The 72089-nt window shown below is 38.7% G+C and overlaps 3 protein-coding genes across 5 annotated transcripts in view; all 3 read right to left on the minus strand.

The window, feature by feature from the left end:
* Nucleotides 1–24808: 24808 nt before the first annotated feature.
* LOC124878711 (major histocompatibility complex class I-related gene protein-like) lies at nt 24809–44605 on the minus strand. The gene is made up of 6 exons (XM_047382803.1): nt 44476–44605; nt 42459–42635; nt 37900–38166; nt 27303–27581; nt 26689–26991; nt 24809–24924 (listed from the first exon to the last, which is right to left on the minus strand). Exons 1-6 carry the CDS (start codon nt 44603–44605, stop codon nt 24809–24811), a joined length of 1272 nt encoding a protein of 423 aa, XP_047238759.1.
* A 6678-nt stretch (nt 44606–51283) lies between these two features.
* LOC124878946 (major histocompatibility complex class I-related gene protein-like) lies at nt 51284–58473 on the minus strand. The gene is made up of 6 exons (XM_047383148.1): nt 58354–58473; nt 56225–56491; nt 55201–55476; nt 54501–54830; nt 53368–53481; nt 51284–52808 (listed from the first exon to the last, which is right to left on the minus strand). The coding sequence occupies exons 1-6, from the start codon at nt 58400–58402 to the stop codon at nt 52708–52710; spliced, it is 1137 nt and encodes a 378-aa protein (XP_047239104.1). The 5' UTR covers nt 58403–58473; the 3' UTR covers nt 51284–52707.
* An 8486-nt stretch (nt 58474–66959) lies between these two features.
* Nucleotides 66960–72089, minus strand: part of LOC124878948 (major histocompatibility complex class I-related gene protein-like) — a 5408-nt gene continuing 278 nt past the window's right edge. Inside the window, exons 2-5 of one of the 3 annotated variants that reach the window (XM_047383153.1) lie at nt 71045–71347; nt 70761–70868; nt 69681–69737; nt 66960–67125 (exon numbers count right to left, since the gene is read on the minus strand). In XM_047383153.1, the coding sequence (XP_047239109.1) occupies nt 69730–69737; nt 70761–70868; nt 71045–71347 (419 nt within the window). In that variant the 3' untranslated portion in view covers nt 66960–67125; nt 69681–69729. Of the gene's footprint in view, nt 69738–70760; nt 70869–71044; nt 71348–72089 lie in introns of all 3 variants that reach the window. The other 2 variants (XM_047383154.1, XM_047383152.1) reach the window with 2 other exon arrangements.

The raw sequence follows: 72089 nt of genomic DNA on the forward strand, positions 1-72089 counted from the left end.
ACGTCAACACAGAACTCGATGTAATCAGAGGTTCAGTCAGCAAATCCACTGATATCATATCCATGAGATTCACAGGAAACATCCCAGTTTGTGAGCTCTACGCAGTCCTGTAGACATTCCTCTGTTTCAGCAGAACACAAACTGTTTAAAAGTTGTCAGTGTGCTGGAAAGGGACACATGGTAACAATCTCCAGAGAGGAAATGACATGAGCGAATATTTTGTCAGCAGTGCCAGACTCCCTCCTTTCCTCTTACATTACATTATAGAAATAGTGTTTGACTTATTCCTGTTTCTCTTAAAATCTACAATCATCTCCTTTGTTTTAGTCACGTTCAAAATGAGATGATTGTTTCCACACCATGCCACAAAGCGGTCCACCACCATCCTGTACTCAGCTTCTTGTCCATCTCTGATCCACCCCACGACTACAGAATCATCTGACTATTTCTATAGATGACAGGAGTCTGTCTTGTACTGGAAGTCTGAGGTGTACAGAGTGAAAAGGAATGGTGAGAGTACAGTCCCCTGTGGTGCTCCTGTGCTGCTGACTACCTGGTTAGACACACAACCCTTCAGTCTCACAAACCGTGGTCTGTTTGTCAGGTAGTCTTTAATCCAGGAGATTGTTGAGGCCTCCACCTGAGTCTTCTGGAGTTTCTGACAAAGCAAATCAGGTTGGATTGTATTAAATGCACTGGAGAAATCAAAGAACATGATCCTCACAGTGCTGCTGGCTTTGTCCAGATGACAGTGGGTTTGTTGAAGCAGGTGTATGATGGCATCTTCAACTCCAACTCCACAGCGATAAGCAAACTGAAGGGGGTCCTGATGGTTTACTGTTTGCTTACTCAGGTGGGCCAACAGGAGTCTCTCTAGGACTTTCATGATGTGAGATGTCAGGGCAACAGGTCTATAGTCAGCGAGGACTGATGGGTGAGTTTTCTTTGGTACCGGAACAAGACAGGAGGTCTTCCACAACACCGGAACCTTCTTCTGGGCCAGGCTAAGGTTGAAGAGGTGCTGCAGAATCCCACAGAGCTGCTCTGCACAGGCCTTCAGGACTCTAGGGCTGACATGATCTGGACCTGCAGCCTTATTCCAATTCAGTCTCTCCAGTTGCATCTTCACTTGACTTCTTGAGACACACAGGTGGAAGGGGAAGCAAATGAAGCATCAGCATCTTCTGATATGGTTGAAGGCAAACATGTAGAAGCAGAAGGGTCTAGGGCTGAGGTGGAAGATAAAAAATGTGAGGTGTTACTGGACAGCTGTGGGTCCTGTGGGTCAAAGGACGGTGGAATTTCTGTTTGGCTGTGAGCAGGAGAGGAGGATGCGAAGCCTGTTTCTGAACTGAACCTATTGAAGAATGTGTTCAGTTCATTGGCTCTGTCCAGACCTTCATCAGTCCGATCATTTCTCTGCCTGAAGCCCGTGATCTTCTTCATCCCTGTCCACACATCTCTGATATTGTTTTGCTGGAGCTTGCTCTCCAGCTTCTTCTTGTACACCTCCTTGCTGTCTCTTATCTTGACTTTAAGTTGCTTCTGTATACTCCTCAATAATTCTCTGTCTCCCTCTCTGAAGGCTCTTTTTTCCTTGTTAAGCAGGTCCTTCAGGTCACTGGTGATCCAAGGTTTGTTATTGGGGAAGCATCTCACGGTTCTGGTGGGGATGATGTTATCCACACAGAAGTTTATATAGTCGGTTACACACTCAGTCATGGCATTGATGTCCTCTCCATGTGGCTGGCACATGTCCCAGTCCGTAGCCTCAAAGCAACCTTGCAGAGCTTCTTCAGCTTCCTGTGACCATTTTCTCACAGTCCTCTTTATTACAGGTTGCCTCTCAACAAGGGGCTTATATTTCGAGCAGAGAAAAACAAGATTGTGATCTGATTTGCCTAGAGGAGGTCTTGCTGTAGAGATGTATGAGTCCTTGACATTTGCATAAAACAAATCCAATGTTTTGTTTTCTCTGGTAGAGCAGCTAACAAACTGTTGAAATGTTGGAAGTGTAGCAGAGAGTGAAGCATGGTTAAAATCACCAGAAATTGCCACAAAAGCATTGGGGTTTTGTGTCTGTAGCTTAGCAACAACTGAGCTGATGGCATCACATGCAGTGTCAGCAACAGCGGAAGGTGGAACGTAAACTGTTGCCAAAATAACACTGGTGAACTCTCTGGGTAAATAATATGGACGAAAACCTACTGCCAACAGTTCAATATCTAGACTGCAGAGATGACACTTCACAGTAACATGTCCTGGATTACACCATCTGTTGTTCACAAGTACTGCCAGTCCACCTCTTTTACATTTGCCGCTCCTCTTTAAAGCTCTGTCTGCTTGTATGGTTAAAAAGCCCGGCAGAGAGACGCTGGAGTCTGGGATATCATCCTGCAGCCATGTCTCAGTAAAACACATAATATTGCATGCCCGGTACTCTGGCTGGGTCCTTTGCAGGGCTTGGAGTTCATCCAACTTGTTTCCCAACGATCTCACATTGCCCATCATAATTGACGGAAGAGATGGTTTGAACTTCCTCCTTCTCTCTCTTCTCTTAGCTCCTGCTCTGCATCAACGGCGTCTCCTTTTCAACTCATCAGGGATTTGGGGTTGTAGTTGAAGTATTATTTGAGCTTTTGAGATGATAATCAGCTGCTCCCGGTTCTAAGAAACAACCCTGTTGCCATGGCAATGCATCATAACAAATGTCCAAAAATAGAAAGTATTAAGAAAAATCCTCCAAGCTGTACAGCATCCGACACCAGAGTGGACAGTCGTCCAAAAAAAAAAATAAACTGTATCCACCACAAGAGGAATAGTTCCCAAAAAAGAATAAATCAGAATCAAAGTAACAGAGCTACTCCAACCTGCTGCCACCTTGAACGGCGCAATTCTAGAATATTGTTAAATATTGATAAAGTGGAAGACAACGATTGAGGAAACCCTTTGCTTAAATTTTAGTTAAAATGCCGCAAGGATTATGATTGATTAATTCATATTTATCAAAAATTATAATTAAAAATCATAATTCAGTAAGATAATTTCTTAACCAAAAATCATTACTTATGAATAGAAATCAGAGATGTCCTCTGGTGATGTGATTATGGGCTCAAAGCTCTTAATAATTAGATAATTCTTAACTAAAACCATTAAAAGACACTGTTTATTCAACCACTTAACCAACGGTGTGGGAACTTTGACCTTATTTTGACAAATAAATCACTCTTGCACAGAATAAACACAAACACTTCTCTTAAATATATATGTGAAGATTTATTGAAGCCATATAGCCCTGATATGCCATCATTCTGGTTCTAAAACCTTCACCTGACTAACAAGCACTATTCTACACAAAGGGGATAAAAATGACTATCTAACAATAATTACAAAATAAAATTAATGTACATTGAGTGTTTATAGAGATCAAACCAGCAGTTTTATGGAAAAGATGTGCAATTTGGGTTAACTTGGAAAGAGAAGTCTTCCTCGTGTTCTGATTTCTTGATTGCGGTAATCAGCTGGTAAACGGTGGGGCCGCACCCTTAGCCGCTAACAGCTGATTGCCTGGAATCTCAAATGATGAGTCATAAAACTGAGTCAGCAATGCAGTGGAAAAACTCCAGTAATAAAACTGGAACAAAGGAGTGGTCAGGCCATGAGGCCCAGACCTCAGTTGCTTTGAATGAAAACTTTAAAGTCCAACTTCTAACTCCCGGCTGATATGGGCTCAGATGGACAAACATGCACCTTGCACAGCAAATCAAACACAGCTCAGCATAAAACACTTCAATCAGTATTGCATGTGCCAAATTGATACCTTGGATTAACTACTGCCCAGACCTCTAGATGCACCTATCCCTATAAAAAAAGAATAAAGTTCCTCCACCGGTTGAGGATGGGTCAGGTCTGAAGAAAAATGAGGCGGGGGGATCATGCCGCACGATCAACTCACAAAATAATAATAAAACAGTAAACTTCTCATCCGTCCAAAACGGGGAAAAGAGGTAACTCATCCTCTTGGAAATAAAACCTGCCGGGTATCGGTGGGGTCTTTGATCAGTATATGAATCTTCTGACCTTCTTGTATCAGACACATTTCCAGCTTTCAGGCTCTTCCGGGAATGTGGAGGAAATGTTCGCGTGTGAGTGTTTGTCTCTCCAGATATGCATTTCCGATGCGTGTATTTTCCACGGGTTTTATAATTCAGAGTGACGTTGTAGAAGAGTGCGGACTTACTACTGAGCTAAAGCAGTTAACACAAAAACTCAAGAGTTCTCTCTCAAATAGTTGCTAATCAAATGTGTGAGCATTTACACAGCAATGACCTGTTTGAAGAGTTTCAGTCAGGTTTCAGAGCTCATCATAGCATTGAAACAGCTCTGCTGAAAGTCACTAATGATATTCTTATGGCCTCAGATGACGGACTTGTGTCTGTACTTGTCCTGTTAGATCTCAGTGCTGCATTTGATACAGTCGATCATAATATTCTCTTAGAAAGGCTGGAATATGCTGTAGGGATCAGGGGAACAGCGCTAGGCTGGTTTAAATCTTATTTGTCTGACAGATTCCAGTTTGTTCATGTAAATGATAAATCATCTTTAAACTCCAGGGTTAATTGTGGAGTACCACAGGGTTCAGTACTTGGGCCAATTCTCTTTACTATATATACGCTTCCAAAAGGTAAAATTATCAGGCAGCATAGGATAAATTTTCACTGTTACGCTGATGATACTCAGCTTTACTTATCCATAAATCCTGATGAACCCAACCAGTTAGACAAACTACAAGCATGTCTTGAAGATATAAAAACTTGGATGACTTTAAATTTTTTGCGTCTAAATTCAGACAAGACAGAAGTTGTCGTCTTTCTATCGGAGTCTTTAAAAAAGAAACTGCTTAGTCAATCACTTAACCTGGATGGCATTAAATTGACCTCCGGTAATAAAGTAAAAAACCTTGGTGTTATTTTTGACCAGGACATATAATTTAAATCCCATATTAAACAGGTTTCTAGCATTTCCTTCTTTCACTTTCAGAACATTGCCAAAATTAGAAATATCCTATCCAGGAGCGATGCTGAAAAACTAGTCCATGCATTTGTTACTTCAATGCTGGACTATTGTAATTCTTTACTATCAGTATGTCCACAAAATGCAGTTAAAAGTCTTCAGCTGATTCAAAATGTTGCCGCAAGAGTTCTGATGAAAATTAAAAAGATAGATCATATTTCTTCTATTTTAGCTTCCCTTCATTGGCTCCCTGTTAAACCCAGAATAGAATTTAAAATTCTCCTCCTCATATATAAAGCCCTTAATGATTTAGCTCCATCATACATCAGAGATCTGATTGTTCCATATGTTCCTAACAGAGCACTTCGTTCTTAGACTGCAGGTTTACTGGTGGTTCCTAGAGTCTCTAGAAGTAGAATGGGAGGCAGATCCTTTAGTTATCAGGCTCCTCTCCTTTGGAACCAGCTCCCGGTTTTCATCTATGAGGATGACACCCTGTCTACTTTTAAAGCTAGGCTTAAAACTTTCCTTTTTGATAAAGCTTATAGTTAGAGTGGCTTAGGTTATCCTGAGCTATCTCCCTTATTTTTTTTACCTCCGCCTCCCTCCCTCCCTGTTGGATGGAGTAAGGGGGAGTCAGGTTAAGCCTAAACCAGCTTAGTTACTATCTCTATAGTTATGCTGCTATAGGCTTAGGCTGCTGGAGGACATAATGACCACTTTCACCCTCTTCGCTACATTCTCACACTACTCTCCAATTTTGCATTATTTGCTGTTGTTTCAGTTTTTAACTTCTTGTTCTCTCTTTTTTCTCGTCCTAGAAGCTACACCTGGCCTGACTTTGTGTCTACCTGTGACACCTTTCTGGAGAGGGGCATTGTCCAAGGTTCTGCTGGCAACAACTTAATACTCACCTTCTACCGATGATCCACATGGCCCTGTCTTTCAGGGTTTAACCCTTTCTCTCTCCTACACATAGTAATTGATTGAGCTTTTACTATAACTAACTCTATGTGCTTTCTTTCAGACTCTAACCTTGAAAACTGCCTCAGAGTTTATGTGTTCTTTCTTTCTAGATGAAACGACTAAAGGAGCTACATCCATTAACATTTACTTTTCCTTCCCATAGAACGTACTCCTGGATCAGTGCTTCTTTGTTCTCTTTGTGTCTCTGCTCTGTTCTCTCAAACCCCCAGTTGGTCGTGGCAGATGTCCGCTCACACTGAGCCTGGTTCTGCTGGAGGTTTCTTCCTGTTAAAAGGGAGTTTTTCCTCTCCACTGTCGCTACATGCATGCTCAGTATGAGGGATTGCTGCAAAGTCAACGCCAGTGACTGTCCACTGTCTATACATGCTCATCCAGGAGGAGGGAACACTGCAAGTCACTGACTGGATGCAATCTGCTGGGTTTCCTTAGACAGAAAAACTTTTTATCCAATTTGAATAAATCACTGAATCTGACTGCACTTTTCAATGGTTAGGATTAAATGGAATATATGTACCTGACTTTTGTGAAGTGCCTTGAGACAACATGTGTTATGAATTGGCGCTATATAAATAAACTGAATTGAATTGAAATTAGTCACCTAATATAATATACATAGAGTAAATTAAGTATATGGGAAATAATGAAGGAGTGACTACTCCTGTTTTAGTTTCTGGATTTTGGGGTTCAACTAGTTAACTAAGATCCTATTTGTAGTTCCTATGCGCACATTATTTTAACTATGTTAGACTATGATAAACTAAACTTATTCACTAATGAGACCAAATTCAACTACTCTGCAGCTCCCCAAAAGAGCCTTCTTTGGCCACACAACTAGTTCACAACCTCCAAGGACAATCGTCCCTGTCTGTCTGACCCACAATCCATGTGCCGTCGGAGGGTACCCCTAGGTCAGCTCAGGTCCTTCCAGTCGACAAACCCAACCATCCTAAAAGGCGGGAGAAAATGTCTGGAGTCCTCAGAGAAATCTCCTTCTTGGCCAATCTAAACGAGACATCTCCGTTTTGAATCTAATACGTGTCATTACCATCTATTTTAAGGACCATTAATGCGATTCAGGTCCTGGTTTATCATTCCTATTACCAAAACCTTTATAACAGAAAACATTGGTCATGTCAAACCTCTGGAGCTTAGTATCACAACTAGCATGTATAAATGGATTAACATGATTCAGAACATTCCTACAGATGATCACATCAAAAGATTAAAACCAACTACGTAGACAAAATTAAAATTATGAAATAGAAATATGACAACACATACATTAAGTACAGTCCTTTATCTGTACTCCGAGTAATTCCACATCTCTTAGGTCAGTCCTTTGCAACTGGTATCGCATTAGTTCTGATTCAAGGTCCCCAAGCACTCTCCATATGTATCTGAGTCTGCGCGTAAAGGAAAGAGGGGTCCCAGAACTGCCAGTGTCTCTTGGATGGCAGCTTCCCGATGTTTCCCTGGACAAACAGAAAACACTATCCAGTATATTCCCAAACCATGTTCTTTAAGTCCCTTTTTCTCTCACATTAACATCATCTTCCACCTATCCCCTCACAAATACTAAACACTTTTCAAAACAATTCTAACATGTTTATATAGGGTTAAAAGGATTGTCTTAGCTTCAGGGTGAACCCAGGCCAAAATACCAAACAACCCAGTTCTATCCTTCATGAAGACACTTTGCCTGAGCAAAAGAACCTCAAAAAGAAATGCAAAATGCTTACCTACCAAATATAACATAACCAGGAGCAAACGTTTAAACAAAAATGGCAGTTCAACCCCTACTCAAAACATGAAAACACATAATATTGACCTTCACAAATAGTATGCTTCATGTTTTAACAGAAACTGAATGTATGACTTAGATACAAATCAATGACATCACCTTTTTGTTCTGTCTGAACTTCCTCAATGTCAATCTTATCAGGGTCTCGTTTGACAGTCCCACTGGATTGTCGGGTATCATGACTCCAAGTACCCAAGCACATATGGATAATTTAAAACAAAATACATCAGCAGACAAAGTAAACTCCCAAAACAAAACATAATGATATCTCCTATTCTGTAGAACAAATTACTCCAAACATTTGCGTAACACAGTATAAAGTCTTGTTGTAAATATGAATCTGAGAATATTATTTAATATTAATATTTTAATATTAATATTTTACCAAATAATATTCCGGTCTGTTAAGGATTGTCCTGTGAATACCAGCCCCATTAAGGCGATGGTATTAGGACAGAATAGAAAGATGTTGGGACCACACAGCCATGGGTGTTCAACACTAAAACTCCGGTACATACTTTATTTTGAAAGGTTCCAGGAAAGTATGTACCGGAGTTTTAGTGTTGAACACCCATGGCTGTGTGGTCCCAACATCCCCCCTTTTAGTTCCGAAGAATGGGACGAAATCCAGTCTTTGGGGCTAACAATCCGTCCTCAGCCATGTGAAAAGAGTCACTGGGTTCCTGTAGCAAGGCAGAGTTCAACAGTCCATTTTGGTTCAGAGGTTAGTGTTTGGACAGGAGTGAGGCAGGCTTGGGCAGAGACTAATACTAATAAAATGTTTTAAAGAAAAAACAAAAACAAAAATAAAAGTCACGTAATAATTTTCACACCATAATAATACTGCTTTTAAACCTTACTTTCTGAAGTTCAAACCATAAGAAAGAAAAAGATTAAAACAGAATATAGGGTGTTGGAAATTATTTACCATCTTCATACCTTGTCTGATAGATTTACAGGGTTGATTCTGGCCTGCAACGGCTTGCCAGGTCTTTTAGGAACGCCGTTACCTCAGTTATAACACGCCTGCAGATCATCTCAAACTCCTCCTCTGTGATGACATCTTTGGAGTGGCTCCACTGTTTACCACCAACCTTACAGTTCGATGTTGCACTGTGAAAAGGTGTTTGTCTTTTAACTGGTGGCTTGTCTTTTGGCTGATGCCAGTTACCACCCCCCTGGTTCTGTTGCATCACTTGGGGACTTACTTTGCGCCTCCTCTTAGGCCTGTTCCCAGTTTGAATGTTTAACACTCTAACTTTGCCTTTTCCTGCTCTGTCTGAACTGACACGTGTTTCCCACACAAGCTGAGCATATCTACGAGTCTCCTGCATAGAGAGATTCTCTGTTATGCACTGCATAGTCACATCATACTGCACGCTAACGTGGAGATTGTGAAGAAACGACTTAAACGTGTGGTCTTCTTCAAGACCTGGAGCATAACATCTCTGAAAATAAGCTGTCTTCAAACGGTGGAAATATTCTCTGGGAGGTTCGAACTGTTTTTGCAAAACTGTCAAAGCATTAATAGTGGCAGCGGCTTCATCTCTGTAAACATAGTACTCTTCTCTAAGAGCCTGGCAGAGAGCTGGATAGCTGTCACTAATTTCTGGAGGAAGAGTTTTTATGAACGCATGAACACTCTTAGCTGTTGTTTTCCAAATAAGCCTCAGCTTCTCACGATCAGAAGGAAAACGCAAGTCAAGAAGACAATGTTCAACCTCACACAGGTAAGCATCAATATTTGACTCCTGGCTACCTGGATCAAAAACTTCTATGTCCTTAGCAAGGGATTCAAGCTGTTTGAAACGGACACCATGCTCCCAAGGTGGACCACGTCCATCTGAGAAGTCATGCTGGTTAAGTTCATGAAATGGTGGAAGATCATGACAAAACCTCTGGGGAAGGAAACAAGTTTTCTCATGATTTAAATGAGAGCTTTGTAATGAATGGACTCGTGCAAGTGGTGCTGGGTCAGGTTGGATTGAGTCACCCGAGAACCATGTGCTTCTCTCCTGGTCCCTAGGGGTCGACACAGAGTCAGAAAGGAGAGGGGTGCCGATCAGGCTGGAAGAGTGCTCCTCCCACTGAATCGGGCCACTTGTGCACGCTGAGTCCGGCACTTGGTCATCTTGGTGGTTGTTCACTGCACTGGGGTTTGGCAGGAAACCACTGGGGACCATCTGACTTCCAACATTTCGGTTAAGGTCTGTGGAAGTAAGTTGGACACTTTGGCTGAATTTAGGAGGGGGAGACTCTGACCTAGGTGCAGGATGCCTGCTGTCTGAGTCTAACCCCTGCTGTGGCTGCTGTGAGTGAAAATGCAAATTGGGTACCTGAGAGGTGGGGGTCTGTCCCCCCTTTAGGGATGAAGCTTTCTTGAGCTCATCTGCCTTCAGGTCCACTAACTTTGCTTCAGCTTTCTTGGTCCTCTCCTCAGCTTTTGAGAGCTGAAGCTTTGCAGCATTCTCTCTTTGAAGGGCCATCTGATGGTCAGCCTGTAACTGAGAATATCTTTTAGCTTCCAGTTGTGATTTCTGCTGATACAACAAGGTAAGCTGACAAAGAACATCTGAAATCAGAGCATCTCCAGTCGGATACTTAATGAAGTTTACCAACTCCTGAATCCTCTGATCACATGTGGCAAGGTCAAACTGATTTAAAACATCCCGCTCATCTGGAGACAAACAGATGAGATCAGCAACCACCACATTCTGCATCTCCACGTCTGCTGAATTCATAATGGAGTTTAATTCCATTATTCTGGCAGACACTACAAAACAACAACAAAGTTATGAGAATGTTGCTAAAAGCAACAACATCTAACAAATGTATGTCCAGCTATATATGTATATCTGACTATACATATATTGGAAACATTTGATTGTAAAATGGGTGCACCGGTTGATCATTCAACCTGTGACTTATGATAACACTATGCTCCAAGTGTTATAATGCTACTCCTTTCTCTAAGGATATTTGTGATTTTAGAGTTAATTTTTCACCTTTCTTTGGGAGAACTAGTGATTAGACACTACTCTTAACCTTTAAGGAAATTTTGTTTAAAATGCAAAGGGAAAAGAAAATTGCTACACCTCCTAAGTGTAATAATTGCAATTTGACTTTTGATTCACCCCCCTTTATGGCAGGGTGATTAGTTTAAATTTGGGATTTAATCTGGCAAAAATCCTGTTCTTTCAAACCATAAAACAAACTATAAAGCTCCTGAATGGATACATGCATCAAAATTAGGTCAGATATTGAAATTAACTGCAAAGTAAATTCAGTTTCCAATTGTGGTCTTACACAAACACAGCCTCTGGATCCAGATGTGCAGCAACTGTCTGGACAGTGAGGTTAACTGAAGTTAAACCAAGTCTCAAGTTATTGCTTTCACAGAAAAAACCAGACTGAGTCAGAACATCTAAAATTTTGCTTATGTAGCAGAGTTGATTGTTACTAGCACGGAGACATTGGAGTTATTAATTTTGACGAAAGTCTAAATTTGTGAACTCCTGGAGTGTCACGAGTTATAATGTTTTCTTAAATATAATCAGTGACATCTGATGTTAGAACTCTGATGTTTTGAGTCCTATTGTGACCAGTGATAGCTGGTTTTAAGCTAATCACTTGGTACATCAATAATGTGCAGTTGTGGTTTTATTCATTCACATTTATGTACAGTGCAAGCTGTTCATGATAATGCCCACCCAGGGACGCCACTATGTTGTAAATATGAATCTGAGAATATTATTTAATATTAATATTTTAATATTAATATTTTACCAAATAATATTCCGGTCTGTTAAGGATTGTCCTGTGAATACCAGCCCCATTAAGGCGATGGTATTAGGACAGAATAGAAAGGTGTGAGACGAGCTCAGGCGTTATTGAACAGCATAAACTCTGCACACATATGGAATGAATTCACACAATTTCTTAAAATACAAGAATTTATTAACAAAAATAAGTCAACTCAAAGTCCAACATATTTAAATCAACAAACTCTTTACTATGCTAAAACAATCCAACTAAACTACCAAGCAGAATTAAAGAATAATGACAACTAATGGACTATGTACAATATAAACAAGTTGATTAAAGATGATTAGAAATCATGACCAAAAAGAGTGATGCAACATTACCATGCAATGTTTATGTTTGAGAACCACGGATTATCTTGAAGAATCTGGAAGTGAAGTTAAGTTAGTTTTGGAACTAACTTAGAAAATAATCAGCAACCTTTAGACAACCCTTCACAATGCAAGATCAGATTAAATATTATTTTAATAAAATAATGTTTTAAATAATGATCTGCTGAATAAAACCCACCTCCTGGATGACTAATTCTCAACGGTGTCTAATTAGCTGCCTTCATTTATTAAAATAATATTTGAAGAAATATTATTGAGTATTTTGGAAAAGAGCCAAATCTTTCTGGAGAAATGGGGCTTAATGGTGTTTACTTAGTTATCAACTTTAGTAAATGATGTTCGGGGACTATTATTCACTAGCTTGAAAACTAACAACCTTTCTGTTGACTAGCCTTAATGCTAGCACACGTGTATTTACCGGCTGGCCGTTGGGCTAACAAAGAAGCTAGCTAAAGTGTTAAGCTAGAGATAGCTTAGCGCCAGAATCAACACATACCTTTAAAATACCAGGGTTAAAATGCATAAGCGCTGACGGCGCGTTATGAGCAATGTTCTGGTTAAAACCACCCTTTAAATAAAGTTTATCTTAGCTTTAACACATACAAAGAACCCGAACCGGCCTCGGTGCTACAGGTAGCATGCTAGCACCAAGATAGCCGAGTCCCACAAAACAAACTTCATAACATGAAAACGTTTAGATCATTTCATCCTAAACCAATCTGTTAATCTGCCCAAACCCCAACCTCTGAAGCTGTTGAGGGAATGTCGTCCCAAGGCGAAGTTTGAAGAAGATATCCGTCGTGAACAAAGAGTTAGCTTCCCGCTAACTTCCTCAGTTTCTCCCGATCAGAAGGTGACCAGCTGTTCGTTACCGTAAACACGGTTGCGGCCGTCGTCTTTCCTCCAGACTCGGCTTGTCGAAACAGCTTCTCTCGGAACACCGTTTGCTTCTGTGGGGCCTCGAAGAGAAAATGTAAGCAACTCTTACACCTTAATTTCTCCGTTCATGAATGAAAATACTGGATACACAGACAGTATTTCATTCTACTTAACTTTTGCAAATGATCGGTCCTTGGGTCCAGTTGAATTTATGTCCTTTTGCCAGCAAAAGACATTCAGCGCGCTGTGTTCCCTCCTGACCCGATGGTCATCGGTTTGGAAGAGGAAGACTTGTGGAAAGGTGGGGCTTTTATTTGGGTATTGGCGCCACAGGAAGTCCGCAGTTACCCCATTTCCTGGCTGTGCTGGAAGAAGGTTAATGCACTTTAATTTTGAAAGGTTCCAGGAAAGTATGTACCGGAGTTTTAGTGTTGAACACCCATGGCTGTGTGGTCCCAACAGTCTTAATATTCTTTGTAAATGACATGAATATATACATGTGCCTGTAGGTGCATGGATGTTTAGTGTTGGATGTATACAATGTGTAGATAAAAAAAGGAAGACAAGACCACGAGTCCCTCAGGTCCAGGCAGCTACATATATTAGACCTTCTGATGTTTACCTTCATCAGTCATCCATCGGTACACAGTTCCCAAGATCCACTTTCTTAAAATAGGCACCACACAACACACAAGCAGAAAAATTATAACTAATACAATTAGCAAAGTTAACACTGTTTTCATTGCTAAGGGTCCCCATTCACCAGATATTTCCTCCAGACTCTTCCATGACCAGCTGTTCCTGCTCGCATTCTCCTTCATTTCTTCCTTTAGTTTGCAGAGTCTAACCATTATGGCATTGAAAGTACCTCTTTGGGCTGTGTTCATGGGGATATATGAGCAAAATTGATTGCCAAACATGTGACTTACTCCCCCCTTGTCAGCTAAAATCTAATCTAAAGCTTGCCTGTTTTGCAGTGCCATTCAACATGTTTCATGTGGTTGGTCACCTAAAGCCATAAACCCTTCAACCGTAGAATTAATCATTCTTGTTGATTATGGTAAACATAGTTTCTCCTCCCAACATTTTTGTTAATTGTGACCCAAGGTAAAATAGTTTCAAATCCTGCCCTGACTTCATGTTGCGCTTTAAATTCGTCAAGAATTTCTCTTGGTTGGCCTATAAGGTTCAAATATACACCTTCATTTAGTCCCCAATCACCTAAGCTTCTATGAACCCTTATTTTATTGTCATCTATTCCCATCATACTTTTTACTCCTTCATACACCAAAGGTATAGGCAGTTTCTGTTGGACCACTAGTTTGCTGAATATTGGACCATTTGCACGTTGCTGGACGCCACTATGCCTTTCCAACGTCATCGGCCATTTTGTACCACAGGATAGTCTGTTCCTACAAATCCCAGCAGGCACCGCGGCTGATAGGATGGGGACGTCCCAAGTCTGACGTCACAGGAGGCTATTTAGGAAGGTGGCCCTTTAAGGAGGTGCCTTCAGCTTGGGACCTAGACACGGTTACCGGCATCTGAAGCAGCATTCTGGAGAAGAGGTCCCACATGGATTTCATTCATTCTCCTTGTTGGCCAACGAGAAAACTAAGCAAATTAAGCTTACAGGAATAAGAAGGCTTGTAAGCTTTCACTTTGCCGATCAAAGACGGGAGTTTAACACGTAACCAAAAAACCACGGAGTTTCAAGGAGACAGATTGCCACCCTTGTTTTTCCAGTCGACTGCTGACGGTCAGATCATATTTTCCCCTTTCGCCAAGGAGGCAAGAGGATGGAGATTGACTGCTCTTCTTGGAGTTTAACTGCAGAAGCGCAGTAACTCCCCACCCCTCTCTTTCATTCGCTGCCCCAGAAGGAAAACTTCAACAAGTAAAATCCATTTGTTTTATTTTATTTTTATTTCTTTATTAGGAATAGCATGGGCAGGGTAGAGTAGGATCTAGTGCGATTTAGAATAGCCACCTGTAGTCTTAGGTGTTCTAAACTGTAATGTGCATGCAACCTTGTATTGAAACTTTGATTTGCTGTGGACATCTGAAAGCCGCTGTGCTACCCAGCTGTGTGTGTTTTGCTGTGTTGTTGTAACGCCTGAGAGCAAGCTCAGGTGTGCTGTGAAACTGGACAGCTATAATAACCTTATGGTGAAAATCAACCATTTTATTTGTCTTCGACACATGTTTTATTAGTTGCCGCCAAAAGGTTTACAACCCTTTGTGTGCGCGGACCCCCAGCGGTTGGGGATGTTTTATGGCTCACAGTAACTGAGCTACACTTTCTGGTGGGCCGTTCCCCAAAACTCCGCTCCGCGTCACATTATCATTTGTTTGCCATAACCGCTGGTTTGATTCCATACACACCCACTGCTGTTTTGTTTGATCTGTTTAGTTAGATATTTTACCCTTTTGTGTAGAACTTTGCATGTTTGACTAGGTGAAGATTATTGAATCAGGAGAGCGGATTGTATCAGGACTGTTGATTTAATAAATGTTCACGTAGATAAAGAGAAGGCGTTTGTATTTATTTTGTGCGAGAGTGAATAGTCAGTCAAAATAAGGTCAAAGTTCCCCACGTTTTCGGCAGAAACGGTTGATTAAACAGTGACATATAGTAATAGTTATCAATTCAATTCAATTCAATTCAATTCAGTTTTATTTATATAGCGCCAATTCACAACACATGTTGTCTCAAGGCACTTCACAACAGTCAGGTACATACATTCCAATTAATCCTAACAATTGAACAGTGCAGTCGGAGTTAGCTTTTTATTCAAATTGGATAAAAAGTTTTTCTATCTAAGGAAACCCAGGAGATTGCATCCAGTCAGTGACTTGCAGCATTCCCTCCTCCCGGATGAGCACGTAGAGACAGTGGACAGTCACTGGCGTTGACTTTGCAGCAATCCCTCATACTGAGCATGCATGTAGCGACAGTGGAGAGGAAAAACTCCCTTTTAACAGGAAGAAACCTCCAGCAGAACCAGGCTCAGTGTGAGCAGCCATCTGCCACGACCGACTGGGGGTTTGAGAGAACAGAGCAGAGACACAAAAAGAACACAGAAGCACTGATCCAGGAGTCCTTTCTATGGGAAGGAAAAGTAAATCTTAATGGATGTAGCTCCTTTAGTCGTTTCACCTAGAAAGAAAGAACAGATAAACTCTGAGCCAGTTTTCAAGGTTAGAGTCTGAAAGAGAGCACATATAATTAGTTACAGTAAAAGCTCAGTCAATTTCCATGTCTAGGAGAGAGAAAGGGTTAAACACTAAAAGACAGGGCTATGTGGATCATCGGTAGAGGGTGAGCATTAAGTTGTTGCCAGCAGAAGCTCGGACAATTCCCCTCTCCAGAAAGGTGTCACAGGCAGACACAGAGCCAGGCCAGGTGTAGCTTCTAGGAAGAGAAAAGAGAGAACAAGGTTAAAAGCTGAAATAACAGCAAACAATGCAAAATTGGAGAGTAGTGTGAGAATGTAGCGAAGAGGGTGAAAGTGGTCGTTATGTCCTCCAGCAGCCTAAGCCTATAGCAGCATAACTACACAGATAGTTTCAGTTCAGATTATTTAGTTAAACGGCGCTTATTTACAACAATGTCGTCTCAAGGCACCCCACAAAGGGTCCCACTGATGGTCATTGTTATACTAAAAACCACAATGATTGGGATACCTCTCTCTGTCAGACTGATTATAACCATTGGAAAAGAGAAGGGGTCATACAAGTAACAGAAATGGAGGGTGTGTTTGCACCTCAACCATAACTGAGCCGGTTTAGGCTAAACCTGACTCCCCCTTACTCCAACCAACAGGGAGGGAAGAAGATGGAGGTAAAAAATAAGGAAGATAGCTCAGGATAAACTAAGCCACTCTAACTATAAGCTTTATCAAAAAGGAAAATTTTAAGCCTAGCCTTAAAAGTAGACAGGGTGTCTGCCTCACGGACTAAAGCTGGGAACTGGTTCCACAAGAGAGGAGCCTGATAACTAAAGGATTTGCCTCCCATTCTACTTCTAGAGACTCTAGGAACCACCAGTAAACCTGCAGTCTGAGAATGAAGGGTTCTGTTAGGAACATATGGAACAATCAGATCTCTGATGTATGATGGAGCTAAATCATTAAGGGCTTTATATGTGAGGAGGAGAATTTTAAATTCTATTCTGGACTTAACAGGGAGCCAATGAAGGGAAGCTAAAATAGGAGAAATTATTACTGAGCATTTAACGGTTGTGATTATCAAGGGCTTTAGGCTACAATTACAACACCAGAGGTCATCTCTGGCTTCGATTCATAAATAAGGATTTTTGGTTAAGAAATGAATTTTGTCAAATTATGATTTTCAATTATAATTATTGATAAATATTAATTAATCAATAATCATAGTCCTAACATTTCAATCTAACAAGTGCACAGAGACCCACCCACCAAAGTGGTAAGGTATGTACTAACACGTCGTCCCCACACATCCAATAGCTGACTGCCACTGGGTGTGTTTGGTCTCCTAGAAAGAATAACATTGGAATGGACATAGTAATGTTTTCACAGTGCTGTTCTACAAATTATGGGTTTTGATACTATATTGGAGTTTTAACAAATATTGGTGTCATATTTGCATGTTTAAACCAGGATAACACCCAAGTTACATTACATTTTACAGTTGTGTTACCCATATTAATCCCTTTGCTGTCTTCAAAACCTCCATTTGCAAAACACTCATATTCTGCATCATAATCTACCTTGTAATTATCGGAGGACTACTTTGTGTAGTACTGAAGTTAATTTCAGCACACAGCGCTTCAAACCTGTAACCTTTCCAGTTATCTAAATATTGGTGCGAATTGTGTGAGCTCTACAGCAGTCTGCAACTCATACTGCACATTGATAATTTGAAGAATGACACCACATCTACTCCTGGAGCAAACTCCCCGTTTCTGCACCTCTGTTGTTGTACTAGTGCACATTCTTTGGATGTATACTTCTTTGGAATGACAATTGGAGCTGCTCCAGGGGTAACAAATTAAACAATCGTTTTCCCTTAACTCTCTAGCCGTGAACCATGACGAGCTGTACCATGTGGGTAGCTTGGATAATTCTGTAGTATTACAAGTACAGTGTTTCTAGCATCTTCTACTGCTTTACCATACTTATTTGTCTCCCCAATTTCACCGAAGTTTATTAATATGACTATCCAGTTAACCAGCGACGCACTTAATGTGGTTTTAGTGGTTGCCACTGAGGGCATATTGTTTGTATTGTTTACTACTGTGCTCTCTTTTCCTGCTCTCGGTGGAGGTGGACGCTTTTTCTCTGCTCTGTCTCCCGCACCCCTCCCATATCTGCCCTGCGTCTTGTCTTTTTTGGAGCCTCTTTTTGCACATCTTCCAAATTCTTCCAAAATATGGATTTGGTCAGCTGGTCTCTCAATGCAATGGATCAAATTTTCTCAACGAGAAGACAGGGGTCGGGAGAGCCCACTTGCCCGGACGGGACATTTTTCTCCGGATACACGATGGACTCCTGGCAGAAGTGGAGGATTGTGTGTCTGTCGATAATGTCAGTCGAGGATGTGGAAGATGTGTATATAATTGGATGTTTGATATCAGGATTTCTGCTTTTTGGAGTCAGCGGTTACCTGGCATATCGAGAAATTCGGAGAATGTCAGCAGCTGTTCTGGCAATTGTGAGGCTGCCTGGCATGTGTGATGGGATCTTCAGAGCGATCGACACTCAGACTGAGATGTTACGTGAGCTGAATCGCAGACTGGATGTGATCCTTACACAGGATCGCAGGCAGGTTGCGGTTCCTGGACTCAGGGGTGAAATGGGATAAATCTTGGAGAAAGTTGTTCGCTTGGATCTGGCAGAAAGACCAGGAATTTGGCTGTTTGGATTCGCCTTTGAGAAGCACCAGCGAGACTATCAAGGCTGACGGAAAATTAATAGTCAGCCTAACCCAAATAATTATTGTTTTTCTGAATCTGGCTCCCCTGCATGGCCTTGATGGCTGGCTATCTTCAACTTCTCCTGGAAGTTATGTAAACATGACGCTCTGCTCCCTCTGCCCCCTCCCTTCCCTGAGGACATCTGTGGACCTGCTCAGAACTTTGTGGCCGGTTGATGTACCTTTCAATGAACCATCAAGGACAATGGTCTCTGGGACAGTGCTTCATGGACTTACTTGCACACACTCACTTGCACACACACACATGCTCAAGATAAACATATGCACCCCCTCACACCACCTTCACCGTTCCCAGCATGATGTTGTTTTGTCAACTTGTTGCTTCTTTGTACTGAGGTTTTTTGCAATCTCCAACTGTATCCTGCTAAGGATAAAGTGTGAAATATGATTTTTTCCCACTACTTACCTAATGTGGCCTCTTTACTCATCTAGCAAGGGCAGCGCCTGTGAGTGGGCAGCAAAGCCTCGGTGACCCGTCTCCCCCTTGTCTTGTGTCATTATGTATGTTTGGATGGGTTGTACTGGAATTCTAATTTCCCCTCGGGGATCAATAAAGTATCTTTGAATTGAATTGAATTGAATTAATGTTGCAGTGGGTACAATTAATTTTGCTGTGGTATTTACCATAGGCAGAGTTATGTAATTTTGTTCCTCTTCATCTGTCTCAATCATGGGGGTTTTACTAGTAACCGTAAACAATGGAAAACACTTGGTTTTGATTAATGGGCTTTCTAAAGCATAATTGACTCTACTATTCCTCCATTTGTAGCTTCTACTAGCCTTAACTGGTATGTTTTATCTATTTGAAGAGCTATCACATCTACTTCAACAGTCCATCCACAGGTTGTTTTTATGACTCTTAGACCGCATTTTATGTTTTCCTGATCTTTTACTACAAACTGTTTACTAGAATCCATGTACCATCTACACATACACTGTTGGTGTGAGTAGTAATCTCGAAATAATTATGTTTCTACCCAAGAAGTTAGCTCTAGTTTCTTGAGGTGAGATGTGTAACCTAATCCTTCCTCCTGTCATTTCTACCTTAGCATTTAGCGCTGTAGCCTCTATACACTCCAAATCCCCTTCGCCTGTTACTACTGCAGTTGTGTCTGGATTTCTCATTATGCTCAATCACTTCTCTTACTTTGTGTAAGTTCACAAATAAAGGTTCCCCGTTTGTAGAAGAGTGCAGCCTTACTACTGAGCTAAAGTAGTTAACACAAAAACTCAGAGTTTTCTCTCCTCCCAGCCTTCACGGGGGGAACCTTTATTTCTCTCAATGCACAACACATTTTAATCAAACATTCCAGAGGTTCCCTGCTTTCAGCTCTTACAGCGTGTTTTTTATACAAAAACAAAGCATTGGTGTGTATGTGGTCCTCCTGACCGATCAAATTTGCCATCTTCATTTTCGCACAAATTCTGCCACCCACAACATTGATTCTCAAGCGCAGTTATGGGAATACAATGCATCAGCTCTGCAAAAAAATCTAATCGATCTATGTGACAGTTGTACCATAACAATTTCCTTACTTTTATCAACTCCTCATTCCAGAGCTGAACTGGACCATTGTTTTTTTCCCTTTTATGGCCCAGCAAGACTTGACTTCCAGGAACAGTTTGTCTCAGACACACAAACACTTTTTAACCACATAAATTCCTTTCACAACTTCAGAGTTGCGACGTCTGTTGAGCTGCACATGTTGAACTGCACAGCCTAGTCGGTCTGTCCAACCAAAATGGATGACCAAGTCTATGATTCGTCTATGATGAATCATAGACGAATCATGATTCTATTAATCATGATTAATAGAATCATGATTCATCTATGATTCTATTTACATACTTCTAAAGCTAAAATTCTAAATGCTAAAAATCATAATGTAAACAAATTGCACAATAAATCAGACTCCAATATACAAAAAATTTTAAAACTTGAAAGAAAATTGCTAGTAAAATAAACTACAAATTAGAATGCAAATTGAAGACCGGGAGGGTTGGACTTAGACAAACTTGTTAGAAACAAAGCAATGAAAACTATAGATGTTTATTACAAATCGTTTGGTTCAAAACTCAAGGTCCCAACTGGTTGAAACTACTAATTGAATCCAAAGCATAAACTAACAGGAGAGGAAAAAAACACAAAGATCTACTGGGAATCAAAGGAAACAGAATGAATACTGAGGAATGAATAAATAAATTAACAGCAAAGGAGAAACATGGGAAGGACATTTGTTGCCAGGAGTTAACAGATGAGATGATAACACAGAATAAGGGATTGCCAAAATTAGAACATGGAGAACTGTAACCCCCCCCCTGAAGAATACGGAATAAAAATTAAATCATCCTGAAACATTAAAACCCAGACCAACACATCTGATATGTCAAATCCTGAATACAGACATACTGTTTTCAGACAATCTGGCACCAGCCCATGTATAAACATCAAAATCCACTTTTTTAGCTCTTAAACACATTTTTTGTGTATTGGGAGTCTCTGAGGCTACGTTCACACTGCAGCTTGAAGTGACCCATATCTGATTTTTTTCCTGTATGGGACCTGTATCCAAACCTCTCATAACAGTCTGAACGACATAGATCCGATTTTTTTTAAATGCGAACCAGGCCACTTGGATATGTGGTCCTAAATCTGATACGTATCTGATTTTTTCAACTACGACCTGTGTCTGTACGGCCAGGTCGCATTCATCCGACCTGTATGTCATTGATACTCGACAAACGTCACTATTCTGGGTCCTGCTACGCGGAAGTAGGAAGAAAAACAACAACCATGACGGACATGGTTGTTAATGTGCTGGGTCCAATTGAAAAACAACTTAAAACTCGCAAGATACAGTCCAACATTTATTTACTTCTGCAAAAAGTAAGCATGCTTGGTACATGCGACGTCATTGCGTTATGTACTACGCACGCGGGACACTCGAGTTGCATGAATGCGTTCACATGGGAGATCACTACAAGTCACATATATTTGTAAATGTGAACGACCACGCAAAAAAATCTAATTTCACCAAAAAATCGGAATTGAGCATTAAACCTGCAGTGTGAACGTAGCCTGAAAGTCTAGAAAGTTTGAATTTAGTCACTCTATAGATGCTGCGATAATATATTTAGATTATTTTTGGGTCATATTTGGTTGGTTTGTTTAGATTTTTCCATTTTCTATTCATTTTCATTTTCGTTTCGTTATCTATTATGTCACAGTATTTTCTGTGGAACTTCTAAAGATGGTAATAGACTTCTGCTAAACAATCCAGCGAATCTGTAATTTTTTTCCTCACTGTATTGTTGTAGTTCAGTTTGAAGGATTCCTGGGAGCGGAAAAATCCGGTCCCTGCTTAGTGTTTTTCTGCCGAAGGAACAGATTCTTTGACTGCCACAACACTGTTGTCATGGTCAGTTGGACATGTGATGGGTAACTTCCGGCTAATTATACTGTTTTGCATATGTATTTAGGTGCGGGGACCGGGCGGTCTAAGCGCCACGTACAGCTGGGCCAAATGCAACGCAACTTGGGATGTATGAAGACTACGTGGGCGATGACATGTCTACACACAGTTTCGTACATCTGAATTTTTTTGTTTCAGAATTTGTCCATTCCGCAAACTTTTGGTATGAAAGCTGTAAGCTCTTTCATACATGAGGACCCTGCTCTTTAGTAATGCACATTTTCGTTGTCCGATGAGCTAACCCCTCCTTCCTACTTCCCTATTTCTAAGGGGATTGCTCAGTCCAGCTCTCCATCCATCGGGTCCGGACTTCCCTAAACCTGGAAGGTCTTACTAAGCAGGTTTATTGTAAAATCTGTTTAAGCTGGTGTCGGTAAATTACACGCCTAACTTCTAACAGCCTGCATCCAAAAGTCTCGCCCTTTTTCAACTGGTGGTCTGGACGACCGAGATGCCCACAGCAGTCATCCACTCCCCAACAGTCACTTCTGTTTACGGCTCCTCATTTCCTATTTTACAACTTGTAATTGGTATATGGGTTAAGTTGATTTTAGTGGCTCGGCACGAGCCCCAAGGGGATTGTTTTAACAAGTTTGGCTTAAGGCAACCTATAAAAACCTCTTAAAATCATTTGGAACCAGGCAATAACAATTTTTACCACCAAAACCCAAAAATAAGGTGACTCAAATAATTGACTGTCCACAATAAATCTAGAATTTTATATGCTTTCTTTAATTAGTAATTAAACAGCTTAAAAATCAGAAAAACTTAATAATTTGAATAATAGAAATAAATCAGTCAACTTAACCTATCTTTCCCCAATGCTGAAACTGATAAGGCTGAAGAGGCTTTGGAGACAGAGGCTCACCATGGATCCAAATGGAATGATTTCTTCAGTAGGAAACTAGTGATTGTCTTCTTGGATGAAAGCCAAATCTGCAGTTTTCTTCCTCTAAGTGGACAGGCGCTGATGCTCGGGGGTTCAATGGTGAAGTTGGAAAAAAAAAAAAAAAAATGTAAAAAAAAAACAAAAAACTGAAACTTTGTTGGCATATGTTTCAAAAGTCGGTAGCTTCCAAAGGCTGAATAGTTGAAGGAAACCTTTGAGGTGTAATTGAAGTTGGTTCAGGACTTCCAGAAGCCTTTCAAAACTTAGGGCAATCAGTTGTTCACTGACCAAGTTCACTTCTGTTGTCTTGGTAAAAATCGACGAGATGAAATTCAGATTCTCAATTTTGAGTAGCAGCTCTTGATCTTCTCTATAATGCAGAATTGTCAGCGGGGCTGCATCTCCGGTCTTCTGATTAATCTGTAGCTTCTTTCTCCGTCTCATCTTTTTCGCTGGTCTTCTGCGAGGAAACATCCCCATTTCTTTCTTTGGCACAGTTTTTATATTGCAGATAGCCTCACTGCTCATCCCCTGTTGCCGGGCAAGCTTTCCCATCGAGTTATGCGGTCACTGTGACTTTTCTGTGCCTCCTCCCAGCTTCCGTAGACAGCTGGTTCCTTGTGTTATGACTTTTGCCTGTTTTTCAACCTTCATGTTACAGCTAAAAAAAATACCCATCACTTCATTTTTATTCATACATCACAATTGATTAACTTGAATTAATTGTAGAAAAATAGAAAATCATCATACATTTTACTTAATGTATGATGATTTTTAATGTGTGACTCCGTACAGGCGTCTTCAGTCCTCAGTTCCAGAGTGCGAAGATATACTCATTTTACTGTTTCATGACATATTATCTATGCAATATGATCATTATTTATTTGATACTCTAAAGGTTAGGCTCTCATTTCATTATATGTGATTGTTGCTACACTCAATCATAGGGATACACTTTTGCAAAAGAAAGAAGAATTAAAACATACTCCAAATCAAATTTTATTGATTTAATTATAAATGTTTAATTTCCGCATAGATACATGGAAGAATCTCACCTCATTTTGACAACATTTATTGAAAATTTTATTATATGTTTACACTACATTCATTAACTAAAATCTAAGTTGATAGTTGATCCCACTGATCCCACAATAAAAAGCTACAAGAAAACTAAATGTTTGATTATTTATCTTTTGATTATTGAGATATTCTTTAGATTATTTATAGGAAGCCTGCCCATGTGAAGGTCAGAGAAGGATGCTGGATTTCTTGATCTGGAGTCTACCATCAGAGTCTTAGAGACATAAGTTTTCAGAACCTGAAGGACCACAAATATGCTGTTATTCCACTAATCTGAAAATCACTACACATGTTAATTTGTGAATTAAATCAGTATCTGAAAAAGAGAAACAAATGCAAAGCCTACTTACTGGGGGTGAGAGGTCTTTCTGAAAGTAAAACATAGTTAATAATTTGGGTGTCAATATACGAACACTGTACGAAAAAACGTTGAAATAGAGAATTTTTTTTTTTCTATTCATGCTTTTCTAATTCAATGCGACATAAAATATGATCATACTCGTTTTGTTGCACTCATAAGTTTGGGGTTATGGTATGACAAATTCAGCTCTGAGATTCACTCACCATTTCTCTTCTTGTAAGCAGCAAATCCTACAGCAATGATGATGATGATGATGGCACTCAGAACAATAACTACAGCAATGATGATAATTGTTGTCTGAGATGATTCATCTGCTCAAAGACAAATAAAATGAACAGAGCAAGTAAAAACAGAGCATGAAATGGTTGAAATGAGCCATGGATTTTATGAGAATTGTCCTATTTGTAGGATATATAGAAATTCTGATGTACAATTTAAATTGAATGCACCATGGAGTTAAAAGCTCGACACAACATGTGCTCTGGCAACTGATGGGTCCCATCCATTTTAAATATTGTTTGCATTACCTGGTTGGGAGTGAGATTTCAACTCAAGGATGTTAATTAAATAACTCCTGAATCTTTAACAAAGGGTAGATCGAGTGTGGGAGACAGACATCAGCAGTGATGCAAACAACTCCTTCCCAAAAGGTTTGTGCAAAGTAATCATCCTTTCCATGTAAAATATGTTCATCAATTTCCAGATTGTCTGCTTTAAGATTGCTTGTACCCTCATCTAGCATTGTAAAATGTAGAATATTAGTCTGTTCTTGTGCCTGCAGTTTATGTATTCCTTGTGCGTTAGTTTGTCCATTATGGCCCTTTTCCGTAAGTACCTATTAAGCATAGTTATTCTTGGGTCAGCTTCTACTCAACACAGTTTGGTTTGTTTTCCATCACAATTAAGTACCATCTCAATGTGTGCAACATCATGAACAGCAAGGCGGCCCCACAGTCCAAAAAAATAAGCCGACGTGACTTGTATGTGACACAAACACAACACAATGGAGGACCTGCTACTTTGTCAGACTGAGACTGGAAGAAGAGCCAGAGCATGATTTTGTAGTCAGCAAGACAAAGCACTCTAGATACGTACAGGAGAGACAGGGAAGCCATGGAGCGGTACAATTTAAAGGACGACTGAGGGTAAGCTAACACTACCTATTGCTAGATATGAAGATAGATATGTTTCAAAACCTCCTCCATCGGTGCTCAGCTCATTGTCAGACAAGGCTTTTCCAGAATGAAGAAATGCAATAAACAGAGTCACAGAAGCCGCTTGGACACATCTAAAAAACAAGATTCGCCTCAATGTTTGCTATCATGGTAGGCGACCCTGATGGCATTTTGTCTCTCATTTTGTCAACTTCACTCAGCTGCAAAGCAGGTACTAAAAATAGTAACAATTCCATGTAATAGCCCAAAAGCGAGTAAAACTGTACTGAACTGTGCTGAGAAGGGACTAGGAGGCAGCATCACTAGTTACATTATATTTTAATAACTTACATCTTTAACCATTAAATGGCTTTTCACTGGTGTTCTTGTGTATATGACCTATGAGCAAGAATAAGGTAGCGTTAGCTTTCCCCTACAAGTCCTCTAGCTCGTACCCTTCAGTTTGAAACCGCTCCATTGCGTCCTGCTCTCTCCTTTACTGATCCAGAGTGCTTCGTCTTGCCGCCCGCAGCCTTCTCTGGCTCTCTTATTTCACTTTGAGACTGACTGCAGCCAGAGACTGAACAGATGTTTAGGCTGTGGTTGTGTTTGTGTCACATCACGTTACTTTTTCGGACTGTGGGGCCGCCTTGCTATTGACCATCCCGCCCACTTTTGTTTTCCATTACTCAATTGTAATGTAAATTGAACCAAACCGTGTAGAGAAGAACCAACCTGACCTAAGTCGAGTAGAGTAGGTACTAATGGAAAAAGGCCATCAGTCTGTAAGGTGTGTTCCAAAATAAAGTCCTTCAACGCCATCCAGTCGCCAGCTTCTGTTTGTCACCAATAACTACTTTCCTTGGTTCAATACTACAATACTAATATTTGTAATTCTGATATAGAGCTGTTTATTCTTACCCCTGTTGGTCTTGATCAATGTTTTATCCAGCTTAACCATGATTCTGTCCTCAGCACCAGTAAACTGAAATACACAGTCATATCTCATCCAGTCTTGAGGTGGGATTGATGAAATATCCAGATCAACATAATACTGGAAAGTAATATCCTGATTGGTGAGGACATTTCCATGGTCCACACCCTCATGAATCTCCTCTCCATCTTTCCTCCAGAACATCAAGAAACTTTCTGGGTAGAAACCAGTGGCATGGCACCTAACTGGAGAGGAGGGAGTCTTCTGAAGGAGAGACATTGAGGGGTTATCTGAACATGAGATGTGGAAAATTAAAAGGGAAAATTAGGAAAGGGACAAGGATGTAGAATGTGGAAGATGTAATCAGAGCAAGGCATGGTCAACATTTAGCTGATTTAGTTATATTTCTATGACAATGCAGAACAAGTTTGATGAGAAATATGAGGAAACTCCTTTTAATCGACTGGTTCCAGAAGTTGAAGAAACGAATACAAAAACTGTAATTGAATATGTAAATTTATAGATAACTTTTAAAAGAAAGAGACAGGAAGATTCATTAAATGTTGATGCACTGGAAATGTAATAAGTTGACTGACTGTACCTGTTCTTAACAGAGTGCTTTGTCCAGCAATCAAGGAGCCAGTGAGCCACTGATTGCATTGATTTGTGACGAGATCAGCGTTATAAAAAAGACTCTGTGTCTCCTCATTCCAAAGCTGAGAAAGAGAGAGAGCCTCTTTTCTCTGAGCAATCCATTTTAGTTGAGTTAAATCAAATTCAAGAAAGTCTTCTCCATCATAACCGTACTTCAAAATACCAGTAAGCTTCGCAGTCTTGTTGTTCAGTCCACAGCCACCTATCCCCTGAAAAATATGGACACCTGGCACAAACGTATTTTTATTGTCAAAACATAGCTAAAACAAGTTGAACATATTGACGTTTTAAGCAACATCAAAATGCTTAGGTACTACTCAAGTTTCTTAAAATGGATTTTGTTTGCAGGATAACACAAAAAAAAAACCTGACAAATATTTTTTTACAGCTTCAAGTAATGGCACGAGCCTTTTTTCCTACCTGTGATTATTTTGTGTTAAAATGGACATAAACAGAGAGAAAAAAAATTGTCTTTCAGGACACATTATGTAAAAAAACCGAAAAACTATGCTATTTTGTCAAATTTCAAAACTGAAAGAATACTTTTTTTTAAAATAAAAAATCTTTTAATGATAAAGTACTTGAGCAGGAAGTAAAATGACAGAACATTTTTACCATAAAATGTAAAACAAACTAATTAGAAACAAACAAACCAAGAAACTCCAGTTTAATAGGTAACTGACTTATTGTTAGCAGACCTAAAAGATAGGAATATTTATGTTTACTATCTAAGGTAAACTACTAATTAATAAACATACCATACCTTCACTTTGATTCAAGTTCGTCATAATGAAATCAACTATAAACCTAAAAAAGGCAGGACTAGAAATATGGCAACCATTTGTAAGGAACTCCAAATGTTGGGGATCAGCATTCAAAAATTTCTGCAGCCAGTCTTGTTTTGTTTCAAATATTTTCTCCTGGCAGTAAACTGCCTGGATACCATCAACTTCTCCAATGCCTTCAAACGCAGGGTAGTCGGTGAGCCCAGAGGATCCAGTTAAGTAAACCTTCAATGTGTGTACCACTGTATGAAAAAAAAGTTAGTTAAGTACATTCAAGATAAAGGAATGTATGAGATCGTACATATTTTATTTGTATTTGGAGTTTTGGAGGGTATATTTATTTTTTTTGCAAACCTTTTACATTTTGGCTTCATATTTGTTTAATAAAAATTGACATGGAATCTGTGGTGTGTGTGTTTTTCAAACACAGCTTGAGGTTAGATTACAATATTTTAGAGATTTACACTAGAGATTCCAAGCAACACCAGGATCGATAAGAAACATGAGAAGCTTGAGAAATGTAGATTTAAAAAGTATATTCTTTATTATTGAGAGCAAAGTGTACTGGAGTCAAATTCCTTGTTTGTCTGTACAAACTTGGCAATAAAGCTGATTCCGATTCTGAAATACCAAGAGTGACTGCAGCAGATAACAGGAACAACCTCTACAACTTTTGTCCAGCACAGCGTCATAGAAACAGTGTCATAGAAATGTAGAAGAAGTAACAACAAAGACTAGAATAAGCTCTGCATTTTCCTTAATTTATGATTATATTTGTTATTGGGTCTTCTGGCAATTAAACAGCTATAGAACTTGTCCCTTAACAGTGTCAAACCTTATGTAAGAACTACATAATAATAATAATAATAATATAAAACTAAGGTTAACAATTTGCTGCATTTTCTTACCAGCAGATGTAGCACTGCAGAACATGAGAAGTATCACTAATCTCTTCATCTTGCTTAGAAAGCTGAAGCGTAAGTGAAGATTTGGAGGGAAGTTTCAGTTGTTTTACGTGTTAGTGCAGTCCAGAAATTCATCCTGCTTTTTTATGTTCTTGGGTGTGTTTAATGTGTTTCATGAGAGTCAATGTTTGACTGAAAATTCTTGTCAGTTTGATTACTTAATAACTTAACAGTTTGCCCCCATGATTCTGAAATCCAGACTCAACAACATCAAACATATCTTTAATAATGACAATGACATTTTTATTTAAAAGCAATAACAGACATCAGTGCTAAAAATAACAATGCAGTAAAATCTGTTTAATGTGTTTGGTATTTACTATCTTGTACTACATATATTAGTTCTTATAAGTAAAACAAAATATACCACAACTTAATTAAACATGAATCAAACTTTACAGCCACAGTTATTTCATTTTAGGTCTATTTTGTCCACATAAAGTTTTAAAATATTTTTAGACATATTAAAGACACTGTGAGCTGATCCTGTAACCTTATGTAACCTCAAAGCAATTTATCTCACACTTGAACCTTTAACTTTACAAGTGCTGTGCTTTTTACACTTTCTCACTGGTTATGAGTTATGAGTCTACGCGTCAAAGCAACATTTCACTTGTAGAAAAAGCAACCCCATTTTACCTGCTTTTATTTTTAACATCCACAATGACTTTCCAATGACTAGATATTCAAACAGCATAATAAAAAATGACTTCCATATACATCTAAATGTGCCATTGTAAGTTTTCTTGTCTGAAAATGATACAAATCAACATTAAATAGTTAAGTTTTTGTTGATATATTACTTTTAGGAAATGTTGGAGTTGTGTAGGACCAAAGTGCAGAGCAGAGTGAGGAAGCGGAATGGTGTTTAAAAGTTTGCTTTGAAATGAAGCTTCCACTTCAAGGATCAATTTGATGAATGCAGGCAGGTAACAGAAGCTTGGGTGATAAATATACAGGTCCTTCTCAAAATATTAGCATATTGTGATAAAGTTCATTATTTTCCATAATGTCATGATGAAAATGTAACATTCATATATTTTAGATTCATTGCACAATAACTGAAATATTTCAGGTCTTTTATTGTCTTAATACGGATGATTTTGGCATACAGCTTATGAAAACCCAAAATTCCTATCTCACAAAATTAGCATATCATTAAAAGAGTATCTAAACGAGCTATGAACCTAATCATCTGAATCAACGAGTTAACTCTAAACACCTGCAAAAGATTCCTGAGGCCTTTAAAACTCCCAGCCTGGTTCATCACTCAAAACCCCAATCATGGGTAAGACTGCCGACCTGACTGCTGTCCAGAAGGCCACTATTGACACCCTCAAGCAAGAGGGTAAGACACAGAAAGAAATTTCTGAACGAATAGGCTGTTCCCAGAGTGCTGTATCAAGGCACCTCAGTGGGAAGTCTGTGGGAAGGAAAACGTGTGGCAGAAAACGCTGCAAAACGAGAAGAGGTGACTGGACCCTGAGGAAGATTGTGGAGAAGGGCCGATTCCAGACCTTGGGGGACCTGCGGAAGCAGTGGACTGAGTCTGGAGTAGAAACACCCAGAGCCACCGTGCACAGGCATGTGCAGGAAATGGGCTACAGGTGCTGCATTCCCCAGGTCAAGCCACTTTTGAACCAGAAACAGGGGCAGAAGCGCCTGACCTGGGCTACAGAGAAGCAGCACTGGACTGTTGCTCAGTGATCCAAAGTACTTTTTTCGGGTGAAAGCAAATTCAGCATGTCATTCGGAAATCAAGGTGCCAGAGTCTGGAGGAAGACTGGGGAGAAGGAAATGCCAAAATGCCAGAAGTCCAGTGTCAAGTACCCACAGTCAGTGATGGTCTGGGTTGCCGTGTCAGCTGCTGGTGTTGGTCCACTGTGTTTTATCAAGGGCAGGGTCAATGCAGCTAGCTATCAGGAGATTTTTGAGCACTTCATGCTTCCATCTGCTGAAAAGCTTTATGGAGATGAGATTTCATTTTTCAGCACGACCTGGCACCTGCTCACAGTGCCAAAACCACTGGTAAATGGTTTACTGACCATGGTATCACTGTGCTCAATTGGCCTGCCAACTCTCCTGACCTGAACCCCATAGAGAATCTGTGGGATATTGTGAAGAGAACGTTGAGAGACTCAAGACCCAACACTCTGGATGAGCTAAAGGCCGCTATCAAAGCATCCTGGGCCTCCATAAGACCTCAGCAGTGCCACAGGCTGATTGCCTCCATGCCACGCCGCATTGAAGCAGTCATTTCTGCAAAAGGATTCCCGACCAAGTATTGAGTGCATAACTGTACATGATTATTTGAAGGTTGACGTTTTTTGTATTAAAAACACTTTTCTTTTATTGGTCGGATGAAATATGCTAATTTTGTGAGATAGGAATTTTGGGTTTTTATGAGCTGTATGCCAAAATCATCCGTATTAAGACAATAAAAGACCTGAAATATTTCAGTTAGTGTGCAATGAATCTAAACTATATGAATGTTAAATTTTCATCATGACATTATGGAAAATAATGAACTTTATCACAATATGCTAATATTTTGAGAAGGACCTGTAGACAGGTAATAGAAGCTTGGGTAGGAACACACTAGGAAACCGACCGGTAGCAAGCAGGAGAATCCAGTGGTGAACAAAGAAAACCATAGAGTATAAATGCTGTGGGAAAGTGGAGAATGGACCAACGAACTAAGGGAGCTAATCAAAGAGAGAAATGGAAATAACTGCAGAACCTGATTTGTGTTTGGACTGTTTTGATCCTGTGGAGCTTCCTGAGTTATCAGAAATATTAGCTTCATCTAAACCTTCAACTTGTATGTTACAGGATGTCCACAAAATACAGTTAAAAGCCTTCAGCTGATTCAAAATGCTGCAGCAAGAGTTCTGATGAAAATTAAAAAGAGAGATCATATTTCTCCTATTTTAGCTTCCCTTCATTGGCTCCCTGTTAAATCCAGGAGTCCATCGTGTATCCGGAGAAAAATGTCCCGTCCGGGCAAGTGGGCTCTCCCGACCCCTGTCTTCTCGTTGAGAAAATTTGATCCATTGCATTGAGAGACCAGCTGACCAAATCCATATTTTGGAAGAATTTGGAAGATGTGCAAAAAGAGGCTCCAAAAAAGACAAGACGCAGGGCAGATATGGGAGGGGTGCGGGAGACAGAGCAGAGAAAAAGCGTCCACCTCCACCGAGAGCAGGAAAAGAGAGCACAGTAGTAAACAATACAAACAATATGCCCTCAGTGGCAACCACTAAAACCACATTAAGTGCGTCGCTGGTTAACTGGATAGTCATATTAATAAACTTCGGTGAAATTGGGGAGACAAATAAGTATGGTAAAGCAGTAGAAGATGCTAGAAACACTGTACTTGTAATACTACAGAATTATCCAAGCTACCCACATGGTACAGCTCGTCATGGTTCACGGCTAGAGAGTTAAGGGAAAACGATTGTTTAATTTGTTACCCCTGGAGCAGCTCCAATTGTCATTCCAAAGAAGTATACATCCAAAGAATGTGCACTAGTACAACAACAGAGGTGCAGAAACGGGGAGTTTGCTCCAGGAGTAGATGTGGTGTCATTCTTCAAATTATCAATGTGCAGTATGAGTTGCAGACTGCTGTAGAGCTCACACAATTCGCACCAATATTTAGATAACTGGAAAGGTTACAGGTTTGAAGCGCTGTGTGCTGAAATTAACTTCGGTACTACACAAAGTAGTCCTCCGATAATTACAAGGTAGATTATGATGCAGAATATGAGTGTTTTGCAAATGGAGGTTTTGAAGACAGCAAAGGGATTAATATGGGTAACACAACTGTAAAATGTAATGTAACTTGGGTGTTATCCTGGTTTAAACATGCAAATATGACACCAATATTTGTTAAAACTCCAATATAGTATCAAAACCCATAATTTGTAGAACAGCACTGTGAAAACATTACTATGTCCATTCCAATGTTATTCTTTCTAGGAGACCAAACACACCCAGTGGCAGTCAGCTATTGGATGTGTGGGGACGACGTGTTAGTACATACCTTACCACTTTGGTGGGTGGGTCTCTGTGCACTTGTTAGATTGAAATGTTAGGACTATGATTATTGATTAATTAATATTTATCAATAATTATAATTGAAAATCATAATTTGACAAAATTCATTTCTTAACCAAAAATCCTTATTTATGAATCGAAGCCAGAGATGACCTCTGGTGTTGTAATTGTAGCCTAAAGCCCTTGATAATCACAACCGTTAAATGCTCAGTAATAATTTCTCCTATTTTAGCTTCCCTTCATTGGCTCCCTGTTAAACCCAGAATAGAATTTAAAATTCTCCTCCTCACATATAAAGCCCTTAATGATTTAGCTCCATCATACATCAGAGATCTGATTGTTCCATATGTTCCTAACAGAACCCTTCGTTCTCAGACTGCAGGTTTACTGGTGGTTCCTAGAGTCTCTAGAAGTAGAATGGGAGGCAAATCCTTTAGTTATCAGGCTCCTCTCCTGTGGAACCAGCTCCCGGTTTTGGTCCATGAGGCAGACACCCTGTCTACTTTTAAGGCTAGGCTTAAAATTTTCCTTTTTGATAAAGCTTATAGTTAGAGTGGCTTAGTTTATCCTGACCTATCTTCCTCCCTCCCTGTTGATTGGAGTAAGGGGGAGTCAGGTTTAGCCTAAACCGGTTCAGTTATGGTTGAGGTGCAAACACACCCTCCATTTCTGCTACTTGTATGACCCCTTCTCTTTTCCAATGGTTATAATCAGTCTGACAGAGAGAGGTATCCCAATCCTTGTGGTTTTTAGTATAACAATGACCATCAGTGGGAACCTTTGTGGGGTTCCTTGAGACGACGTTGTAAATAAGTTTAACTAAATAATCTGAACTGAAACTATCTGTGTAGTTATGCTGCTATAGGCTTAGGCTGCTGGAGGACATAATGACCACTTTCACCCTCTTCGCTACATTCTCACACTACTCTCCAATTTTGCATTATTTGGTGTTATTTCAGCTTTTAACCTTGTTCTCTCTTTTCTCTTCCTAGAAGCTACACCTGACCTGACTCTGTGTCTACCTGTGACACCTTTCTGGAGAGGGGAATCGTCCGAGCTTCTGCTGGCAACAGCTTAATGCTCACCTTCTACCGATGACCCACATGGCCCTGTCTTTTAGTGTTTAACCCTTTCTCTCTCCTAGACATGGCAATTGACTGAGCTTAACTGTAACTAACTGTATGTGCTCTCTTTCAGACTCTAACCTTGAAAACTGGCTCAGAGTTTATCTGTTCTTTCTTTCTAGGTGAAACGACTAAAGGAGCTACATCCATTAACATTTACTTTTCCTTCCCATAGAAAGTACTCCTCAATCAGTGCTTCTTTGTTCTTTTTGTGTCTCTGCTCTGTTCTCTCAAACCCCCAGTCGGTCGTGGCAGATGGCCGCTCACACCGAGCCTGGTTCTGCTGGAGGTTTCTTCCTGTTAAAAGGGAGTTTTTCTCTCCACTGTCGCTATATGCGACAGTGGAGGTGGGAGTTGAATACATCCCTGGCCAAGGGCTCCGCCAGATGTTCCCAGCAGACCCTTACAATGCGCTTGGGCCTGCCAAGTCTGTCTGGCTTTCTCCTCCTCCAGCGCCTCTCCCTGTGGGCCACTCCAGAGTAGAAGAGAGTCAAGCCCCTCTCGAGGAGATGGGTTCCAGAGCCCACACTGTGCATGGAGGTGAGCCTGACTATTTCCAGTCAATATCTCTTGACCTCCCACACAAGCTCAGGCTCCTTCCCAGCGAGGTGACATTCCACATCCCTAGTGCCAGTCCAAGCATCCAGGGATCGGGCCGCCGAGGCCTCCACCTTCGTCCGCCACCCAATCCTCTTTGAACCGGTCCCTCACGGTTCCCCTTGCAGGTGGAATGGCCTCATGTCTCTCATTCGGGCTTGGCACAGCCGGGTCCCGCGAGGAGCCACCTGGCCACCAGGCGCTCTCCGGCCCCGGAGTCCCGACCCCAGACCTGGCTCCAGGGTGGTACCCTGACTACACTGTACCGGGCGACGTCACGTGCCTCGATCTACTAGTCCTCATGAAATATTCTTGATTCTTGAACCGCTCTTTGTCTGACTCATCAACTAGAGCCTGTTTGCCATGGGAGACCCTACAAGGGGCATTAAGCCCCAGACAACATAGCCTCTATGTTGTCTGTTTCGTTGATTATTACTGTGGAATCTGCAGAATGGGCTTCACAAATGATAAAACATCCTAATAATTTTAGACCCTCCTGAAGACTAGATCATTTATACATTAAAATACTAGAATGGACATAGGATGTACTTTTGTTCACCATAATTGTATGATCAGTGTCCATGCCCCAAATATACAGCATTAACAGATTTTTCTGTGTACGCACATTCTTGTTAAAACAATTTAAAAGGATAAAATCACGATAAATAATTTCAAAACCTTTTACGACTTTAATGTGACATGTAGAAGGCAGAAAACCAAACAAATTGTTAAAAAGCTGCAGTGACCTACTTGTGTTTGTGTTTGAACCCTTAAACTAATATTGTGTTAAACCACCTTTGGATTCAGTTTCTGTATGCAGTTGTCCTTTTGAAGAAAAGTGAACCCAGAGCATGATACTGCCACCACATCACTGAGGGTATGGTGTTCTTTTGGTGACCTGCCAACATACCTGATGAAACTTCATCAGACAACAACATTCTTCCTCAAAGGCCCGAATGTTTTGTTTATTTAAAATAGTTTTGTCTTGCAGCCCTACCATTGGTTTGGACATATAGAAAGTAAAGAGATTGTTGACAAATGTATAGCCCAAAATATGGTTCAACCAAGTATTGGTGTGACCTGCGCACATTTTTGCAAAATGGTTTTTCCAACTTTAATTTTTGCATGATTTTTCTGTAATAAATTAGATTTTCATTTGAATTTATGTCAGATATGTGAAAATTGTTTTAATATTGCATCAAGTTTTCTTTTATAACACCACGCAAACTCGCTATACTAACAGGGATCCATGTTTTAATATTGCATCAAGTTTTCTTTTATAACACCACGCAAACTCGCTATACTAACAGGGATCCATACTTTTTTAAGAGTCTCTGTATGACTGACTCACTTGGCCTTTTAACCCAGATAAGAGCATTTTGAGAGTCACTACACCACTTAATAAAGTAATTGATCATCATTATCATTATTACCCCAGTCAGAGTTTAAAATAGGGTTGAAAATGTCTGTGAACTTGATGTCCTCAGAGGTCAAAGTTAAAACTTCTCGTTATATGTTGGACTTTGTGTTTATTCAGTCATGTACTTTTGTTTCTGATGCATTTTGAATTGCAGTCTTTAATTCCTGTTTTTCTGAGCTTCTCTGTCTCTTTTTGTCTTAGTATTTAACTCAGTCTCTTGGTGAGTTATGTTCTGTTTTGTGGTTGTGTTTTAATAGTTTCTGGTGTCCCTCTATTCCCAGGTTTCTGAGTTAGCTGCTTTCAGTCTGTTAATTAGGTCTTCACCTGTCTCTTATTTCAGTGATCACATCCTCAGTAAATGTTCCCTTCTGGTTCTTCTAGTCTCTGCTTTACTCTTCTGTTGTTCACATTTTACCACTTTCCTTAACAACTCTAGTTCTAGTGCTACATTTCATGTTTTGAATCTATGGATTTTGGACTCAGTTTTTATTTTTCCATCAAGTCTGCATGCCCTGTAGGTGCTCCATATACACGGCAGTAATACACATCTTTGGTAGATAATCTTCTAATTTCTTGCCTCATTAAACCTTTAAGTTCAATTCACTATGGCCCGGTCCTTGCTAGTGAATTAAAACATGTTCATATCCATCTTGTTTTTTATAAATTTGAACTGTATAGGTCAGCTATGTTTTTGACTAAGAAACTGTAAAGTTTAGCCTTCCATCGGGAGGTAAGAGATAATACAACCACAGGGCTCATCACTGTTTGTATTCTGCTTATAGTCTATTTTATCTGCTGTGGGTAGTTATTTGCAACAAGAAAATCATATTTTGTTAACTAAACTTAGGCTAAAGCTCTATTGGAAGCGATCATTATTGCCTGTTTGAACAACATTTAGTTAAGGACAACTGATGACTTGGTAAATTTAACTTTTCTTGCAAACATTTATGAGTTAAAGGTAGTTTTGTTATGTTTGTTGATAAAATAATTGAAAATGACCCCGTACTTTTTAAGCTGGGACAGTCTAAGGAACTTTGAAAGGATTATAAAACAAATATTTATATTTACCAGACATCATAATGTTGTTAGATTAAGTTTCACCTGAATTACAGCAATTGTATCCTTTTTATGGCTGGTTTCAAACCCATGAACAACAGGATGATTGTTTCATACTATTTCTCAAATTAGTTGCAGTTGATTCAACTTTTTTCCAAAGTCGTCAGTAGTATTTGTGTTTATGAAAGATCAGTTTCATTGATTAAAATGTTTCCTTGTTTTGGTTTTGCTGTTTCTCAGTATCTAAAGTTCTTATCTCTGTGGTCCTTGTCTTCTTTGGTCTAAATCCAAAGTTCAGCTCAGGCTGAAACAAAAAGCCATCAGGTTTGGTCAGATGTGACGTTTCACTCACTGGTAACAAGGATTGTTAAGGAACATTTATAACAACTGTGACATTATGCTTCTGTCTGATCCGATGAGATTAACTGTCAAGGGGGTCACACTCTGGATCAGTTGTATGCTAAAAATTGTTTATATAAGCCAATGGTCTCCAGCAAACATTGTAAAATAAAAAAATGACTTTCTCTGAGTGGCATACCTCCAGTTTGATTTGAGCTCTGCTGAAAACTCTGAGTTTCCACCTTGAAGACCTGTTGATAGTGTATGCAGTTCTGCAAATGCATCGCCCAGTGCTGGGAGTTATTCTGCATTAACTTTCTAACCCATTCTAACCTTGTTTGTCCTGTCTTAATATCGCTGTCGTAGTAAGCTATAATAACTCCATCAAGAATTTCCATGGCCACATATTCTGGGACATTTGGGAATCCAGATGACAGCATGAGATCAAACTCCAGAGAGTGTTTAACTGCAAAGCAAACAGAAGGCAATTACTTAAACAGCTGTATTTTGTTTTTACATCATTCCTTTTAAGTCATCCACAAATTATTTTACATTTAGCAGTGTTTTTACTTCTTAATTCAGCATTTTTAAGTTTTTTGTATTATAGTTTTTTTCATTCAATATTTGGCAGTATTTATGTAACTTTCTGGAAGACATTACCCTAAAATGTAAATGTAAATGTTTTTGAAGTGGTTAATTGAGGTATCACAGCCTAACTGATAAAACAGGAGAAGAAAACAAATAGCCAAATATAAGTATTATGTAGAGCAAGGAATAGTTCTAAAAAGTACATAAAAAACATTATCTTTCTCAAATGTATACCACAGTCTTACCTGCAGATGCAGCTTGAGCAAAAAGCATCATCATTAATATACTCCTCATAGTTTCAGACAGCTGTGTTGAAGTTGAGTAACTAAAATGAATGGGTGATTGTTTTTCATTTTTGTTCATACTGAAGGTGTTTTTTGGTTTTGTTTAAATACTTTAAATAGCTGAGGCATGTTTCCATTTGGCTGGCATCCAATATAAATATAAAGGTTACATTCGTTCATTTTCACAAATTTAGGGCAGTTTCTGTCCTCACCACAGCACTGAGCCTGCCCTTGTCAAGGTGTTGACACCCCCAGAAATGCAAAGGTGGTAGAACCACAGTGCTGGTGTTACTGGGCCTCAACGCAGCATTCAACACTGTTAACCATGGTATATTACCGCAGTGAGCCAAGAACTGGTTCAGACTTTCTGGTTCAGTACTTTACTGGTTTTTGTCCTACTTGAAGGTTATGGACTTTGTGCCAATTGATAACTTCACATCACACTTGACAAAAAAAATCACATGCAGGGTTCCAGCAGCACAACTCCCTACTTTCTGGGGGGTTTGCAGACACATTAAAGGTGCGTCTGTGTAAGAATATAAACACTAAATTGTTACATGTTTTTGCACTCGCCCATTTGGCAAGAAGGGCATCAGATGAAATAGACTGGGCCACGTTGTTTTCAATAGAGATCACTGCTAACTGGCTCAAGTGATCATTGCTCATGCTGGAACGAAGGTATGTTTTGATAAACTACAGTTTATTAAAGGATCTCTGCAGATGCAACCATTATTAAATCTTGAAAACATTAGGTGCTGGAAAAATAAACTACAATTTACCATCAAAGTTACAATCCAATAATTTCCTCAAAAGCATTTTTTTAAAGTTTGTATCATAAAAATAAAAAAATAGGAAAACATGGTGTTTGTAAAATGTAAAAATGGCAATTAAAAACAAGCTGATAGGTTCAGATGTTCCAGAAGTTTTTTACATGACTGATAGGACCATCATTTACTGTAAATATTAACACAGCCCTTGGCAGACATTTCAACTGGACCCATGTTGGAAGTCAAATGAAGAAAACTTGAGGTGTTTGTCACAAATCATGTGGTTCAAAACTCAATGTCTAAATTGGCTGGAAATACACAAAACAATCCAAAGAATAAACAAGAGAGGAAAAAACACAAAGATAACAGGGATCAAAGGAAACAAAACTGAAACAATTATTCTCTGTATTAATCATGACGTGGCACAGAGGGGGATTCCTCTCAAACATTCTGTACTGTACTTTATTCCTATAAAATGTCATACAATTTTTGACATCTTTACTGTTTATTGTAGATGATTTTACTGCTGTTAATGAGACAATAAGCAAGAAGCAGACTGATTAAAAAAAGAGAAAAACAGTACATAATATTAGAAGTATATCAGACGTATAGCAGCATCAGCATAAAATAATTAGGATGAACACCATTCATCAGTTATGGTTTAGCAATGCAGAGAAAAAACAGGGACCACGTAATCAAAGCAAGTGGCACCAAACGGATGTGTATGGGGCCAGAGTGGTAAAGTAATTATGAAAATGGACTAAGAAAAACCTGACATTTTTTTTTTCTTTGATCAAAAGATAGCTGTTACACTTAAAGCGCTATGTTAACCAGAAAAGAAAGGTAAGCAAATTATTACATTTTATTCTGTGTCTTGCTACTAAACAAATGTCCTACCCAAAATATTGACAAAGACAAACATCAGATAGAAATACCTAAACCAGTTTACTTGTTTAGCAAAATCTGTAATTTCCTTGCATTTCAAGGGCTGCGTCTTTTATAAATATTTAACTTTACAGATCCTACATCCTACCATCTGATGGGGAACTCACTTTGATCACTGCTATTCGGAGCCTTTTATTCGGAGAAATCTGTGGTCGCCCAAAAGAAAACAAAATGAGTTTTTTAGGAAAATAAAAACAAGGCTAAAATTGCAAATTAGATATTCACATAAAAATGATATAAAACTTTGTAAATATCTCAAAAAAATTACTGTTGAATACTTTTAATACAGTGACGTATTGTTTGCCGGACTAAATCCTAAAAAATAGATGGAAAAAGAAAAAAATACAACCGCAAAATGAGCATAAAAAATTATTTGGTCATAGATTTGATAGATTTCTGATTTACATTGTTGTGCGCCAGCCATGGATGAAACATGGACTTGTACTGTACACAGAGACCTACAGACAGGTAAAATACTCTGAATCCAATAATGCACAGTGTTAACCTATTTTTTAGGCCAGCCCCAGGAAGGAGGAATCATGACTGGAATCCCTATGACATCAGAGTATACAATTCTGGCACGCAGCAGAATTTGCTGTCTATTCCACTGCCCGCCACTAGAGCAGCACAAGGAGAGACAGGATCAGGGTCTGCCATACACAGGCGCCACCGAGCCCTCTGACCACCATCAGCAGGCAAGGTTGTTGAAGTGTCTTGCCCAAAGACACAACGACTGAGACAAACAGAGCGGGGGCTTGAACTGGCAACTCACCAGATACAGGACGAACCCCTACCGCTGCCTCCACCATCGGCAGTGGTTAGCTGTCTACATATCCGGCAACTGTATAACAGCCAAAAATAAAACAAACTGCCTGAAATTGTTTTGTTTTAGCTCCTGCAAGAAATACTCTGAAGGCATTACAGATTCCCCAAAGACACACTGACGAGTGGTGTCCATTCTGCTGCCCTGAGAGAATATGGCATTGCCAGCCCGTGCAGAGGTCTCTCAAGTGGCCAGACCAAGCCACCAACTTTACCACACAACTTAACGCCCTTAGGACCTTCTTCACTCCTGTTCATCAGGACAGTTAACGTAGGAGGTTGAGTCTGGGCAGAGAAAATTAGTGTAGCATAAAGGAATTTATATATTGTCTATTTCATTGTGTTTTGCTTGTTTGTGGTGTTCAACTATTTGAGTGCCAACAGGCTTCCAAGCCTGTTTATTTGTTTGGGTTGTGCTTTAAAGATACGGACTTTACTTCAATCAGTCGTTTAAACTGGCCGAAACGCACCGCCACTGCTCATACACACGTTAATAATTATATTAATAGTAGTTAAAAGTATACGTGTGACTTAAAGGAGTAGTGAATGAGCTATAAGCTTTGTTAACTAAAACCGTTAACCAGGATGTAACATCATCATGTCTGTCTGTTCGTTTGTCGTCTTGTGTGAGTCCTTATGTGTTCCTATCCACCATTTTTGTAGTCTGTTACTCCATGTGATGGCTAGTTAACAACATTAAGATCAATTGTCCAAAAGATTATTGATTTCTAAGTCAGCAAACAATATTTCCTTAAATATTATTTTACTCCAACAATTGTGGCTAATTAAAACAAAAAATCAATTGTCTAAAAAGGTTGTTGCAATTCTAATTCTGCAAATCATTCTTTAAAATGTTATTTTATTAAAATAGTGTTTTATCTACTCTTCATATTTGCATTGTGACTGGTTATTTGAACACACAATAATTTTGCTCAAAATTACTCACTTTGTTTATAATTACCATTGGCATTTATTAATAGTTATTGATAGCCAAACAAACCCTATTGTTGCACAACAACATGAAACCACAAATATATAAACTAGTTTTTCTTTTTCCAGATGAGTCCAGCTATGATGACTGACAACAGCAGCAACCCCACAACAGCTGGAATGGCAAGAGTTGCAAATTCAGGGAGAAAAACTGAAGCGAAAGAAAAGGAAAAAGCAACAATCCAGAGATGTTTTAAATAACATATAAACTGTATCATTTATTTATTTACTCCAATGAAAGAGGTAACTCAGCCCAGTTGGTCCTGATCTCTGTTTATTTCAGTCTGGTTATTACATTTTCCACACAGCGGTCTTAAACACGCATTCATACCTCCTTCAGTCTTCAGCTGTAACTAAGAAACTTTTCAGATCAACACTCATCTGGAAGGTCCCATCAGCATTTGGTAGGATCTCTCCATGCTCCACATAATCATGAATCTCCTCTCCATCTTTCCACCAAAACATCTCAGCTCTGCTGGAGAAGAAACCTGTAGCGTGGCAGCGGACTGGAGAAGAGGGGGTCTTCTGCAGGAAAGATACTGAGGTAAGATCCACAAGGAATAAACAGACAGAGAGAACATTAGGAGAAAAGAAAACTATACAAAATGAGAAAAAGGCTACAAAAATGAAAGAACAGAAACATAAAAGATAAAAGTATATGTGAAATATCACTGTAATCTGAACAATGACAAGTGTTTTTATGTCTTATGGAAACTGCAGCTTACAGTTCTTAAAAGCATTTGAAGACTTAAGTTAAAAGCCCTGACTCTGTAATACAGGGTTTATTCTCGTTTACATGATTAAAACAAGGAGACAATAATCATGTCTTTACAAAGTTTACATTAGACAACAGAAAAACATTAGACAACAGAAAAATCAGTTCAAACGTAGACTTTGGGAATATTATTCATGTATTAGCTGCTACCAAACAAAAACTTATTTTCTAATTTTTTTAACAACCTCTAACAGAAACATATTTTATAGACAAAATCCCCTCTGAAGACACTATTTTTCAAAAACAGACAAACTGCAAAACCAACTCAATAAATAACAGGTTAGATATTTTAGGATTAAAACCAGATGAATGAAACAGTGTTACTATAAATCAGTTTGTTTTTCAGATTTTATTGTGGCTTCACTTGTTAGGGCATGATTATAGAATGACAAACTGTCATTTGCATTGGAGAAAATACACTTAAATTAAACATAGACATAAATCGTGTGTTTATAAAGCTAGATTATGAAGTAGACGTCAATATCAGCAGTTTTTTCCTCCTTTTCGCAGCCAGCCATGAATTGTAAAATGCGAACATCTGAAACAGATACCAGGACTTTTAGATGCTTTTTTTTACGATTTGAATTAAGGTCATATTAATGAATTCAGCTCAAAAATCAACTATGTACCTTCATTTATGTTTTTTGCCTTGAAAGTGTGAAGTATCATCCTCAAAACTAATGGAAAAGATTGAAAAATTTGTTCAAAGTACCACTTTGATGGATTGGCATGATGCGAAGTTTTTCACTAATGGCATGAGAAGTGCAATTGAAAACTAGATGTTCATATATTCTGGTAGCTGTCAGGAAATGTGGTCAGACCCAATGGAAAAGGTTGACATGAGAAATTGAAGATGTTTAGACACTGTACAAACATGAAAGTCAATGAAAAACGTTTGATCGTCAAACTGCAGAGGGAGGGACCTATGAGGACTTCGTAATATTTCTGCAGGCAAGTTCTTGAGAAGTATGAAATGTCTTGGCCAGAAAGAGCATTGTTTTTGTTCTTAGCTTACTTTAATGAATTTCCATTGACAGCATGCACTAAACTGTTTTCTTTACACCTTACAGCTCTGTGTTTCTGCATTCAGTGACAGTGCGCATCTTGATAAACTCTCACCCATTTAATACAAACTAAAAGCTTGAGTTATTTGCACAACACTTTGATAGAAACTTAAAGCTTACAGAAGAAACAACGTCCTCTAGAGCCACAATATAGAGAGAAATCAGTTCCTGTCCATTCATTAGAAAATTTCTTTTTGTAAAAGATTTGATCTTTTTACTATTTTAAGTATAAAAAGAAAATTCAGCCAAAGTTTCTGCTCATCAGTTTTGGACCTAAACAAGAGCAATGGCTCATATTTTATTCAAACATGTCATGTTAATAAAAACATAATAATAAGTATTCGTTTTTAGTTTGTTATTACTGGTTATGGGGTTTGGGAGTGTGGGTGCTGTCTTTCCTCTGTGGACCACCAGATGTCTGCCTGGGGAGGAGTATTTAGGAGCCCGCTGCCAGTACTTCGATGCCTTTTTTCCCTTCTTCAAATTCTAGTACCTGTCAAATTCTGGTTCCACGTTCTTGGCTGCGGCTTGGCTCCTTACCTCCGAAACCTGGTTTCCTGTGAGTGAAGCATGTCTGCCTTTGTTTAAGTGTTGTTCCTACCTGCTTCCGGACACTCCATGGACTCCCACTTCCTAAGGCTCTAACAGTACCTTCCCGGTTTTGGATCATCACGAGACAAATAAGCAAGCTTGAAACAAAGTAAGGAATTCAGCGTGTGATCTGAGTTAACCTGCCTGCACTCTTCTTCCCAGAAGTTCCTGAGAACCTTGTCACCAACTTGAGCTACCACAACTGTGGTGTATTTCTAAACCTGGCCAGCCTAAACAAAACTGTCAAACTGCTTTAGTCTCCTGCATGTGGGTCAAACAGTTATCTAAAGATATCACAGAACACTCAGGCCAAATTGACCCTGCAGAACCACTCAGGAAGGAATTGACCGATCAGCGCCGATTGATTCAGTCACATGACTCTATGCTCAGATCCCTCCATGAACAATTCGCCGCTTCTAATCAGTGTTTAGAACATATGGCAGGGCTTCTCCAAAATCTACAGCCTGTTCAGGCCTCCCCGCCTACAGAGGGCGCTGCAACAACTCCAACTCCTCATTTTTTGACCTTCCGTGATGTCACTGCCCCCAACCCGGAAAAGTTTTCTGGAGACGAAAGTTGTGGAGACTTTCTGCTGCAGTGTTTCTTAGTGTTCAGTCGTTCACCTCATTCTTTCCCTCACGAGGATTCTAAGATTTCTTACATTCTGGGTTTGTTAACGGGGAAGGCCTTGCGGTGGGTGGAACCTAGATTTAAAGATCCGACTCATTTTGGTTGTACACACAAAGACTTTATTGAAGAGTTCAGATTAACCTTTTCTGAAGAATTGGACTGAACAGGCTATCACGTCGCTTGTGGAATTTGAAACAGGGTTCGAAATCCGTCTCGGAGTTCTCTATAGAGTTCCGTACCCTTGCTGCAGTGTCCGGTTGGGACACCAGTGCATTAAAGGCTGCGTTCTTCCAAGCCCTGAACAAGTCCCTAAAAGATGAGTTGGCCACTCTGGACGAGCCTGACTCACTCAATGATTTTATTGCATTGGCCGTTAGAATGGATAACCAGCTAAGGGACAGAAGGCGTCTTCGTATGGACAGCACCGCAGTCCCAAGATCTCCTAACCCACTTCCTGCTGCTGCTGTTTCTGCTTTGGAACCTGAACCCATGCAGATGGGACGGGCCCATCTCACACCTGAAGAAAGACAAAGAAGAAGGGCGGCGAACCTCTGCCTTTACTGTGGATCAGCTTCCTGTCCAGTACGGCGAAAAGACCGGGTCTGTCAGTAGCAACGGGGAGTCTGACGGACTGGTCTTCTGTTTACTCACATCCCCGCTTGACTCTCCCACGATTCAGTTTCAGAACTCCTCATTCAGCCTTACTGCCCTCGTAGATTCTGGCTGTGAATGGGACTTAATTGACCAGGAACTAGTGGATCGTTTCAAGATTGAAACCGATAATTTTTACGCCTTTGAAGGCTACAGCCTTAGATGGAGATGAGCTGCCTAGGATTACTCACTGAACCAAACCTATCCAGCTTGTTATTTCAGGTAACCACCATGAAACGCTATCCTTATACATTTTTCCTATTTCTCACACCTCAATTGTGCTGGGTTACAGCTGGTTGAGGCTGGACAACCCTCATCTCGATTGGACCAAGGCTAACATCCTACCTTGGTCCTCTAACTGTCTCTCCTCTTGCCTGCAGTTGGCAGTTCCTCTCGGCGCTGCGCCGGGCGATCCTGAAGAGGCCGACCCCAGCAAACTATCAGCTGTGCCGGCTGAATATCATGATCTGAAGTTAGTGTTTAGTAAACAACATGCCCTGTCTCTTCCACCTCATCGCCCCTATGACTGCGCTATTGACTTACTTCCTTGAGCTCCTCTGCCCGCTAGTAGGTTGTATCACATATCCCGCCCAGAACGTCAGGCTTTGGAAGATTATATCACTAAATCTCTAGCTGCTGGCCTTATCAGACACTCCTCGTCACCCTTGGGTGCTGGATTTTTCTTTGTTAGCAAAAAGGATGGATCATAACGACCCTGCATAGACTACAGGGGGGTAAACTTAATAACTATCAAAAACAAGTACACGCTGCCACTCATCTCCTCAGCTTTCGAGCCAGTTCAGGGGGCAACTATATTCTCCAAACTAGATCTACGTAATGCATATCACCTTGTCTGTATTAAGCAAGGAGGTGAGTGGAAAACAGCGTTTAAGACCCCACTCGGTCACTTTGAGTATTTAGTAATGCCCTTTGGGCTGTGTAACGCACCAGCAGTGTTCCAAGCACTTGTTAATGATGTCCTACGGGACTTCCTGAAAATTTTTGTTTTTGTATACCTTGATGATATTCTCATCCATTCTAAAGATTTAGGTGAACACCGAAAACATGTCAGTCTGGTTTTACAGCGGCTACTAGAAAACAGGTCATTTATCAAAGCAGAGAAGTGCGAGTTCCACAGATCATCCGTCTCCTTCCTGGGATTTATTCTCAGGGGGGGACAGTTGTATTCCGACCCAGCAAAGATAAAAGCCATGCTTGAATTGCCTGTACCATACTCACGAAAACAACTTCAGCGATTCTTAGGTTTTGCCAACTTTTACCGTCGCTTTATTAAGGACTTTAGCCAAACTGCAGCTTCCCTCACCATCCTCACCTCTACAAAGGTCACCTTCTCCTGGACTCCTGAGGCCAATGAACTTCAGCTCCCCTCACCAGCCTCACCTCTGCAAAGGTCACCTTCTCCTGGACTCCTGAGGCCAATGAAGTCTTTGTGGCCCTGAAGGAACGGTTTGCACTTGCACATCCGGTCCTGGTCTGGACGGACCATAAAAACCTGTCCTACCTACAGTTGGCTAAGCGCCTGAACTCCCGTCAATCCCGCTAGTCATTGTTCTTCTCCCGTTTGAACCTCTCCATTTCTTATCGCCCCAGCTCTAAGAACATTAAACCCAATGCCTTGTCCCGTCAGTTTTAACCTGACGAGTCCACTGAGTCACCAGCCCTCATCCTACCATCTAGCTGTAAGATCGGGGCACTGTCATGGGACGTCGAGAACATGGTCCATCAGACACTGCGCACAAACACTGGCCCCCAAAATAAAACGTTTGTCCCAGTGTCTGTTCGTTCTCGTCTTATACACTGCTTCCACACATCAAAGTTCTCAGCTCATCCTGTGTCTACGCTTACCATTGCCCTGATTTCTCGCCGATTTTGGTGGTCATCACTTCATTAGGACGTCAAGCTGTTTGTGGGAGCATGCATCAGCTGTGCACGAAATAAGCCTTCCCATCGTCCACCTGCCGGGTTGCTGCAACCTCTAGTCATACCCAAACGTCCCTGGTTGCATGTGGCTCTAGATTTCATCACTGGACTGCCTTCATCCCGAGGTATGACAACCATCCTTACTATTGAGGACAGATATTCCAAGGCCTATCACTTAATCGCTCTCAAGAAGCTTCCTTCTGCCTTTCAGACCGCTCAGCTCATGATCAAACATGTTTTTCGTCTACATGGGATCCCACAGGAGATTTTGTCTGACCGCAGCCCACAATTTACCTCACAGGTATGGAAGCAGTTCTGTCTAGCACTTCATGCTAAAGTCTCACTTCAGGACCACCCCCAGTCCAACGGTCAAACTGAAAGAATGAATCAAGAATTGGAATCCATGCTTCGGTGTCTGACTTCTACCAACCCCTCTGCCTGGAGTGAGTACCTACATTGGATCGAGTATGCTCATAGTGCACATGTTTCTGCTGCCACTGGGTTGTCTCCTTTTGAAGTGTCTCTGGGTTACCTGCCTCCACTGTTCTCGGCCGATGAAGCAGACATCTTGGTCACATCTGTCTAGTACCACATTCACCGCTGTCGGAGGGTCTGGTCCAACACTGTATCTGCCCTGCAACGGACCGTGGAACAAAATCAGAGTTACGCGGATCTGCATAGGACCCCAGCTCCCCAGTACTCTCCAGGTCAGAAGTTCTGGCTCTTGTCTCTCGGGATGTCCCACTGAAATGTGTCTCAAAGAAGCTCACCCCACAGTTCATTGGTCCTTATGAGATTGCAGCTGTCATCAGTCCCACTGCTGTTTGTCTTCGCCTTCCCCCGTCCCTGGGAATTCACTCCACCTTTCATGTGTCTCAGCTTAAGCTTGTATAGACCAGCGATCTTTCAAGTTCAACGTTGTAATACAAGAAGTCACTAAGCTGAAAGTGAACAAGGAAAGATAATACAGGAGAATGCTGTGGACTAGGAACAAATGTGTGTCACCTGCAAGGTGTTTAGTTGTGGAAGAGTGGGGGCAGAACCAATATCCCAGAGAGAGAAAAGCTTGGGTTGGCAGCATTCATGGCTTTTATCATCTTATTTCTTCTGATCTAACTTTTTCTGTCATGATACTCCCCTGTGTCAGATATTTGATTTTGACTTTCTTGATGGATCTGTTTCCTCCCTGTTGTTGTTTTCTAGTTGCTATTATTTTAGTTCATCTTATTGTTTACTTATTTCCTGTATTCCTGTATATTTAGAGTTATGTTAGATGCCTTCAAGTGTTCCTGCTCATTAGCCTCCCTCCTTCAGTTGCTCTGCATTCTCTCTGCCACCAGCTGCTCCACATTTCATCTGATTAGCCCCTCTAGTTCATTGGTCATTTCTCCACCCTGCCTCTGTAATTGGACTCTCTGGTTTTCATTGGTTACCACTAAATTCTGCTGTTTATCATGCCCAGTCTGTCCATGACGGTTTCCCTGCCCGTTCCATGTCCATCTCATCGCCTGTGTCCTATTTACTCTCTGTACGTTTACCTGTTTTGTTATTAAGAAGCTTGAACTCACTGTGTGGCTCCTACACTCCTGTACGCTTGTTGGTCTGATGGAAACATTTTCATTTGTTGTGTAAGTGAAGCCCAGTTAATTACGCTATTTATTTTAGAGAACGCACTTCACTGCTGATATGGCCACTAAATGGACTTGCTTTGCATTTTCTTAGCCTTGGTTATCAATTACATGCATTGGTTAAATGCATTTAAGTTCGATAAGGTTGGTAATTTTACTTACAAATCCTAAAATCTACAATTCCTTATTTTTGTATAGTATAAAACTGCTTTTGGTGACAGTTTTTGTAATTTCAGATCAAATAAAATTTAAATGCATGACACAATAAAACCAACTATATAACTTAAATTGTTCTTGTAACTTTAGTATGTGATATTTTTTTTTGTTATATTTTCTTTGTCCTTATTCTCCTTTACTACAACTTATCAATTGCGGAGTTGGTTTCCACATTCCCGGCCATTCCTATTCCTAACCTCCATATCAGTAGTAAGCAAGGAAGTAACAAAATTTATTTATATAGCCCCCTTCACAGGTCAAAAACCACAAAGTGATTTACAATAAAACAGGCAAAAATGCAGAAGGTAAAACATGAAACAAAAGATAAAACAGGAAACAAAAGATAAAACAGGACACATAAAACATAATGCAGCCTAAGAAAAGTTAAAAGCCAGTCTGAATAAACTAGCTGCTGCTTCTTAGAAGAATCAACAAAGTAGTCGTGATACAGTAGTGACACAGTAGTGTTTGTTAATAGACTTTATTTGGTTGTTCAAAGTTTTTGAGATTTTTGAGATTTTGCGATGATTTCCTGCAAAGGTGGGAGGAGCAACCTGTCTCTGTTGTCTTTTTAACTGTATCTTCATTTTAACACAAAGACAGAATATCAACCAAGAATCTGGGCAAAATGCATCAAAACCAAACACTGATATGCATATTATTTAGTGAAGTAAGTGTGTGATATCTTACAATGCAGAGAGAGAGAAAGATTATCACTTTATTGCATTTCTTCACATATTAGTGTGCTGTGTTGGCGTCTAATAATATTTTATGATACTGCTAAGTTATTAATTTATCCTCAGTGTCTGGGTCACAATTCAGGGTTTACATTTTTCTATCTTTCATATTACGTAAAGGCACTGATGCTGCGCATTAAATAATTTTAAATAATTTAATCTCGCTGTGTTTCTTTAATTATTGGTGGATTCAGTATTTAAGAAAATGGTCTGAAAAGCATGTATCTTATAAAAATTAGAACTATGTATAGATAACACATCACCTACATATCATATATGAAATTTGCTACATAAAACAAATCAATTGCCAACTAATGAGCTTAATAAAAAAAATACCTAAAATCATCAACCTATCATGGTTCCATATGAAAGTATCATTCATGTCTAGATAAGTGCAAAAAAGGTTTTTGGAGCACAGAGGTGACATACAAATGTTGACAGCTTCTGAAGGCTGCCTGCTGGTGTATTAATGAGAGAAGTACAAATCAGTCAAAACAGGCATCTCACAGGTGTGTTTAAAAGGCTCTTTTAAAGTTTGACAGAACATTTCTTTTCATCTATAAAACAAACCATCTAATCTATAAATACACATGCAAAGAAACATTAAACTATATACATTGGTTACTGTATTCACAACGTTTTTATCTATAATATTACACAAATACACAGATTTACAGTTGAGTTACTTAGAATTTATGTGGTTTTTAGGCTGGTTTAAACTGTAGGGGGCAGCATTTCTAAATGTTGTTCTCCCAGCTCACTGAGGGCCCTCATATGGGGTAAGAACACTATCAAAAACAATGTGTATGTAAAGCAGAAATTTGTGCATATTAGTCATTAGTTGTGCATAAGTAAAATCCAAAAGAGGTATTGTATATTTTCTCTATAATAATACAAAATAAAATGTTACAGCTTCAAGAAATTACAAACACAATGTTAGAGTTTACAGTCGTGGTTTATTCTTTATGAATACAATATGCTACAACAGTTTGTGAATACGATTTCTTTTCTATGAGAATACGAATTTACATCAGCGACTTGCCGTCACGTGATCTCAGGCTGGTTAGTGGAGCACGGAGTTAGTGGATTCACGTTGCGCATATGCTGTCACACTCCTCACCGCCAGTGAACAGTGTCGGGATTGGATGACGGAAAAAGATAATGGGAGATGATTCAGTCTAAAAGGAATATTAGGAACAAAGGGGAGATGGTTGGGAACTACAAGAAACTATGGTACAAAGCCAGGTACTTTGTGTTTGTAATTTCTTGAAGCTGTAACATTTTATTTTGTATTCTTCTGGAGGAAATATACAATACCTCTTTTGGATTTTACTTATGCACAACTATTGACTAATATGCACACATTTCCGTCTTTACTTACACATTGTTTTTGACAGCGTTCTTACCCTATACCCTCAGTACATCCAAATTTTCTATTTTCTACCACTGTTTACTGTCTTTACACAGTAAAAGAACTCCAAACTAATGAAAGAGCAAAACAACAGCACAGATTTGCACAAAGGAAGCTTACATCTTCAGCCGCATTAGCCTGCATTTCCTCCTTATGCTGGTCACCAACTAGGTCACATACTGCTGTGGGATGTCATCACATTCTTCAATCAGCATTTATAACTCAGTCAATTCTGTTGTATTAGTCTTTTTAGTTTGAACAACACGGCCAAACTGATCCCACAAGTGTTCAATGGGGTCAGGACTGCTGGCAGGGCATTCAATCCATCCCACTTAAAAATCCAAAGGTATTCTCATAAACCTTGCTGTGTGGGAGCGAACATTGACATCTTAAAGGACAGAGTTTGGTCCCAGACTGTTAACATGTGGGAAATATCCCTGGGTGCAATGTTGATTGCCTCCAATTAGAACAAACCTTTTTCTTCCAGTAAGACAGATGCCACACCATCATACATCTTCCATCAAAGGCTGTTACCCAGTTGATGCAGCAGCTAGGATGCATTCTCTGGATCTTCTCCACACTGCTTCCAGGCAGCTTAATGAGTTTGAGAATGATTGTGTGCTGTCTGTTCCAGGTAGAGAGTGGTTGACTATATCATTACAAAAGTGAACAAATCTGTTGAAGGCTACCTACAGTTCCTTCCGATGGGAGAAGTAACGGTCTTCTTATGGTGTTCTTCTGCTCGGGATTCCAACTGCAGGGCCTTCAGTTTGGAGTTGCTTCAAAGGCTCATTCCAAATAATATTTCAACTTAGTTTCACCTCATTCACAGGTGAAGCCCTAAATTAACTACTGAATACAAAAATAGGCGTTTCCATCTAGGTTCAATATGTTTTTATAATATTTGTGATGCTAAAATGCAAAGTACATGAAGAAGCTTGAAACACTTTAAATTTAATTTTGTTGTTTAGCTGGGACTGTCAACAATTGATGTCCTGGAGTGTGCTGTATTTGATGTGCTATTCTCTGGATTTAGTCTTTGTGAGAGCTCATGTATGCTGTCAGGAGCTGTGAAGAAGAAAACAGTTTTTCCTTCAAACTTCTATAGCATATGATCTATAAAATTAATCATTAAATAAAAAAGGAAAGAGAATAAACAATTCAAATATGAAACAAGTTCTACTGACAAAATTTAGGATACTTACTCTGAAATAAAAAGACAAGAAAAGGTTTTTTTTATGAAAAGGTGGTGATTAAAATCAAAACATGAAGTGAAGGATTCTCTGATAAATGTCACCTCTACTTACATGAATAAACTATTTAGTTTATTTTCTTTTTTAAGTAAGACTAGATTCTGCTGGGAATAATTTGTGAAATTTATATGTTCTCCCTCTTCTCATGCGACTTTTCTGTGGGTTCTCCAACGTCCTCAAACTTTCCAAAAATGCAGGTTGGAAACGTTAGATTGCCCTTAGGCATTTGTAACTGTTTAATGGATTGGATGAATGGAATTTTTAATACAACAGAGTGTTGTACTGGTTATATTAGTTCTCTAGTGCTCTATTAAATCTAGACTCGGTTGATAATGTTAACAAAAACATGCACTCAGCTCTGTTTGGTATCTTACCTTTCTTTCTTCTGTGAACAGTAAATACTACAGCAGCAATGAGAATCACAACAGCAGCAAGAACAGCAGCAAGAACTGGTACGCTGATGGCAACCATCGGGTCTGATGACTTCTCTACTCAAAAATACAAAAAACCAAATAGTTGCAAGTGCGCATATTGTGAGAAAGAGGAATTTTGTCATGGATAACCTGTTTGTTAGAAATTTTAAATACAATACAATTTATATACAGTAACAGAATATGTTGTCTTTGTTTGTATGTGAAGGTTCTAATACGTTGTTACATTTAAGTATAACAAAGTGTAAACTGAGTTTTCTTAGTGATAAGTTGAGCTGGAAACCTAATGTTAATACCAAGATGAACTGAGAATTTGTTCTTAAGAACAGCCAGAAATTGATCAAGAAGAAATCAAGCTTAATTACACAAAATTAAAAACAAAGAAGTCAAAACAGTTTCCAAACTGAGATTGTAAATTTCAATAGATGAAAATTCCATCTCACTAAAGCTCTAATTGAAAATACAACCAGTCTTTAAAAAAGGAATTTGGTTTCAGGCAGTTTTTAAAGTATCTCTTGTAATGAATGAAATCCTTCTAAAAGTCTAAAGTCATTGTGTTTTTTATTTGAATTAGTGCTGGGATGTTATGCAAGGAAGATTAAATAGCTCCTGAAATAATTAAAATCTGTGGCAAATAGCACAATTCAAAAAAACAAATATTATTTAAAAAGTTAATAACTATGGAACTAAATTACACAAAAGCTTAACAAAACGTACAAGAAGATTTAAATGCGTACAACAAAATTTACAGGTTTGCAACATAATTAACAAATGTATATGACAAAATGAATGCGTACCGCAACATTTAAAAATGTGTAAACTGTTTCTCAAATTTACACTATTCAAACTGCAAAAGTAATACATTATGCATACCAATCGGCAAATGTGCGTGCATAAATTGTCAGCAGCGGACGGGTCGGTCAACACAAGCGTATGGATCAGCTTTCCTATGCTTACGACTTTTGAGACTTTACCACACGGGTTTAATCATGTTGTAAACTCAAAGCTTGTTGTATGCATGTGGATCTTATTGAGACTTATTTAGCTCCATAATAACACAATAAAGTGTTTCTGACCTTTTGTGTTTCCAGTTTCAGTTTTCCCCCAATTGGTCCTGGTCACCATTTTGTCCAGTTTGGTGATTATGTCATTTTTCTCACCAGAGAGCTGAAACACACAGTCATATCTATTCCAGTCTTCAGATAAGACTGATGAATTATTCAGATTAGCGCTGATCTGGAAGGTCCCATCAAAATTTGGAAGGATTTCTCCATATTCCACATCTTCGTTTAGCTCTTTCTCGTCTTTCCTCCAGAATATACCAGCTTTGTCAGGATAGAAACCTGTAGCGTGGCAGCTCACTGGAGATGAAGGGGTCTTTTGAAGTAGTGAGACTGAGGGAAGAACTGAGGAGAATCATCGGTTGAGGTGTTACGTTGGATACTTATCAATATCTTACATTTTAAGTTGTGCATCTGTGGAAATGATTGTTTTAGGTTAAAAAAAAAACAGAAGCAGGAAGTCCATGACCTTGTTTAGCTGTTCTGCAGCAAATACTGTGACGTAACAGTTCAAAAAACATAATAGAGAATAGAGAAAACTATACGGATAGATAAACATGTCCCAAACATAATATAAAGACATCTACGCAGCTCCTGGAGAGACTAAATTAAACTGCATTCCTAAAGACTCCACAACAAAATGTATTAAAGGCTACAAACGTGGATTTTTCATGATATGTACCCTTTAAAAAAGCATTAACTCTTGTAAACGTACCTTTTCTATGCAGAGAATTTTTCGCATAATTATAATACAATTTTAGATCTTCAAATATGTTAATTGTGAGGAAGTCCTTTTCTGATTGACCAAAGAACTCCTTTTTATTCCACTCCTTTTCAGTGATTTCAGCCTTTGGACTTAGAGCAACCCATGTGGCAGTTTCTGTGTCAAGCCTAATGTAGTCTTCTCCATTTAAACTGTAAGTTTTGTATCCTTCAACTTTGTTCAGCTCATCATCCCATTCACAACCCAGAATCTGCTGGACAATGTCACCTGAGGAGAACAAATAAAAGAAAAAAAACAAAACAAACATCAAACAAAAATATATTAATATTTGAACCCAGCACATCTGCTGCACATCTTGACTTGAACCTTGAACACACAACACTCTTGTGCAAAGTTTTGTGAAGGTGACTGTTTAGATATTGTGATTTTTTAAATAATACACAGCTTACACTCTGAATTAAACAGTTGAGTACAGGATTTGAATGTAAATTTCCTCATACCACATTCGATATTTGTGAAACATATAAATATTTCCTTGGGGGAATAAGAAATTTTACATATTTATTCATATTTACATCCTGCTTTTTGGCAACTCTTTAAATCTGTGTCCTTCCATTTAATTCTTTGCACTTGAATTTGTTTCTTGGATGACATCCCTGGATTCAACATTCTCAGACTAAAACAACGGCTAAAGGAGGACGCAACATGATTGTTAAGCATTGGTTGTTCAGAGTCTAGATATTTACCTGACTGTAATGTGTGAGATTTGCATAAACAGAATTCAAGTATTAGTTTGAAAAACCCAGAGTAGTTGTATGTTGTAAAATTTGTGGTCACAATTTTATGAATTCATTGTATGAGCTTTATATTTATTATGTTTTTTGTTATGTTTTTTATGTGGGAAATATGTTGACTTGGAAGGCAACGGTCCCTTTTATTATTATTTATTTTACAATATCAAACACTATTCTACTCCATTTCATCCTTTCTGTCAAAAAAAATAAATGTAACATACCTTCAGTTTGGTTTTGATGCTCCTTTATACTGGCAGCTTCTTTTTTGAAAGTAGGAAGATACTTTAGCCATTTCTTGGTAGGTCCTTCCCAATGTTGTGGATTTTTCTCTTTTATTTCTCTTGCCCAGTCTTGTCTGGGTTGTGGTATTTTTATGTTGTTGTCATAATAAACCATCACAACTTCATCAACAGCTGTATATCCAACATATTCTGGGATATTTGAGACTCCAGAGGAAACCATGAGATAAAACGTCAGGGAGTGTTTTTCTGTAAGAACATCAGAAACAGAACAGAAATAAAAGAAGAGTTGATAGTTTGTAAGCTTTTGTTTTTAACACAGATTAACGAATTTTGCTATGTCCATTTTATATCATAACATGAAACAGTATGTGCTATCTATCTATCTATCTATCTATCTATCTATCTATCTATCTATCTATCTATCTATCTATCTATCTATCTATCTATCTATCTATCTATCTATCTATCTATCTATCTATCTATCTATCTATCTATCTATCTATCTATCTATCTATCTATCTATCTATCTATCTATCTATCTATCTATCTATCTATCTATCTATCTATCTATCTATCTATCTATCTATCTATCTATCTATCTATCTATCTATCTATCTATCTATCTATCTATCTATCTATCTATCTATCTATCTATCTATCTATCTATCTATCTATCTATCTATCTATCTATCTATCTATCTATCTATCTATCTATCTATCTATCTATCTATCTGTTCTAACGTTATTTTCTAGTTGCTGAGCCTATTTTTAGTCATGTTTTATTTTCGTATAGTAGAGTGCCAAGCATCTTCTCTGTAAGATTATATCATTTTCACAAATATAATCAGATTAAACAGTACCACTCAAGTCAAAGTACTTTTATACTTGAGTACTAGATGGATATGAATCGCTTGACCCAAACATTGCAAACCATGGTAGTCCTCTAATAATTGAATACAAAATGAGTTTGGCACCTGCCTTTCAAAAGTGCTACATATAGACACAGTGGAATAGTGGAATATTAGACAATTTTGTGTATTTCATTCTTATAACATTTTTTTTTATTGTCGTGAGACATGCTGAACAAAGAAGGAAGAACTGAGTTTCACTGAAAGTGAAGATGTTCTCTGACGTTTAGTCAAGTCTATTAAAGGTACTGCGTTTTTCCTGACACAGAATGACATAGATCTGTTTGTTTTCCCCAAACTACTTGTATTAAGGGACCCCAACACTTTGGTGTGTGGTTCCTCCCTCTGCAGAGATACGTTCAGGCGTCGCCTTTACACAGCCTAGGACTGTAAGAGTTATCTTGGGCAGCCAGTTAGGAAAAGGTAATCTGGTCTGGGATCAGCTATTAATAAAGCGGAGTTCTAAATAAAAGCGGTACAAACTCTGAAACTGATAAAGTGTAATTTATCTACTTGATAGAATTCAGATGTTATTTCAGTCTAAACAAGAAACTAAACAATCAAACTTAGAAAAGCAAATGTGAAACAATGAAACAAATTACATTGTTTAAACAAGCAAAATATGCTTTCAGTTCTTCAGTTATTTTAGGACCCTTTATTTGTGATGTAAATACATTGCATTTAAGAATAGAGACTAAAATAGAGACTTCCTCATTTGTAAAGGAGTGAAAGCGAAACAGCTTAGACCTTGGACTTCTTGTTGTTCATCTGATTTAAATTATTTTAATAACGCCTACCTTTTCAGCTGTGAAGCTTTGGGGTATATTATGGGGTGTATCCAAATAATACCATCCTGAGTAATTTTAGAGCGCTGAAATCCCCTCATAGAAAAAATACTAACCACCAGCAGGGGGTGCCATGGTACATTATTAATTCATTTTTGAATTTGCGAGTCCAAACGTTTTTATAAATGTAGAGTAATCTCACCATCTATAGCCTTGTTAAAAGAAGAAAAAGAAAGAAACAGAAAAAAAGCAGTTGCTATCCAAATACCCTCCAAGCTTTTTGTGCCCAACACTTCAAGTGTATGCTTCTAGCATAACACCGGACTCCAAAAACAAAATGACTGAAATACTTATACAAACAGGTTAGCTATAGACAATAGTGGATAGAACTTTTCAATGTAAACTATTATATTACCTGAAGATGTGGCATGATAGAAGAAAATGAGTCCTATTAGCCAGTACATTACTTTTTAGAGAGCTCAAGTAAAACTGAAGAACTGAGCAGAAGTGATAGTGGCTGTACTTGCTGGTTCAGTGCCAAGATATTTCCTTGTTCTTTTTTTAAATTAAGGCGTGTTCAACATCTGACCCACATACAATAAACTCTTAAAAGACTAGAACAAAGGTTTAAGTTTACTGAATACAAACATTCTGTGTAAAATCTAGTCCAGGTTGTTCCTTTAACTCTGGCTGGAGCAATGCTGCGAGGAAGAGGAGGAGAGGGGATTCATTTTGTTTTTCTGGTAGAACAGAATTCAGGTAAGAAATAATTGTAGGTGGTTTCCAATGAGCATTGGAGGGCAGGCAAATAAAAGCTTGGAGGTTCCAAGAAGAAGGAGCTGCCAGCCGGGGATGAAGATAAGTTGCACAGAGGGTAGATGCACGAGGAGATTTAGGGAGGGAATCCAGGAAGACTTACAGGGGAATGGTAGCTTGGGGGTTCATCTGTGAAAGCACAGAGAGCATGAGCTAAATCATAGAGTTTAAAAAACACAAGGGAAAAAAGCATATGCACTTGGATATTTAGTGGAGGGCTAGAGAAAACACCACATAGACACAACATAACCTAGAACCCTGACACTTCTATGCATCTGACACACAGGGGAAAGTTGTATTGTTTTTATGTTCCATTGTTTTATTCTGATTTGATTTTTGTCCTGGGGAATCCTATCAGGAGCCAAACAGACAGGCCAGGGCAGCTGGCTGAACAGCTCAAAATGTGCAGAACGCAGACTGCAAAAGAGGATGAGAGGCGGATACAGAATCCAGGATGGGAGGCCAGAACCAGCTTGTGGGCTGCAGTGTCATACGCAGAGGAAAAGCCGCCCTATGCAACTTGGCGTCCCATTCCGGCAAAGTGGTGAAAATTGATGCATGTCAACAACAGCAGGGCAAGGGTTGGCCCTCTCTGAAGACGAACGTTTTGTTAACTTCTCAGCTAATGACCCAGCGGTAGTTTAGGAGGAGCCTGAATGATATCGCCAACTACATGAGCTGTTCACACCTCTGAACAAATCACGCCCCTCCTACACGAAAGGACTACCTGCATCCCTCACCAACAACTTTACAACCTCTCCTCTCTCTCCCTCTGATCCCCTGCCTGCACTAAATATCACTGAGGTAGATGTAAATAGGCTCTTTTCCCCCTTTTCCACTAGTCTCTACTCAGCACAGTTTGGTGTGGCTCTGCTCGCTTTTTAGACTTTTCAATTAGTAATGATTATATGGAACCTTATTATTTAGGATTATTTGAGGTGGGTGCACCCAGTTCATCACAGGGCAACACAGAGACAAACAGGACAACCATGCATGCTCATAATGACTCGTAAGGGCAACTTGAGATGGATTTTCCCATACAAATAATTCATTTACAATGGAAGTGAAATAATGCTTCTTTCAAAGTAGCCTGTGTTTACCTTAACTGTACACAACAGGACGTGACTGAAAGGATATCCAAAGCTAGTAGAGCTAGAAGAGAGCACTGCTGATTAATGCAGTCTGCTAGTGAACAACCACCCAAATTACCTAACTAAACCAGGAGTGTCTCTCCGGCTGTGGGTGTCTCCCACTGTGACTGTGGGACCTACAGACTATTCTTGGGAGTAGGAAAAAAAATAATCAACTGGATAATTCATAATGATGCAGCACAAAAACCCTGCATGTTTCAAGTGCTACAGCTTTTGTTTGTTTTTCCTCTACTTCCGCTGGGGGCAGTAGCAGCCAGCCAGTAGCACATGCACTGTCCTCATTTAAATAGAGCGGTCCCCTTATTTGGAATCTTTGACAATCAGACCCTGTATCGGTTATGGACCATTCCGGATCCTAGGAACCGCCATTTCTCGAGACCTGAGATGGTCCTCACACATAGACAATGTTTGGAAGAAGGCCCAGCAGAGAATGTACTTCCTGAGACAACTCAAGAAGTACAGCCCTCCACAGGAGCTGCTGGTCATCTTCTACACTGCCATAAGTCAGTCTGTCCTGTCTTCGACAATCTCAGTGTGGTTTGGCTCATTCACAAAACAGGACAGGTCCAGACTGCAACAAACAATCAAGGCTGCAGAGAGAATGATCAGGCCTAACCTTCCCTTTATCCAGGACGTATACAGGTCTAGGGTCAGGAACAGGGCTACTAAAATCTCTGCAGACCCCACACACCCTGCACATAAACTGTTTACGGTTTTAACTTCAGGCAGGCGCTGCAAAGCACTGTTTACTAAAACCAGCCGCCACAGAGACAAATTCTTGTTTGTGTGCACAAACCTTGCAATAAAAGCTGATTCTGAACTGTATGTTGCCTAAGGGATAGGAAGAATTTCTTGGGGATGATTCTGAGAAATTACTGCCAGTAATGCTTCCCTGACCTGTAGTGGACAGATTTCACACTGATGTCCTATTTTAAAAGCTCAGAGAGGTTTAAGGCTAACAGCTGATCACATAGAACCATATTAGCTGATTTTACTAATTTAAAACAAGTCAAACTGATAATGTTCATGTTCATGAGATGCAACATTATATTAAAATATATTAACCATCTACACTAAGTTTGTTTGCTGAACTACTGTATTAGTGTATCACATCCATCCATCCATCCATCCATCCATCCATCCATACATCCATCCATCCATCCATCGATCAATCTATCCATCCATCCATCCATCCATCCATCGATCAATCTATCCATCCATCCATCCATCCATCCATCCATCGATCAATCTATCCATCCATCCATCCATCCATCCATCCATCCAACTTTACTGAACTTCTCTTCTATCTCATTAAGAAACTACCTCCCTTTACCCTTTAGCATTATTTTATGAGTTTTTATATTGTATTTACCCTGATTCTTCTGTCCATTGAGCTCCTGAAAGAGGCTTTGAGCGCAGCAAGAAGCTGCATCCAGAGGCCTGATCAACAGTCTGTAGCCTGATGTGTGAAGTTATTTATTTCTGAGAAATACCATGAATAAATTAATGTAGTATTTTTTGAAGTGGTTAGCACACCTCATACTAATTAAATGAAACAAAGTTTCTATCTTTGCCAAACCCTGTTTATTAAACCACAGATCAGATTCAAGTTAGGACTTGTGAATCCTAATTTAATCGAATGACGGTTCCACTTGAAAGCAGGTGAAACAATTCTCATGAAAGTTTCTCTTGAAGATTTTATGAAGGTTAAAAATAACTTTGTATGGGCGTAGCGCTGCTGTGGTAGGGATTCAGCGCGCGACCATGTGCAGAGGCTATAGTCCTCGATGTGGCTGTCCTGGGTTCGAGTCCCGGACCCTGTGACATTTGCTGAATTGTCCCTCTCTCTTTGCCCTCTTTCCTGCCTACCTACTGTCGGAAAAATGAAAAAATAAGGCCTCTAGTGCCGCAAAAAAAAAAAAAAAAAAAGAAATATATATATATATATATATATATATATAATATATATATTACAATAATAATAACTTTGTATAAACAAACACACAATATATTTGTGGCTAAAGAGAGAAACAGCCTTCGACTTTGGGAAAATATATTGTTTAAAACAAGTTTCCAGAGTTCTGGTGGGTTTGGGTCTATGGTCAAATACACTGTCAGCTACTCAAAAACAGTTGTAGTTACGTTTTTTCAGTCACTACATGGCAGTGGGATTTTTTTTCGTAGCTGCCAGTCTGGCTGGTCAGGTAGTCCTGGACTGATTTTTGGTCTTCAAACAAGAAACAAAAGCAGAAACATTAACTTTATCTAGTTATATAAACCTAGAATACACAGATCTGATCATTTTGTGCATCACAAGTTTCTGTTCTTGTTTTATTTAAACAACACCACCATTTGTGGAAATAAATATTTTCTTACTAAGGGTCGTTTGCTTCATATCTTTTTAATCTTGAGCACAATCAGAGTAACAGTTAACTTTGACCTGTCAGCAGTTTGCCTCAGTACTTTTGTTTTTCGTTCCCATCACTATCAGCTTCTCTGATATGGTTTTATAAGCTAACCTCACCTTTCAAATCTTGAAACAAAAAATGAAAAATGAAGCATTGGATACAGAGTTTTATTACAATGACTTTTTAAATCAGGCTAATTCCCTGATTCAGTCCCTGATGTAAGCCTACCTGAGAAATGCTTTCTGTTTTTCTGTAGACAAAAATAATTTAAGTGTACAGCATCCATGTTTTTACAGAAACATATTGAGTTATTCTGGATTCACATAAAACAGTACAAATTAGGGAGACTGGAGGAGGACAAAACAAATATACATACATTGTCAATTTAAAATAAGACACAACTATTTGCCTCATTTTAATAATTAAGTCCTAAGCTTTTGGGGTAATTTTAAAAATAACTTCAAAATATATTTCTATGTGTTAGGTTGTTGGTAACTTTTTGTTGCAGGAATATTAAAACTATAACATCCCAATATAAACATTGCAAAAAAGTATTCTAGATATCATGCAACCCAGAAATGATTAATACCCTCACAAATGAAGAGATTTATAAAATAAAATAGAAGTATTAGGGTTAAGTATTAGTAATATGATAGCCTAGAAGTGTGTTAGTGTCCTCCAACAACTGTTATAAAGCCCCTCAGCAATGGAAGATAATTGTTTTACCAATAAAGCCATGTTCATTTCACAGAGCTCAGTTTAATCCACCATCTCACCTGAAAAAGGAAAGAGGGAGGCACAGCTGCAAACCTCGGTCATGTACCAGGGAAACAAGTACATGCCCAATGCAAAACATTAACAAGAAAAACAAGAGGACCACTGTTACTCTGGAGGAGCTTCAGGTATCCACAGCTCAGCTGAGGGAATCATGAGCTACCACAAATCAGGCCTTTTTGGAAGAATGGCAAGAAAAAAAGTTGTAATTGAAAGATTGCCAGAGGAAGTCTTGTTTGCAGTTTGCCACAACATGAGGGAACAGGATTAAAGTAGAACAAGGTGCTCTCATCAAACAAGACCACAGTTGAACTTTTTGAACTGCATCCTAGACACCGTGTGTGGTGGAAAAACAGCACCGCTCATCACAAGTAACACACATCCCAATACTAAAACATGGTGATGGGAGCATCATACTGTGGGATGTTTCTCTTCAGCAGAGAAGGGGAAGTTGATCAGCCTTCATGGGAAGATGGATGAAGGTAGAATGGTGTTAGAATGGCCCAGTCAAAGTTCAGACCCAAATTATTTGAGAATCTGTGGCAAACGTAGAAACCTGATGTTCACAGACGCTTTCATTTTGATCTGACTAAGTTTGAGATATTAGACAAAAAGCATATGGCAACAACTTCAATTTTGGATCTGCAAAGCTGGTAGACACATATCCCAAAATACTCGCAGCTGTAACTGAAGCAAAAGGTGTTTTTCCAAAGTTTTGGAAAATTAAGAAAAACAACATTTTTCTTCCTTTTTAAAATTGTGCACTATGTTGGTCTATCACATAAAATCCCACTAAAATACATTTACTTTTGCAAGGCACTGCATCATACAAATGTTTACAGGATATTTTTTAATAAAACCTGATCATTTTCTCTTAAGTGAAGAAAACAGAAACAGCATTTTCACATTGCCTTATAAACTTAAAGTTTCAGCTGCGCTTATGTAGTAACCGCCAGTATAAAAAATCTCCCGTGGGTCAAAACACTTCTGGCATAGAACGTGTGTCACCCAAGTGTCGCTTAATCAATAGATAAATGATAAAACAAAATAGGCTGATGTGTTGGAAATATGCAGAATTTCGTTTCCTTAAAATTTTAAACTTATCCTGGGGAAATGGTCTTTCTATCAATTATATTTACTTTTTTCTCAGAAGCCTAAATGTATAGCGTTTTGGTTCAGTATGAATCCAATTGTGTAATTACTGGATAAGTTTCTTTGCACTTTGTCCATTTTCTCTTTGGACTGTCTTTAATGAAACACAACACAGCTTCAGTAGAAAGCTTCCATGACCTTTTTCGTTTTCTTTATTCCATAAGATAACAAATGGAAATTATGTTTTATCCCTGAACAATTTTTTTCTAGAATCTTTCCCACGCTGACATCGACCCTCTGTAGAGGAGCTTCCTCTAAACAACCAGAGTTTAGACAGTAAGAGACAATCAAATCTCCCCCAAATAATATCAATTAAGCTAAAGGAAAAACTAATGGGAGATGAACAAACCTGCAGCTTGTGTCTAAATAATAATGTGAGATGTCAGGGTGTTTACATGTTGAAACAGTGCAATTCATAATTTATTATGCTCCATAAATCTCTTCTGTATTTTTTACCTCAGCACATAAAACCTCCATGAGTAGAAACCTTCTGCAGCAAAGAGGAAGTGGCTCATCATGTTACACTGTAATAACATGGGAACATCGCAAAACTTCAGACACAAATGACACGACTTTACTGTCCCCTAATATCAAACTCCTATAAATGTGTCATAAAGGAATTAATAATTTTTAATGTTTTGTTTTTTATGTTCTGATGCATCTCAGATTTGATGACTTTCCAATAATCAGTTCTAAAAAAGGTTACAATTAGAACATATGTCCTTGTCAGTGAAAAGTTTAAAACCTATTCAGAATTAAGCAAGAAACACTATTACTGTTATAAAAACCCAACAAGAAAAAATCAGTAACCTCAGATCTATGATGCAAAACCTTTGAAGGAACCAAACCTATAATCTGTGCTTCTCTTTCTCTTGGCTCCTTTTTGGTTTCTCTTGAATAACTTTGTTTTGTAAAAGCAGAAGCATGCTAGGCTTAACCTCTTTAGATTATATTAACCACTTTCTATTAGACATTTTAAATACTGTGTTAACCCATTTATTAACACATTGCATTGAAATATTTGTTGCTGTAGAATAATGGAAAAAGGTAAATTTTTACAAATACTTTCCATAATTGTTTCATTGTTTTTTCTTTCTAAACCTTTTCAGTATTTAATTTATTTAAGTCATGTTTTTTAACACAAATTGTTATATTTTTGTATTTGACAGACAGTCCAAATCAATGGCTAAATACTATTGTGCGTATATATGTAATCTCAAACTTGAAATAAAAGTATTACAATGTAAAGACAGTAACACAAGTTACAGAGATTCACACATTATAAGTGATATTGCTACACCTTAACATACTGCAAAAGCATTATTTGTATGAATTTATATCTGTATTATGACACAAAGAAACTAACATGGATAGATTTCTTTTTTACAAAAACAGAATCACACTTAAAATTATACAGAACTGCAAGGAAAGAAGATTTCCTTAAGTAATAAAAATATAAAGTTTGCTTTAACTCCTGGTGGTAAAAGAAGAAGATAAGAACTGAAACATAATAAATTTGCCACTTTTCCTGTATTAAATCATCTTAAAACAGCCAAAAACACATCGGTGGAGGATGCAGAGCTAATCTCCAGAGTTCTTCTCTTAGAGGTTCAGAGCTGTAACATAAAAACCACACTGTTAGCTCACATATATTTGAGTCACACTAACACAGTTTGTTAAATGGAGTTTAGACGAAAATTCAACTTGAAAGACTGACCTCTACTTCCGGCTCCGTCTAACCCCTCCACTACGTTCTTCGCTCCTACCAATCAGCTTCTGGTCTGCATTCCTCTTCAGCCAATCATCCCTCAAGGCTTTGCTCAAAAGTCCTTTATATGCAGAATATCCTGCTCTTCAGCTGAGCTTCGACCCTCCTCCACCCCATCTCCACCATCAGGCTTCATGCTTCTTTCAACTCCCCTATCTTTTAAGAATGGTACATTGAGAGGTGGGGGATATGTGTTTTTAATGTGTCTCAATTGTAGGCATCTCACAGGAGCTAGGATCGTACTTTCGTTGTGTTTTTATAATACAATAAAGATAAAAAGCATCCTGATTCTGATATGATGGGTGTTGTGTGCTATTACATTATTGTTGACCTTTTAAACTGCTGAAAAGTCATTTTATCAACAAACTGAAAGAAGCATCCTTTCTTTGAGAAGAACTGAGTTCATTAAAAGCTTACTGTTGCTTAAAAGTCAACATGTAGCATCATCCATATTAACCCAGTCAGTGAATATGTTACCTGGCAGTTCCTTTAAACCTTCAAACCAATTTTGTATTGCAGCTACAGCAATTAGCAACATTAAGGGCAAAAGCCAAGCATTTGTTATGTATATATACGTCTATAAATACGTAAACAAGAATGCTTTTCATTTAACCTTTTTCCAATTTCATCCTTTTCCCTTGTCATTGTTTTTTCCCAGAGGAGTCAGACTGTCAGCAGGCAGAAGCAACTTTTTATAAGCAGGGGTTTGCCAGATCCAGGTGCCACCGATTTAGCCATTTACTTAGACGTTGGGAACAAATACAAGTCTCTAGTGATTACACATAATGACAATAAAAGTTCTCTGGACACTATGAAGCTCTAAAATGTTTATCAACCAGTTAAGCTCTTATTTTTTTATACATTTCAGTATTTTTATGGCACTGAACCAAACAAAATTGTCATAATGTGTTTGCAGTGGGATCCAAGTGCAAGTAAAAACGGAAGCAGAGGCACAAAGTGAAACAAAGTTTATTGAATAACAAAAAGACTTGCAAACTGGCATGAGAGCGCACAAACAGAGAACTGGTCAAGAACATGGACCGTGAGGCAAAGTAACGGAGTATGGGCCAGGAGAACGGAGGAAACCAGCGAAGAAACAGATAACTGGAGAGCAAGATCTACATAAGGAAGAGTGGAGAGAAGGTATTGCAAACAGGTGAGTCTAATCAGGAGGAGATGAGGAGCAGCTGAGACCAATGAAGGAAGAGAGAAAGCTGAAGGAGGGGAGTAAAGGAGCAAGAGCAGACGGAGAGAAACTCAGGGGAAAAATGTAACAACATATCTAAATATACAAAATAAGCTAAGAAACAAGTAAATAATGGGATGAACTTAAATAGTAAAACTAAGGGAACATAAACAAGGAAAGAAACGGACATCTACACAAATCCAAAACTCAAACACCTATGGATTAGGTTTTAATAGTTTTCTGTAACATCAAAATATTAATACTATGTTACTTCATATTTCAGTCATATTTTAAATATTTTTCACAGTTTTTTAAAATTATTTTGTTATTTCAGTTTATACAAATTACTAAAAGGTAGAAAGATCTTTTTTAAATGTCTCGAGATAAAGAAAAATCTAGTATAAAATGTGTAGCACGAATTAATTATTTTAGAGTTTTTGATCGACAATTTGACAAAAGGAAATAAACTTCTTACAATACCTCCAGTAAAACCTAAATAATGTCTGACTAAGCTTAGAATATATATTGTTTGACCAGTATTTGTGTACCTATGTGCTTTAATGATTAAAGGAATAATTTTGTTTTTCAGGTGTAAATAATACACTGAAATATTAGTTTATGTTTAGTTTGTCATAACACAACTGGAGTAATGCAAAAAAAAAACTTTTTTTCTAACCTGACAATTCAACTACAAGTTTATTGCATTTAAAAAAAAGTATATTATTTCACTTTTGCCTTACAAAATAATTTAGATACAATGTGCTCATATTTTATTCAAATAGAGTGCTATAAAAAACAATTCATATCACTTGAACTTCTCCACCTTTTACGACATTACAACTACAAACGTATATTTAATTAAATTTTTCTGATAGACGAACACACTGTTAATAATAATTAATAGTAATAGTAAATGATAGTAAATAATAATTATAACAGGTAAGTAAAATAACACGTTTTCAAAGGTTTTATACATAAAAATCTGAAAAGTGTGACTATTTGTATTATACCCCCTTTACTTTGAAACCCCTAAATCAAATCCAGTGTCACAAAATGCCTCTAGAAGTCAACTAATTAGTTAATCGTGGGCGTAAGTCAATCACAGTCAAAATGTAGCTGAGGTCTGTTAGAGAACATTAATGAACAAACAGCATCGTGAAGAACAAGTAACACAGCACAGGTCAGGGACAAAGTTCTGAGGAAGTTTAAAGCAAGGTTAGATTCTAAAGTAATATCGTACGCTTTGAGCATCTCCCAAAGTTCTGTTCAATCCATTATCTGAATATGGAGAGAGGATGGCAAAACTGCAAACCCTCCAAGACATGGTTTTCCACATACTCTAAAAGACTGGACAAGAGCATGAATCAGAAAAGCAGCCAAGAGGTTCATGGTAGCTGGATGAGCTGCAGAGATTCTATGCTGAGATGAGAGAATCTGTTGAAGGGACTAGTATAAGTTGTGAACTCTACTAATAATGTCTTTATGGAAGGGTGGCAAGAAGAAAACCTTTGTCAAAAGAAAACTATACAAAGTCACTTTTGCAGTTTGCCAAAAGCAATGTAGGGCGCAACAAACACATGGAAGAATTTGCTCTGGTCAAACCTAAATTTTGGTCTAAAAGCAAAATGCTTGCATAGTGAAAAATAAAAACAATGTGTAGGATCAATGCAGATCCTTCCCATCTAATCTGACTAAGCTTAAGCATATTTGAAAAGAATTGGCAAAAAAATTAGTCTTTAGAAGTGCAAAGCTGGAAGAAACATATCCCAAAGGCTGTCATTTCAGTGAAAGGAGGATCTACAAAGTATTGACTCAGGGTGGCTTAATACAAATACATGCCAAACTCTTCAGTGTTTCATTTGTAAAGAATTTTAAAAACAATGTGTATTTTTCTTCGCCTTCACAATTACACTTGTGTTCAGCTATAACGTAAAAGCCTAATAAATGTAATTATCTCCATGGTGTTAACATGGAAATATGTGAAAAAGTTCTAAACTAACCAGTAAGTTGAGAGAATAAATAATTTGTTGAGAATTCATGAATGTGTTAAAAGCAATTGTTTCTAAACATAGTATTTTTCCCTCACTTATTAAATGTACTGTAGGTTTGTATTAGAAAACTGAGACATGTTACTGTAATAAAAGATTAGTTTGGTTCAAGGCTTCCTACACATCTTTATCAAGGATGCTAATGTGAAGGGCACTGTAACTACTTAGTTAAAAAAATGGTATGGAGTTGCAAGTACTGGCATGGAATGACAATGCATTAGGCATGATGTCATGATGATATTTCATGATGTTCTTACTCTCTGACAAGAAGCATTAACACACCAACTGGATGAATCAGGAAATTAAATTGTCTTGATAGAACTATACACTTAGTTTGTATTTACAAAGACCTGATAGTTAAACTAAACTAAAACATTTACCTGTTTACAGTCTAGGTATTCTTTTTTTTAATAGGAAGCAATGACCATTTCTTTCACACCTGGACTTATCCAGGTCAACATCATCGACTCCTTGTTGCTTTCAAGACATCATAACCCTGAAAAGACAGGTGAGACAGTAAAGTATTAGAAGCATACGGTGGATGCTAGATCCTTGATTCCTTCACCACTTGATAAATTTACAGTTTTGGTCTCCTTGCCTCAGATTTTATTGAGATTAAATGTCTATGATCGGTCTAGTCTAAAATCATGCATATAAGGGCTCACACCTTTGAGAGTCTTTGTACACACTTTGACAGCCGATGTTTTTTCAGATGTTACTGATTCTGAAACTTTGTTACAGAAGCACCGGATAAGCCTCAACCAATTAAGAAGAACTGACATCTGCAGAAGAGCCTCCTATTAGTAATAAAGACATTTTTTTTTGTTTTCATGGAGTCTGGACCGCAGTTGCAATAACCAGGATTTATGAAACATTTTTCTGTATGAGAAAACAAAAGAAGATAATTTTATAGCTTTAGAACCACAATTAGACCAACAATTTGTGAATCTTTGACTTCATTTTGGAAAGCAAAAATGTTCTCCACTAGTTTTGTTCTTGTGAGCCCAATGTCGTGCATTTCCCATAAGCTGGATGAATCATCACATTCCTGTTATCTACTTTGATTTATACTATACTTAATAAACATGTAGATATACGAGTACAATAAAAAAGAAGAGAAAAAAACTCCACAAAGATGACAAATTTCATAGTAATTTTGGTTTGATCAGGGTTTAAAATCTTTCATAAGAGTCATGAGACTCAGCTGGCCTACCCAGGAATTAGACCCCCAATGGAAATAAAGCGTAGAAAAATAAATCGTTAGACAACAAAAATTAAATAAATCAAAGGTCAGATTTTGGTATTTTTAACATATATTTAAGACTTTAACTCAATAAAATACTTAACTGAGATATGCAGTGTGCATAAAACGCCCACAGGTTAGTTAAGTAACCTGAAGCCATTTAGTTTATGGTAAACCAAATAAAAAGTTTCACCTTGGTTCATTGTTAGCCTGTGAGTCCCTGTTTATTTTTTTTCTTAGAATTATAATTAAGTAAGAAACAGTAATACTACTCACCACTGCTGTTCCTTCTCCTTGTGACAAAAACAACAGCACAGACCACCACCGCTAAAAGCATCAGTACTGCTCCAATGGCAATACCAATGTATAGTCCAAAAGAAGAACCTGGAACCAAAAACAAAACATCACAAACAAGGAGAAAAGAATTTTGGTTGAGAATGATCTATACTATATATAAAAAAAAAACATTCCTTCCAATCCCTCCAAAAAACAGAGTTGTTTCAAGCTTTCGGTTTGGTTAAAAACAAAAAGCCTTGTAAAGAAACCGTTCATCCCCAAACCTTGGTTTGTTCTGATCAGGGCTCTGTCCAGCTTGGTGGTGATACTGTCCTTCAAACCAGAGAACTGAAACACGCTGTCATACTTTCTCCAGTCTTCACCTGTGACTGATGAAACGTTGAGACCAACACTCATCTGGAAGGTCCCATCATTGTTGGGGAGGATCTCTCCTTTCTCCACACCTTCATGGAGCTCCTCTCCATCTTTCCTCCAGAACATCAAGGCTGTGTCGGGGTAGAAACCTGTAGCGTGGCAAGTGACCAGAGAGAAGGGAGTCTTCTGGAGGAGAGACACTGAGGGACAGACTGAAGACACAGGTCAAAGGAAATGTCAGTTCACGAAGCAAGGAGAGGTTATAAAATCTGTTTACAAACTAAATATAACCAAGAATGTTATAGGAATTTAAATATAAATCATAGTATTCATATGAAAAGCTACATAAGAGGTTTTTCTGTTATATAGAACAACAGGTTATAGAACAAAAGACAGTCCTGCCACTTTTGTAGAACTGCACATTAAAATGCCTTGATGAACTCCAAAAGACACTAATACAGCATCACCAGTATAGAGGACCAATCCTGCCATAAGTAAGAATATATACAGAAATAAATAAATTCTCAATAAATAAATAGGCATATGACTAAATACACAAAAATGCAGTTAATAAATAAATGTAGGCAGTAAGTAAATTATTCAATGAGACATAGATGTGCATATCTAATTTACTTAGCTTCTTTATTTATTAACCTTCATAATGGTTACCTTATTTATTATCCATTACAATTTTCTTATTTATTATGTAATTATTTATGTGTATGTTTTAATATTTTCTGTCTGTTTTATAAATTTTTTTGCTCAACTTATTTGTTCAATGTTATTTATTTATGCTTAATAAAAAAATAAAAAAATAAAAGAAAAGAAAAAACTATGGGGAGAAAAAAACATTGTCACAGCACTGTAACTGTTGCAACTAAGGTATAGGGGTGAAGGCTATTGCACCATTTTATCTATAGTTGTTTTACAACAATTATTTCTATACGACTGAAA

This window comes from Girardinichthys multiradiatus, chromosome 13 (genome assembly GCF_021462225.1).
Source record: "Girardinichthys multiradiatus isolate DD_20200921_A chromosome 13, DD_fGirMul_XY1, whole genome shotgun sequence".
NCBI lineage: Eukaryota > Metazoa > Chordata > Actinopteri > Cyprinodontiformes > Goodeidae > Girardinichthys > Girardinichthys multiradiatus.

Bases quoted from the DNA above. Each gene is read 5' to 3' on its own strand.
- LOC124878711 (XM_047382803.1), bottom strand. From the start codon at position 44,605: ATGATCCAAAACCGGGAAGGTACTGTTAGAGCCTTAGGAAGTGGGAGT. The intron at 42,636-44,475 runs GTAAGGAGCCAA...ATCTTACCTCAG, and splicing joins CAGGAAACCAGGTTTCGGAG to TATCTTTCCTGCAGAAGACC. The intron at 27,582-37,899 runs GTATGCCACTCA...CGTTTGTGCCAG, and splicing joins GAGCTCAAATCAAACTGGAG to GTGTCCATATTTTTCAGGGG.
- LOC124878946 (XM_047383148.1), bottom strand. From the start codon at position 58,402: ATGTACTGGCTAATAGGACTCATTTTCTTCTATCATGCCACATCTTCA. The intron at 56,492-58,353 runs GTAATATAATAG...ATGTTCTTACAG, and splicing joins CTATCATGCCACATCTTCAG to AAAAACACTCCCTGACGTTT. The intron at 55,477-56,224 runs GTATGTTACATT...TGTTCTCCTCAG, and splicing joins GCATCAAAACCAAACTGAAG to GTGACATTGTCCAGCAGATT.